Source organism: Rhinolophus hipposideros (genome assembly GCF_964194185.1).
Source record: "Rhinolophus hipposideros genome assembly, chromosome: 8".
In the NCBI taxonomy this organism is placed as follows: Eukaryota; Metazoa; Chordata; class Mammalia; order Chiroptera; family Rhinolophidae; genus Rhinolophus; species Rhinolophus hipposideros.
The window spans coordinates 17,430,619-17,491,566 of record NC_138054.1 but is presented as its reverse complement, the minus strand read 5'-3'; the positions used below and the strand labels follow the sequence as shown (position 1 = coordinate 17,491,566).

The 60,948-nt window shown below is 37.5% G+C and overlaps 1 protein-coding gene and 1 pseudogene across 4 annotated transcripts; one reads left to right on the top strand and one right to left on the bottom strand.

The window, feature by feature from the left end:
* Nucleotides 1-328: 328 nt before the first annotated feature.
* On the bottom strand, nucleotides 329-14,499 carry RBM24 (RNA binding motif protein 24). Of its 3 annotated transcripts, none has more exons than XM_081057891.1 (4): nucleotides 13,095-14,499; nucleotides 11,904-12,027; nucleotides 10,398-10,452; nucleotides 329-3,811 (listed from the first exon to the last, which is right to left on the bottom strand). In XM_081057891.1, the coding sequence occupies exons 1-4, from the start codon at nucleotides 13,260-13,262 to the stop codon at nucleotides 3,448-3,450; spliced, it is 711 nt and encodes a 236-aa protein (XP_080914017.1). In that variant the 5' UTR covers nucleotides 13,263-14,499; the 3' UTR covers nucleotides 329-3,447. The 3 variants fall into 3 exon arrangements, with proteins under 3 accessions (XP_080914017.1, XP_080914018.1, XP_080914019.1); XM_081057892.1 differs by having other exon boundaries at nucleotides 329-3,783; nucleotides 13,095-13,487; XM_081057893.1 differs by lacking the exon at nucleotides 13,095-14,499 and adding an exon at nucleotides 12,763-12,832.
* Nucleotides 13,842-39,103, top strand: LOC308501484 (putative homeobox protein NANOG2; annotated as a pseudogene). Its single transcript has 2 exons — nucleotides 13,842-14,325; nucleotides 38,418-39,103. The product of its transcript is annotated as a putative homeobox protein NANOG2 (transcript).
* Nucleotides 39,104-60,948: the final 21,845 nt, after the last annotated feature.

Here is a 60,948-nt window from a genome sequence, read left to right as displayed (position 1 = left end):
TATAATTTCCATTTGCCTAATACTTTAGAATTTCTAAAATGCTCTCATATCAGTAAATTCATTTAACCAGTACAAGCTGAGAGGTAAATAGAGCAACTATGTTGGGTACTATCAATTCACATTTTACCAGGGTAGAGGGGTTCAACACCAACCTGCTGGTAAGTAAACGACTCAGCCAGCTCTTTGGATCTCAGACCCATTACTTTTTCTAATTCTACAAATACAACTAGTAGCCTGCCTGACCAATATAAACATTATGTCATGGCTACTTTCCCCTCTTTGTTAGGTATTTGTAAGAACTTTTATTTGTTTGTTTATTTTTAGAAATATATGCTTTAGCATTATAAAGTAAAAACCTTCCCTTCTCTACGGCTGCTAATATTGATATTATGTAGATCAGGAAATACTCAAAGAAAGGTATATACAGCCTCTGGCTTGCCTGGGTATGGCTATTTTTGACAAGCTTTTCCCAGAACTGTCTGGCTTCTTTTTAATTGATAAATCAAATAATGTTTCATTTTAAAGTTGAGCAATCAATATATGGCTCATTGAGAACAGAAGTGACCTTGCATAAATCTGAAAAGTTAAATGTAGAACATGTCCTTTTGAATAAAATAATCATTGATGCATTGACTGAATTAAATAGCTTAGAAATTATTTTACTGATCCAATACCGTGAGCTCCAATAGTATCTCTCCCTAGGGATACTCTGGTAACTATTTTTCTTTGGAAAATTAAAAGCAATTGCAGTTTGAGATGGCTCTAAATAGGATGTTAGTTTTCATAAAATAAAGAGCATGATGGAGTCTGTTATCACAACATTCCACTGCTTATAATTTTTAAAAACTAATGGAGTTAATAGAAGATACTGTATCATGGATTAGTAAGACCAAGAGACCAAGAATCCATTCCGTAATTAACATAAAATATGCACTTTCAGACAATCAATCACTTTCAGACATGAGAGTCATTCATTTGACGTTCTAATATGCACCTTATTAGATACTGCCACATCATTGTAGACAAAAATTTAAAAATGAAAACATCCCAATAGGTGATTTCCTTTGTGGTTAGCTTCCACTATAGGACATTACAACAACTACTAGCAGTGATTATTTATCAAGAGCTTACTACATATTTGGCTCTGTGCCAAGTAGTTCCTATACTCTATTTAATATTTAAATAATTATGTGAGACAGGTATTACTGTCTCAACAGTATAGATGAGAAATCAATAAAAACCTCACCCAAAAAGTGGATTACAAAAAGCAACTTGCTCCATTCTCACTTCTAGAAAGTAATGGAGTCTAGAGCCAAGTCTCTGTTTTCCTGGCCCTAGCACCACTCTGCTACTCCAGCTTCAGGTTCACTGGGCCCCTGTATCCCACTCCTTTCAAGCAATCTTTAGTTAACCAATTATCAGTAGCATGAACAGTCCTTCAGGGTTCATTGTTGGGGGAGAACCTATCTCATTTGCTCAATATAAAGTAGTTACTGAGGTAATGAAATTTATTTAAAAGGTATAAAAACAGGGTGTCTGAGAAGCCTTCTGTACAGCTGAAAATGTTACATGTAAATCATGGCCATTAACTCTAGTTAAAAGGCGAGATCATTCTACCTTTACGACAAAATTAGATCAATGCAACAGAAGTTTTTAAAAATTATATTTAATACAAGTGAATAGATTAGAAGATCTGAAATGTTATAAAGCAATATACATAATGAATAAATAATTTGCACAGGAGAGTCATGTCTACATTACATAACACTGTCTAGTATGGGAATACTTAAAGTAAATCCAGTGATAATGGAGAAAGTCCATAAAAATGCTAACCTGTCTTCCCTTGTATGAAATTGTTCAAGTATAAAAATCCAATACAGTGTAAAATAGTATTCAATTTAGTTTAAGAATAAAAATTGCAAGTATTGCAGTTTCAGAAGAAAAATGTAAAGCAGCATTTAAAAACTACATAAACTACATAAGAATAGTGTTTAACTAATGAAGTACCAATAAATGAGATCTACACGAGCAAAAATCAGAGAAGGAAGCATGAAACTAGCAATATATCCTGTTTTTAAAAAAAACTAAAAACTAAAATAAACTAAAAATGTGTTAATGTAAGAGTACTCTCTTATACAGTGCACATATGAACTTAAATAAATCCAAGTCAACATCTTTAGTTGAACAGGTTAATATTTAATATGCTACATCTAGACCTACTAAATAATTTATGCCATGAGATGAATACATAATTTTACAGTGTCACATCTAAAGTTCCTTTCTTTAGAGTGCAGCATAGTAAAACTTAAAAATAAATATCTTAAATAGCATTACTATTAAGGCACAGTATAAACCACATTATCATTACCTCTGAAGAACTGTAATCTCAGTAACCTTGTTGTTTCGTGTACTGTATTCACTAATAAATAGTTTTAAATAGGACTCTGAAATAGATACTAAAAAGTGTAAAGTTATTTCAAAAGGGAAAAAAAATAAATGTCCTTAAGACAGTTCTTAAGGGTTTAGCGTCTGCAAACTTTACTGCCTTTAATCATAAGCCACGAGTCGACACAATAAATAGAAAGAGAAGGCTGTTGTAGTAAAAGCCTGATCCTATTTCAGAATCAGAATTGCTGACACCAGCAGATACAAGTTTCCCAAAATTGAAACAGGATGGGGAGAGGGATTAGAATGTGACAAGCTCATCAAACAAGCACAAGTGATGTGTTCTTTCCAGAACTGTGTTATTGATTGTCTGTACAGCTGTTGCACCCATTAATTCCACATCACTTGTTCCACAGTCCCACTCATCCACAGGATAGATGAGAAAATAGCTTTGGTGCCTGTCCACCATTTTACCCACTGCCACGCTCCTAGATTGATTGTTCGGTGCCCATTTTTTGAGACAGTAAGAACATGACCGTCTTACTTGAAAAAGTTCCACAGGCCATAGCGATGGTTAAAAATGACAATCAGTGCTTTCACCATTTTGTTTTTTAAATCTGCTTTTAAATGTAATTCAAGCTACATATTGCTCACTCTGTATTCCCTGGTTCAACTAGATTCAAATAGCATTTTCTAACTTGTAAAAGGCAGTTTGCTTCCCTGATACTATAAAAAGAGCAAAAATAAAAATCCCATTATAAAAGTGAACTTTCACTGTTACTCCTGCCATCATTTCCTAGCGGCCTTTCCTTTACACAGGCTCTTTGGGGTTAGTTTCCAAAAAATGCGCCCACTGCCCTCACTCTCACCTCTTTTTCATCTAGAACACTACTGGAGTATAAAAAAAATAATTCTGCTTCACAATAGCATAGTTGTGTTTTTTTGTTTTTGCTTTTTTTTTTTTTTAAAGCTGCTAAGTCAAGGTTAACTCTTATTAGCTACTAAAATTTGGGAAATTGGGAGGGAAAGAAAAAACAATTCAACTTTGATCAGGTGGCTGGTCTATTGCATTCGGTCTGTCTGCAGCTGCTGGGGCTGATACTGGCCAAACGCCGCGGCGGCGGCAGCAGCTGCAGCAGCGGCAGCAGCTGTGCCAGGTGCCGCTGCGGTGATTGGCTGCTGCACCGCGTAGCCGTAGCCCCCGGCGGTGACGTATCCTGCAGCAGCTGGAGAGGCTGCGTAGGGGTACTGGTCATAGGCGGCGGCGGCGGCGGCGGCGGCAGCTGCCGCGGAGTATTGTGCGTACGCAGCTCCAGTGTAATCAATGTAAGGTGTGGTGGAGGCAGCAGCTGCAGTCGGCTGGACGTGTGGAATGACCACTCCAGGCTGCACAAAAGCCTGCGGATAGACATAGTGGGCAGGTATCCTGTTGAGAAATGGAAAACAAAGTCAGGCAGTAGTTGCCTCCTACCTGTAGCAGGGCTTGTTCAGAGATAAGACAAACTCAAATTTAGTGGTTATTATGAGCATAGGGTTGCCACAATATCTACTTTCCAGTGGTCCGTAAAAGTACTCTGGCAGTAGCCAAAATCAGGGAGTGCCCCCAAAGGAATTCAACAAAAAAATATGACGAATCCTTCCCTGCTAGAATTTTTTTTTTAATGATCATTTAGAACCAATAAATACCATTAAGCAAAAGTCTGGAAACTAAATTACGGTTCGTGATGGCCACGCACATGAGGTATTTAATAAATGCTTAATTGATTAAGACCAGAAACTTTTGTAATGAGTTTGTAAAACAAAACTGTTTAGCGAGTAGAAAAATTCTTAGCCATGAATACAAGACTCAGAAGGTAATCGTGATCATTCCATTCCGTGGGGCTGATGGCTGCTTTGTCAAAACTACAATAAATTTCAACAAAATCTGTATGTTTATTATCATGGCAACCCTACTTGAAATTGCTATGCAGACTCAGCACACATTAATCTCTCTGCAACCTCAGTCACCCTTATTAAAAATAATAATAAAAAAAGAAGCAGGCGACACAATAAAAGAGTTTAAAAGTTCACAAGTGTGGTAAACACAGCAGAATCACACTTCTCAAACGAACTGTAGTGCAGCTCACTCTATCACAAGAGGCTGTTGTGGGAAGCTACAGAAATGCTATTAACATTCATGGCAGTGACTCCCAAAGAGATGTGCAGCACACTTTTTGTCTTTCTTTCTTTCTTTTTCTCCATAAAATTCATAAGGACACAAGGGTCAATCAAACCTGTTTGACTATCAGGCAACTGAAGGTCAGCCAGCTTGTTTATCTCTATGCAAGACAGACAGAAGGGGTTTTGGGGAAATGATGAGGTTGAGGGAAAAGGTAGGGACAGGGAAATGCAACTAAATATTTCTAAAATTAATAAAACTTAGAAGGTTTACATTGCAATGAGCAAGGAAACATTTTTTTTGCACATCTACTAACTTATTTTAAGCTCCAAATCAACAGAAATAGATTTATTAGCATATCTGTTTTAAATCTGTGCTATGAGTAGATATTTTATCCAAATTCTTTCTATTATTATGTAGTATCCTGCAAAAGTTCAAGAAAGTGACACACAATCAAGTACCTTTTAAAATTATACATTCAGAGATCGCATACAAGACATACTTCAATGACTTAAACATTAATTTTGTTAAAAGGTAAATCACAAGAGGTATTTTTAAAACCCCATGCATCTTAGCTCTCACTCTTGTGATTCATTACTGCCCATTTAAAACACTACCATGAATATATATGATTTAGTTACTCTTTCTTTAAAATAATCTCCAACAAAACCCTCTATATTTCCAAAAATATGACACTATAATGCCATCTGGTTGTTGGCAAAGCCAACTCATAAGAAGTACAAATAACAATCATATTTTAAAGAACTCAAAACAGAAAACTTCACATTTAGTTATTCAAATAACATAGATTTTGCTTTGCCTTTTCAGAGTTTTACTGAAAACACTCATTAACGAACATTCATGGAAAAGATGGATTTATCACAGAGGGCAGTGAACTTTGACCCCAATGATAAAAATACACACCATTCTACTAGACTTGTAGATCTTTCCCAGTGCCAGGAGAAACCACGTCATCAAGGGTTTCTCAGGACACTCAGTGATGTTCTTAATTGCTTGTCAGAAACCAGACGCACGGTCATGCACACACTCAAAACTTTTCTGCAGGTCAGGTGACCGGTTCACTCCCAGCGACAGGTGTGGCTTTATGAAACACTGTCCCTGGAGGCCGCTGTGTCCACAATGTGTGGACATGGTTAAGAGAGCCGACACTCACGCCAGTTTACATGTGGTGATGGACAGCAGAGGCTGCAGCCGGGCTATTTTTGATCCTGTCATGCGACAAGGGTTTCCAGCGGGTAAAATGTCTTTATAAGGCCAAAGTAAAACATCTATCAGCTGCAAAGGCCAGCCGGTATGAATCTCACTGATATGGAAACATTAACCCCTGTACTCCCAATGTTTTAAAGACAACGTGATGGTTGCTAGGTTTGTATCTTTGAATTAAGGTGTTAACTGAAAATAAGTTTAGCCTACAAAAGGGCGGGATAAAATTGTGTGTATGTGTATAAAGAATGCATCAAACGATAGGCAGGGTTGCTTACAGGACTCTTGTCTCTGCATTTATTTTACATTAATAGTTTTCATTTGATAATGCCAAATCTATGAGAGTATAAAGTTCCTTGGAACATCAGAATCTTACATGAAGTCTGATAAGAGTTAAGAAGACATCTGGAAGACAAATGAAACCCTGGAGTCCTTTAAGGCTTAGAGAAAGGAGATCCCAGATGATCATGGAGAGCCTAAAATATCTCAGTTCAGGAAGGAGGGCAGAATTGGACTCAAGTGTAAGGTGGCACTTCTCAAACAATTCCTGTTAGGAGTTCTTTTAATAGCCTAAGGAACCCATTAAGGCAATTTGGGAATCTCTCTCCTATTCGGTATCTATCAACATCCTTTCCCTCAATTAATCATAGAATGTACACATCTAACAATTACAAAAGCCCAGGAAAAAAGATACTTTGGATAATTTTCAAAAACAATTTTCTATGTTTTCCTTTTCTTTCTATCTCTGAAGGTCCCTCTGCCATCTCTCTGTGACTTTTGACATCCTAACTGGTTTTCTCTTCCAATCGATCACAAAGCTGCAGACAAAGTCTTCATCTCATTTACTTGCTCAAAGTCATCTATGGCCCTAATATCATGCCAAACTAAGTACAAATTTCTTAAACTTTGGTATGCTAGGACTTTTATGCTTCTGGCTTCGAAATACTTCTTCCAGTAATACTTTCCACCTTTCCTTGAACCCAGGCCATCTGGGCTTTTCACTGTTTCTGGGACATACCACACATTCCTAGGTCCTCACCTTTGCTCCTGCCATACCTTTGCCAGCAATGCCAACCCTCACTCCATCTCTATCTGTTGAAATCCAAATCCAATCCACCCTACCTCTCACACTCTCAACATGTAGAGCCTGCAGGAATTTGCTTCACCTTTCAGTCTTACAAATTTCTCATATATCAAATGAACCTAATATTTCCAACCATGAATTGCTGTGCATTAAATAAAATTACGTGAAGCGCCTACAATGACGAACATAGTAAGTACTCAATACAAGAGTTCCTTATCCTCCACCATTCTTTAACATCTAGGTCAGTTTCTACCTCCTTCTTGAAGCCTTCCTGGATCCCACCAACCTGATGTCTCTCTCCCTTATCTGAAGATGAAGAACCAGTCCTTCCGGGTGCTTGTCAGTTTTCTTGTTAGATTACGAGAGAATGGGGTTGTGTCTTACTGGCTACAGCTTGACAGAGAGGAAAGAATATGTCTTTTGAGGTCAGGCAAACCATGATTATGAACCTAAAACCAAACCCTATTGCTTACTAGCCCTGTAGGATGTTAATTCACCTCTCTGCATCTCAGTTTTATTACCCATGAATAGGTCTTTAACAGTGCCTTCATCAAATATTACTGTGAGAATGAAATAATATCATTTATTTAACTCCCTTATCAGTACAAAGATGTAGCAGATGTTCAGTTTGTTATTTACTGTCTCTCCTTCCCCTTTTTAGTAGACAGTAGAATACCTTGTACAGTGTTAACACAACTAGCATAAAACTTAGCACTTAAACGTGTACTATGTAAATATTTACGTGTATTTCAACCCGATCTAAACTAGCCTAGAATTTTCTACTCACATATCCACAGTCTCTCTTCTCCAAGGTTTCAACAAAGAATTGCTTCTTCCAAACAAAAAATGTATAAGACATTGTTCAGCAAATCCACAAGATTCTATACATCTTCCCACTGTGTTATATCAGAAATTCCTTCAGGCCAAGATTTTCTCTTTAAAGGCCCAGAGTAATTTGGGGTCCATATTTAAAAAAAAAAATAGTTCAGTTACTAGAATTTCAACCAAGTCAAGTAAAATTAAAAATTCTCAAGCTTCTTTCCAGGCCTAAAATAAGAACATGTGGCATTCAAATAGAATTTAGGATGACCAGGTGTGAGTTGTTAGGTACAGACTCTGGGAATTAGAGCAGTGTTGAGAACCCCTTAAAAAAGAAAGAGAAGGCTTGCTTGAACCATCTGGAATGCTATCAATTTTTAATAAGAATCTCAAGTGCAAACAATTTATGCAAAAGTAATAATCATGGTCCTTTATAAACACAGCTAATATTAAAAGGGGTGCAAAACGAAAGGTTACTATCAAAACACGCTTGATTTAAAATTTTCATATGACACAGTTTACTCTGGTTGTTCTTATTTTCCTCACACTACTTTCTTTCTCAAGGTTCTAAAAGGACTATGACAACCAGTCCAGATTTCTATGTCTCGCGCTTAAGATCCTCCATAAACATTCTTTATTTACTGAGTCTTTTCTCCTCTGTGTCTTTGCTTATGCTCACCTCACCCTGTACCCTTCAGACATGGCCGTTGTTCCTTTTACCTGTCCAGGATACAGCCATAGGTTCAAGTCCAGTTCCAGTCCCCACAAAGCCTAGTTCATCTCCTCCAACTTGCCTATTTTCTTGCTATTCTGAATTCTTGTTGTATTGAAAACAATACCAAGTAATTTGGCAATAAAGTTCCTGATTGGTTTATGTTAGTTTTGCTTCTCACACTAAAGGGCAATGTCGTTCTTTTGTATCACAGAAAAAAAATAAACAATCCTAATATCTGTTGATCAATTTAGTTGTGTATCTGTTTCAAGAATATTAGTGTGAAATCATGACTAAGTTCACCATCACTTCTTAAGATGTACATTATCCTCCCCAATCCCTCTTTAAACATAGTGTAGACCAACGAGATGGGGACTCCCAGGAGTAATTGGACTCATCAACCCACTAATTGCTGTCAGTATCCAGGATGATTTGGGCGAGGCATTAATAAATAGCTATGGATATATGAAGGCTTTTTAATCATATTAGACAGAAGACTCTTTTATGGTTTTAAAAAAAGTAACAGTTGGCAATAAGAGTGAGGTATCAATATGTTAAAGGGAGCTTTATAAGAAGGTATTCATGGACGATATAACTTGACTCTTCCAAGTCAAAATATTATTACTTTTTTGGGGTCTATTCTTCGAGATACATAAGGTAGACAGCTAACTATATAGATAGAATCTAATCTTCCAGCTTACACATGTAGATGTTTAAGTGCTAAGCTAAAGAAGAAATTATCACTGAGGATAAAACGTTTCTTGAACAGTTAGAATATTTGAAAAGGAAGTTTAAATCTCTGGCATTAGAGTTATAGCAATGTTGATCATGTAGAATACAGCCAAAACAGACTCTTAAGCGCTCAGAATAAATTTAGGTGGTACGGGATCTCCCACCCATATCATGTCTGAATGAAAAGAAAACAAGGGAGCTCAAATGAGGAAAGCTGGTAATCACAGAATCCAGAGACAACACAAATATGAGCAGGCTGTTCACCTGAGTTAGGTCTAAAAGGTGAAAGTTAGTGCTACTCTACTCAAAAAAATTGGCTAGTGTTAATGAAATCTGATGAGAGTTGTTGAACCTTTAAATTAGAAGGCCTAAAAGTGGATACACATTGCAAAAGAAAGAACCCCATTCCCAGAAAATTCCCCAGTAAAACAGAAACTTAGGACATGCAAGCAATGTATCTGTATTCTTACAGAGGAAAATCACACAATTTAGCACTCACTACAAAAGTATGGTTAAATAGAAGTCACAGGCTACAGCTTGAAAGCAAGGGGGGAAAAAAGAAAAAAAAAAAAAAGAGGCCCTTTGCTTCCCATGGCAAAGTCAAAAGTCAACACTCCTCAACACCACCAAAACCAAAACACAAAGAGCCCCTTCCCCGAGGAAAAGAAAACACTTTCACTACAGCTCTTTTCAATTAAGTAAAAAGCACACAGTTTAGCTATCAACACCACTTCATTACTGTAATAAATAAAATAAAGCACACGGAGGTCTATTGACTATTGTGAAAAATAAAACAACACCAACATCCATGCATCGTTAATCACCATCTGAGCTTGTGTGTCTGAGTCTACTGGTTACAGAGTTTAATTCCAAACAGAACTATTCCACCTCTTATCATCGTATCCTTCTGATCAGTTAGCTTAACTGTATAGGAGCCCTGTCAGGTTAGAAAGAGATAAATAAAATTGAGTCAAGTTGAACAGTAGTAATGGTGTTGGGACACAATTGTCTTGTACACAAGTCATACCTGGTATTTTTGTTTTGTTTTGTTTTGTTAATCATAAGCTCAAAATTTGTCTGGTTTGGAGGCTGCATACTTGGTCAGATAACTTGACTCATCTAAAAATATTTATATTATCAGCATTAAAAATACACAATCATATATAAATAGGTATAATCAGGAACATTCTGTGACATGATGGTCTTGTCTGTACATAACAAAGAAGCAGGTTAATAAATAATAGCCATATTGAAACTTAGGAGGGCCTGATTAATTGACTTACCCAAAAGGTCTTTGTATAAGGGCTGGATGAAGTTGTTGAACACCAAAGGCAAAACCTAACAACAAAACATACCACATTCTCTATTTGTGCATGGTTAGGCATTTACAACTCCTACGTATAACGTGTAATCACAACTATCACTTAGAAAAAAATAACTATTCTTTTGATACTTTAGGGAAAATGTTATATATTTTTTAAAATGTCACTTTTATTAATGTTATTGTTGATCCAAATAAAAATTTTAATAGGCTACACATGGAAACTAACAATTATCAAAGTTTAGTTGACAGACATACAATAAGACCTTAGAAAATTAGACCAGGGAAAGAAAAATTCTCATGGAATGAAACCAAGAACAATAGGACTTGATAATGAAGTTACATGTCACAAATATTCCTACAATTCTGAATCATGAGCTATAAAAATCATGAGCTTTGTAATTTGGAACATTCTGGAATGCTTTGGACAACGCTGTGGAACATTATGGATTTTACAGATTACACTATGAAAATTCACAAAAACAATCTCTCCTTTCCTTTTTTTCTGGGTAGTATACACACAATGTATTAGACAAATACATGTTTTATAATGTTCATGGATATTTGCACATGCACTCACTTTCTTGACAACCCAGTTTCCTAGTAAATCTGTTTGGATGGAATGTCAACGTCTTCCCAAAATTTCAGATGGAAAGACTTAAGAGTGAAGAGTACATGATTTAAAACAAGTTGCTTACCCAAGAAAAGAGAATGTTCAATAGTCAGCTCTCAATTATTTGTGCTAATGCAAAGGGCAGTGTTTTAAGTAATACAAAAGGTCATATTTTCACATAGACAAAATTGTGCTCCCTTTGATGATTAATAGCTTATTGACTTTGGAGTAAACCATTTCTCATCTCTAAGCATGTTTCTTCACCTGTAACGTGAGGGTCTTGGAGGATGTGAAATGGCTCTATTTTCTTTAATTACTAATATTCTGTGATTTTATGTTAAACATTTATCATCCAGACACCCCAACACTAACCCTTAGCCTTCTCTTGGAACACTGTTCAAGTCTGAGTGCCTGCTCTGAGCACAGCGCAACAGGTGACAAAAAGAGAGACAACACTAAATTAGGAAGTATAACCAGTTGGAGTCGACAAATTTGGCCCATATGATCCACATGTGAGTTATCTCCAAATGGCTAAAAATTGGAAAATGGACAGTGAACTATGACTGTATGTCATAGGAAACAGGTGAGTCAAGCCTAAGTAGGGTGTGTACAAACGATCCAGATCCCCAAGAACTATTTTTGCACACAGGTTTATTTCAAGACCTGAAAGGAGTGTTCACAGTTCTCATTTATTTATCTTCAATGCCTTGGTAGAATAACTAGTCATGGTTCAACTTGACTAAACACATCTATGCGTTGTCCTGGACCAATGTCTTCTCAATCAGGGATTCACTCTATTCAGAAGTGGGGATCTCTAGTGGGAAGGGGAGGTAGGGACAGACCACTGCTTCTCACCTGGTTGCATGATCCTTGGTTTTGCTCCCAAGTATGCCAGATTCACATTGGCCTTCCTTCCATCAATGATGGGGTTGGGGTCCTTGCAGGCCCTTTCCGCAGCAGCTCGGTCGGCCATGGTGACCTTAGCAACATACACACACAGACATACATACAAAGCTCTAAATCAGCCCTTGAAAGAAACCAAAATAGCACTGGAAAAGTCATTTATGATAAAACTAAGGGGGAGGGGAGAGTTCTTAAACTTTTTTTCCTTTTTGTTCTTTCTTCTACCCCCCACCCTTTCCTGGAACTTACTCTTTGATCCCCCATCCGAAAAGAAAAGAACACACACACACACACACTCCCAAGTCTTAAGGGTGCTAGTAGGGCCTAGCAAAAATTTGGAAGCCTGAATTCTGTCTTAGAACTCCTCCTCCAAACGCCCCCCAGATCTGTACCCTGCCTAGGAGGAACTGTTTGCTTCAAAGTCCAGCCTCCCATCCGTCGATGCTCCCAATCACCCTCTAACACTCCCCAATGATAATAGCTATTGTCCTACTCCGAGGCTCCCTGGTCTTGGGCAGCTGAACTTGCACGCTAAATCTCCAGGAAGCTTAGCATGCTTTCTTTCGGTTCGGCCAAGAGCCACACCATCATCATTTTAAAGAACCCACCTTGCAATTTAGAAAAAGGGGGCGGGGGAGGCTGGCATAAGGAGAGTTCCAGACCTCCTGGGGTTTCTCCTCCCACCCCAGTCTAAACGCCAGAAGACACACGCATTTTTACAAAGCAACAGCGCGTTTAATGACCGGCCTTCACCCGGGAATGCAATACTGTGGGATTGCGGCCCCTCGGTCCCAGCCCTCCGCACCCCTACATGCAGCAGTCGTTACAGTTCTCTCCTTTCACTCCTGCTCCTCCTGTCCCCCGACACCGCACAGCGCTAGGTTCAGTCGCCTCCCCCCGATGCAGGAGCCGGCCCTCCCTTCCAAGCTCCGCGGCGCGCAAACTTTCAGTTCAGCCGGGAGCGAAGGGGCAGCGCAGCTCAGCCCGCGGGCTTCCTCGCACGGTCACGCCGGGCCCCAAACTCCGACCCTCGGGGCTAAGCGCCACTCGGTCCATCCCGCCCCCGCAGTCCTGTTTCCCTGCGGGGTTCTTGGTCGCCCCCAGCCCGCTCCCCCCACCCCAGCCCGCATCCGCGCAACTTACAAATCCGTAGCCCCGGGACTTGCCGGTCTGCCGGTCGGTGATGACCACCGCCTCCTCGATCTCGCCGAAGACCTCGAAGTACTTGCGCAGGCTGGCGTCGGTGGTGTGGTAGGGCAGCCCCCCGACAAAGATCTTGGTGTACGTCGTGTCCTTCTGAGTCGTGTGCATCTTCGCGCCCGCCCCGCGGCTCGGGCTCCGGCTGCGGCTGCGGCTGCGCCTCCTCCTCCGGCCCCGCGTCTCCTGCACCCTTTCGCGGCCGCCCGGGGCGGAGGGCGAGTCCGGGGGCGAGGGCGGCGGCGCGGCGGGGGCGGCTGGCCGGGGGCGGCCGAGGACGCCGGGTGCTTGGCCGCCGAAGTCGCCAGAAGCCACGGAGACTTGACTCGCCTCTCTCCTCCCTTCCCCCCTGCCGGTCACGGTACAAATTCTCCGGATCGTCTGGGTTAAGATCCGGTTCTATACGATGTGCAAAAGCGGGTCCCACTCACCAGGCGGCGAGGCCAAAAATGAAAAGAGAGGGTGGTCCTCAGGCGAAGAACGGGGTGCGTTTAGAGGTAGATTTTTCTTTCGTAGAAATTAGGTAGGTGTCTCGAGTGGGGCGTGGGTAGGGTCGGCAGGGAGCGCAGCGCGGCGCGGAGGTGGGTGGGCGGGCGGGGGGCGCGGCGGCGGGGCCGGGGGTGTGGGACCCCGCGCTGCTTCGGCTCCCGTTCTGTCCCTCCCGCCGCAGAAACTGGAAGACAAGTGGCGCGGATGGCTCTCCCTCTCTCTGTTCCCTTCCCCCGCGGGCCGGGGGTCGGCGCCCGGCTGGGGAGGGGGCGGGCCGGACGCCTGCGATTGGCCACGGCCGCACCTGGGGCGCCCGGCGCCGCCGCCCCCCAGCTGTTGAGAACAGCTGCTTCTTTCCCCGCGCGGCGCGGAGCTGGGCCGCTGGGCTTGGGCTCTGGAGCCCGTGCTGGGGTAGGGCTGGGGACGGCTGAAGGCCTTGCTCTCAGTGTCGCCGCTCTAACCCTTCAAAATCCTGGGGACTCCGCGCGGCCCCAGGCGGGACTGCGCCCGAGGAAGAAGCTGCGTGGCTTTCCAAATCGAAAACGCGAGTCCTTTGCGCTCCGACACGGTGACAGGGCCGGCAACCTGGACAGAGCAGCTGGGGGCCCCGAGGCCTGGGGCGGTTCTCTGAGAGGCCAGTCCCTTCCCAAGCGCGGTGGGCCACGGAAGCTCGGGCAACAAGAACCAAGTAGAGTTATCTGGGGTCTAGAGAGCTTGAAGGAAGGTCCCCCAACCTGCCTTGACCCGAAGAGCCAGTGGTGGGGACAACCGGCGAGGCAGAGCCAGAAGGGGGAAAAAAAAAAAAAAAGGTCTAGGCTTGGGTGTGCTGGGGAGAACCATTAGCTTTAATTGCTCAAGGCCCAGCCAAGCTAAGTAACCGTAGACAGCTAAGTTTATCAGGCACCGCCTTCTATTTCAGAGGACCATAAATTAGTACTTTAGCCCCCACAGTCGACAAATTTGTGTTTCCTCCCTAACTATTAGGGAAGGTTGTTACAGATTTCTCACCATAAATTTTCTCTCTCTTTTTTTCCTAAACAGAGAGTTAATCTATTTCCTTGTATTTGAATTGCAAATTCATATGTAGTGACTTGACCTCGACTGTTTTATCAGGATGTAATTGTAAAAGGTTACATAATCACTGGTTTCTACCAGCAGAGCTTTAAAGCATTTGTAGGCAATATACACTTTAGTGCAACCCATACATATTCATTTTTATATCAGCTTTTTGCAACTTCTTTTTATCAAGAGTACACACATTCAATTAGGCAGTAAAATAATTGCCATATTGGAGGTTTGGATAGATATTTAATGTGAGCAGAATGTTTCACCCACCACTGAGAGTGTACAATTTGCTTTTAAGTCATTTCCACCAGTAGTGCCCACTGACGTCTGCCCCACGCCACCATTTTTTCCCTTTAAAGTAGTTCAGTATGTTAACCTACTATTAACAAGGCATGTACTTTGTTTCCCTTTCCGTGGCACTTTTGCAGCTCAAGAGGGTGAGATATATTGCATTTGCAAAGGCTAATGGGAATGCAGATATTCTTGTGTAAAATATTAAATTCTGCTTTTTATTTTTCTGACTTCTGCATGAGGTTGGCCTTTGGAGGTCAGGAGTTTCTGTAAGTTTGAATTGCCAGTGGGAGATACTGAGAAATAAGAAATCTAAAGTTTTTTGGAAAATGTTTTTAAAATCCTATTGAAGAAAAAATAAAACATTTTGCATGCACACAAGAGCCAGCAAGTGAAATTGTGAACACTCTCTCTTCATTGCTTAAGTAAAGTACAGGTTTACAAGGGACTGTGTGCGATAATTTTTAAAAATTAGAAAGCAGACCATGAAACAGAGGAGCCTTTTTTTTTTTTTTTAAATATTCAACATCCATCTTGCAATGTTACTTAAGAATTACTATACTGAAATGAGGCTCAGGCAGAAACTCTTTTGTGAGGGAGGGGAAACTACCTACAGAGAAGCCTTAAAGAGAAGAGTGACTTTGGCTGTGTCACCTCTCTTCCTACCTTGATGGGGAGCCCACCCGGAGGGGACTGCGATAACATCAGGGAAGGAGGCTGTCTGGGAGTGTAGCCAGCAGCTGGATGTTCACTAGGTACAGTGGTGCGATCTACAAGGAAATTCTGATCCCAGGTTGGGATACCTGTGTCTTAGAACTTGGCTTCTAGAAATTAGATGCGTCCCTGCCATAGTCCCAGAGAACATAATGCAGCTGCCCTCCTCCCACCTCGTCTAACTCTTGACTCGTGTGCTTTTATTCCTTCAGTCGAACAGTCAATATTTGATAGCTTTGCTTGAAACTTTGTTCACTTTGTATGAAATGGTGCCTGGATATCCTTGATTTTAAATTCCAGAGATGATCAAAGCATTACGAATAATCTGGTGTTACGTGATTCACTGAGAAAAAAGGTTAAGAGGAATGGAGATTCCTTATTTTGGAATGGAGATTCCAATTTAAATAGAAGCCATAATTCATATCCAGTTCAGCTTGATAAACCATTGAGCGCCGCCCACAGGCAGGCACTGTGCTAGGGCTAGGCATTATTGACACTGGGTTTTGTTTTACATCTGCACAAAAGTAGGTACAGTTACAACGGCCAGATCCATTCTTGGTGGATTTATGAACCTGAGCCATCAGACCATGTAGACTTGGAGCCATAAAATCTTTCTAAATTCAAAGTTTCAAGGTTATTAAGTAACAAATATTTCTGTACAATTACCCATTACAAATTCAGGTTGAAAAACAATACTTGGGTAATCCTTCTGCTTTCTCAGCTGCTTTTGGCAGAGAAGAACACTTGTATAGTAACAGAACTTGTGCAATATAATGGGTGCTTCTTTGGAAAGAAAGAGCCGTAAAATACTTTAAAAGTTATAAATAGGTTCCTAAACTTGTCATATCCAAATTAGTACCTATGGATGGCCCTGTATCCTTGGTTCCTATTCCATGGCAAGATCAATATTATTTTATTACTTACAATAAATTATTGGCCACTTTGTTCAAAATCTTTAACTATTAAAGGCCAGAACCAAACTCACAGTTTCACATAGATCTATTTTCTCCTTTTTTTTTTTTTTATCCCTTCTCTTAAGTTAATCATAGAAATCAACTCCAGGCCCAAGGCTCATGAAGAATTTTGAGAAAAGAAAGGAATATTTCATGAAGGTAGAGAAGCACTGCTGCTTATGGAGGTGCCTGCTCCAGAAACAGTATCGCTTTGGACAGTAAGTCTCCTGCTGGCAGGGGCTGTCTCTTAGATGTCTCTGGATCTCCTGCAGGTCAGTTCAATTCTCCACTGAGTTCTATACATATGAACACTAAAGAAATATTTACTGGAGAGAACTGATATCATAAAGAGATCTACCTGCAAGCTTATTGGCAAAACAATACATTCTGGATTAGAACTGACGATTTGCAGAGTATTTAGGCCAGGCACTTTTTAAAACAAAACAAAACAAAAATACATCTTAGACGATGCCTTTTGTTTCGGTTGTTAGGGAACATTTAACTTCTTTGGAGAGTCTGTGAGCATTCTGATGTGAAACCAATAGGCTTTCTGCGCTTTTGAAAAGTCACATGATCAGCTGCATTTCTGTTTCTCTGGGTGGGTTGGTAATTTCTCTTAGTAACAGATAACAAATGCATGTGATAGCTTATGCTGCTATTTTAGTGTGCAGAAGAACTGGCAGTCAGAAACCTCATCGGTTCAGCTCAGGTCCACCGCTGGGAGAATTCATTCATGCTGCATTAAACCACATCTAAGCTGCTAAGTAAAGTGAAATGGAAATTTGTAACTGTTATTCAGTCATTAGAGTTATGATGCCTCTTTTACATCAAACATCTAGAAAATAGAAATCATAATAGGTTTACAGGGAGGATAGGAAAGAGCAAAGATGATAATAAGGGCAGACAAGAAAAGTTCACTGCCATCTTGCCTTACCAAGAATTTCAGTCTGCCCGTGTAGAAGTGGCTTTGTTTATACGCTCACTTTAAATTCTATTCTATAAATCTGAGAGGCAAAGAAAACAAAGTAAACATTTTAAACCCACCATGTGTTTCTTCACATTTTAAATTCAGGGTGTACTTTGGTTTTAAGTCTTTAAACAGTGAGCCATGGAGATGCCAAGTTATTTTTAGGGAGCTGATGATACTCTCCAAATGTATTGAATGACTCTCTCGACAGATTCATTCTGGCTTGTGTGCGGGCAGAGTGGTGGAAATAGCCCTGAATCATAAGATAGGAGACCTAGGGCCCAGCCCATGCAGTTATTAACCAGCTCCAAGAGCTGTTTGCTTTACTCCATTAAAAAGTGTGAATGTGGGTAGAAAAACCTGTGACAGTCTTCCCTGAGCTGACACGCCCTAGAATGGAGGATTCCAGTGTGACCCTTTATTGATAGATGTGTTTAGAGGGTCACCTTGGATTTATGAGACAGCCCAATGTCAGCACTCAAAGGTTATTTATTTATTTTTAAATTTAAACTATTTGAGATCATTCTGTAAGATTGATATTTTCTCTGTAAGCAAAGAAAAGGCATTTTCGTGACAGAAAATTATGAAAAGGCATAAAGGTATACAAAAAAGAAAACCAAAATCACCCACAAGTCTACTCAGGATAATTTAGCATTTTAGAGTATCTAATATCGGGTGTTTCTCATACATAAATATGTTTCTCATACATAAAAATACACATATAAGCACACAAACAAGAGTTACCCTCTACCTCTGTTTTACTGTACTTTTATCACCAAATACTGTCAGGTGAGCATGTTTTCCTGTCATCAAATAGTTTCTGTATTTCATTTTAAATGCCTAAATAGCATTTTATCATGCCAAAGCCCCCAAATTTATTTCAGCAGTCGCCTCTTGTTGGGCATTTATATTGCTTCTAATTGTTCCCTATTACAAAGGGCTCTAAAATTAACATCCTTGTAGATAAATCTATTAAACATCTTTGATTATTTCATAAGGCTGGTTCCATAAGGGACTTTGTTTTATCCACCGCTGAATCCCTGACTCCTAGAATAATGTTTGACAGGTAAGAAGTGCTTAAATATTTGCTGAATGGATGAATACATTCTTACAAATTTATATATTAGGTTGAAGAGCATGCTCACATTTCGAGCTTTTGATACATACTGCCAAATTGCCCTCTAAAAGGTAGTATTATATTTTATTTCTACCAGCGGCATATTGATGTCAGTTTTTCAGGCTCCTCATTGACACTGCTGTCTAAGAATAATTTTGTTTGCAAGTAAGAAAAATCCTAACACACACTAATTTAAGTAATACAAAGGAATTTTTGGTTTCCTATAATTGAAAAGTCCAGAGGTAGGGCAGGTTTCAAGTGTGGTTTGACCCTGAAGGTAATACTGTCACCAAGACTGTGACTCCATTTGTTGAGGTCCTCCTGCCTTTGCCCTCCTCTGTGGTTGGTTTTGTTCTTTAACGACTCCCTCAAGGTAGTAAGGTGATGCTAGCAGCTCCCAGAGTTGTGAGCTTCCTTGTCCACATGCAGGGGAAAACTGATCTTCATTTTGCCCAATTATCACACAAAAGTGTGATCTTCCTTTTGATTGTATCACCTTAGGTTGCAAGCTCATCTTTGAACCATTCTTAGGGGCCAAAGAATGTAATTTGCAGATTTGCTTAGGGCAGGTTCCATTCTGTTCTGCCATCATGGGACAAATCCCCAAGGCACAGGGATGAGAAACAGATTTGCTCAGACCCTTGATGGCCCATCCCTGGGACTGGGGAATTCTACTGAACCCTGTGGTGGGGAGATTCTGGTTCTTTGGGGAAGAAGAAATGGTAAAGTGAATGCTTTGGAAACAATTAAAAAAAACCTACATTGAATATTAGCATTTAATTTTTTTAGATATATGTATTTTCTAGTGTAAAAATACTCTCGTGTAGCTTAATATTTTTTCCCATATGCCTATGGACAATTTGTTTTTCTTGAGAACTGTCTCTTTTTTCTTTTTCATGGGGTTTTGTCCTTTTTCCTTCAAATTTTAAGAATACTTTAAAGAGCTGTTTTGATAGACCTGGGCCATGTGACTTAGATCATCCTTCTAATTCTTCATTTTGGAGTTGAGAAAACTGAGGCCTAGAGAGAAAATGGCTTCCAAAAGATCATACATCTAGCAAAAGACTCAATTAAGATTCATATTAATTCTATTTTACCTTTGGGGGGGAAAAAAACATTTGTTAAGTTTAGATATAATTTAGATATACTCAGTTGCATGAGTATATACTCAGTTGCATGAGTTGCATTAGATTTCTAAGTGTACTCATGTTCACTGACAATTAAGTTTTGGAACTTGTAACAATGTTGCTAACAACCTTTTTTGACATCAGAGGGATTATTCATTATGAATTTGTACCAACTGGACAAACAGTTAACCAAGTTTACTATTTGGAAGTGCTGAAAAAGCTGTGTGAAAAAGTTAGATGACCTGAATTTTTTGCCAACAATTCATGGCTCTTGCATCACGACAATGCGCCAGCTCACACGGCACTGTCTGTGAGGGAGTTTTTAGTCAGCAGACAAATAACTGTATTGGAACACCCTCCCTACTCACCTGATCTGGCCCCCAATGACTTCTTTCTTTACCTGAAGATAAAGGAAACATTGAAAGGAAGACATTTTGATGACATTCAGGACATCAAAGGTAACATGATGACAGTTCTGATGGCCATTCCAGAAAAAAAGTTCCAAAATTGCTTTGAAGGGTGGACTAGGCACTGACATTGGTGCATAGCTTCCCAAGGGGAGTACTTCAAAGGTAACTGTAGTGATAATCAACAAGGTATGTAACACTTTTTCTAGGATGAGTTCGCGAACTTAATTGTCAGACCTTGTATACACTCATGTAACCACTACCCAGACTAAGATGTAGAACATTTCCATCACCGCAGAAGATTCCCCTATGCTCTTTCCCAATCAATAACACTCCACCCGATCCTCCACCCCACTACACACACACAATTGTAACCACCATTCTATATTCTATCATCATGGGTTAGTTTCACCTGTTCTTGACTTTCATATAAGTGAAACCATAGATTTTTTATTTACTCTTTTGTGTCTGGCTTCTTTTGTTCCATTCACAATCTTAGTTAGAGATGTTAATACCTCTGACTCAGTTATCAAAGGAAGCAATATTAGGCAAAGAGAGACGTTGAAGTACAATGCAGTCTCAACAGTTTTCAGCCAACCCTACGGGGAAAGACTTCAGAGCTGAGAGGGCTCCATTGCTCAAGGTCATGCCTCCTTTCTGGGGTGGCTTTTCACCTACTCTGTGATTGGTCATTGGATGTGAACAACCCCAGGAAGGAGTCATGACCTTGAGCAATGGAGCCCTCTTCAGCCAATGTCTTTCACCTATAGGACTGAAAGCTGGAGTCCTTTCTGAAGGTAGGACCTTTCTGAAGGTAGCAGTTCCAGTGCCTGGGAAAATAAGCTGTTCATTCCCAAAGGGGTCATGAGAGCACATCACAGTGTCCTTCGCAGTGAAGCCCTTGTGCCTTTTGGATTTACTTCTTCATGTAAGTTATGGTAGCAGCTCCTCCAGGATTCTAGTGCTCCTTTTCTTGAAAGAACTTAGAAGTGTAAGTAAGTTTAATGGGATGAACTACAGCCCCCATGGCTCCCGGAGGTTTTGGGGATGCAACCAATAAGTCATCGTCACCTTCTTCATTACTCAAGATTCTACTACTCATCCTTAGCTAGTATGCTGCTTAGTCTTGGTGGTTTGCCTAGATTTCTCCAGAGAAACAGAACCAATAGGTTATGTAAAAATTAGATAGATCGATGAGAGAGAGAGAGCGAGAGAGAGCGAGAGAGAGAGAGAGAGAGAGAGAGAGAGAGAGAGAGAGAGAGAGAGAGAGAGATTTTTTAGGAATTGGCTTATGCAATGGGAAGGTTGGAAACTCAGGCAGGACATCTATGTTACGGTCTTGAGGCAGAATCCTTTCTTCACCTGGAAACCTCAGATTTTTCTCTCAAGACTTTTCAACTGCTTGATTGAGGTCCACCCATCCTACAAAATCATCCTACAAAATCCCTTCACTGCAACATCTAGACTAGTGTTTGGCCCAAAACTGCGGACCACAGCTTAGCCAACTTGACACAAAAAAATCAACTATCACAAGGCGAGATCAAGACCCTCCCAGAGGGATTGAGCCCCTGGTCACCATGCCCTGTCATAAGGTGGCTGCTGCATCTGTCCATTTATTGTCAAAGTAGGGCAAGGAAGTTCCAAGAAGCATCCCAGTGGGTCCTGTGACTGCCAAAATTATTCCTGCCCCTGATTTCTTCCTGACAATTGTGGTCCATTATCCTTGTTAGGATGGTGACTCCTCTTTTTGTCTGCTGGTCCCTGGAGATAAGGAACCTGATGTGTTCAAGTGGCAACTGTACCTTGTAGTTCTGTGATTCTTGGCTGTATGTCTTGGTACAGGAGTGTTCTCTTTAGCTCCATTTACCCCCTACATGTTTTGCTATTTTTCAAAAGATATTTTATCTCAACATATGTTGTAAACCACAAAAACTTTATTATTGTTATTTTACATGGTCATTAGTCTTTTATGTTTACTTATAAATTTACCCTTTCTTGGTGTTTTTATTGCTTCTTGAATTTCTGTGCTCTGATTTGCAGTAATTGTTTTTGCTTATCTTAAAAGAACTTTCTTACATATTTCTTATCAGGCTGGTCTGCCCATGATGTATTTACTCTAAACGTTGTTTTCTTACAAGTCTTTAAATTGTTTTCATTTATTAGGGATATTTTCCATGGTACAACCTGGAATTCAAGGTTGACAGTTATTACTGGTTTTTTTTTCTTTTGATGTTTTAATGATATTTTTCTGGCTTCAACAGTTTATGTTGAGAAGTCAGCTATCATTCTTTCTGTTTTTTTCTTTGAAAGGATTTACTTTCAAATTTTAAATTGCTTTAAAATTTTTATGTTTTGTTTATTTATCTTTGTTTTTCAGCAGTTTGACCATGAACTGCCTAGTTATGGTTTTCTTTGTATTTCTCCTGTTCAGGTTTCGTTGAACTTCTAGAATTTATGTCTTTCATCACAGTTGGAAAATAATTTGAATATTATTTTCCTAAATGTTTCTTCTACTTCATTCTCTCTTCTCCATTGAGAGGACATACCTCGTTTCCTCTCAAATGGCATATATGTTAGATCCTTTAACCATATCTCTGACCTCTCTTTTTCTCTCTTCTATGTTTCTTCGTTTTTCACTCTGTGCTATAATTTGGTTATTTTTATAAACTTGTCTTTGAGTTCACGAAGTCTTCTGCTGTGTACAGTCTTTGATAAACACATCGAATGACTTCTACTTGTAGACATTGCATTTTGTAGTTCTAGAATGTACATTTGACACTTCCAGGAATTATAAAATTCTCTGCTGAAATATTTTATATTTTAACCTACTTTGTCTATATTTTCCTTATTTCTTTAAGTTATTATTTGCAATTATTTCGAAGAGCTTGTAAGCTGACTCCAATATCTGTATCTTTTCTAGTTCTGCTTCCACTGTTTTTTCACTTGGTTATCGTCTTTTTCTGCTTTTGCATATGTCTAGTAATATTTTGTTATATACTGGACTGTGTTACAAAAGCTCTGCATTATGTAGTTTTCCTCTGAAGTATACTGAATTTTGTATCAATAGACATTTAAATTACTGGCAGATCACTTTGATTCTGTCAATATTTGATTTAGAATTTTTTAGGGTTAGTGGTTTTCAATTATTTTCTTGCTCCTAGAAAGTAACCCTCATTCTTAAGCATGAACTTTCTGGAGTCTCAACTAAAAGAATGGATGTCTGTTCATCAAGGTCTTTTCAATTTGAATGGGCTGGAATTTTAAGATCTTTGTAACATTTTGCAACCTCTGAAATCTTGGCTCATCAGTTAGCCTCCCAACAGCTGTTTATTTTTTATTTTTCTTCTTTTTTATTTTAACAGAGAATTCCTTTCTTTTAAAGTATATCCCACCTAGCTTAAAATCCAAGGAAAATTTTTATGGTTTGGCTCCTTATCTTTAGTTTTCCCTTGCCTGGTACCTAACCCCGAAATCCCAGCATTCTTAGTAGATCCAAACTCTGATCTCTGTTTCTTCCGCCTAATGAAACTGACACTTTGTACTTTCCTGTGCAAGGAATGGAGAAATCTAGAATGAATGTAGGACTCAACTCATGTATGTCCATTCTCTTGAGAATCATACCCCTGAATTGTTTGCTGTCCAATGCCTTTTGACAATTGTTTTATATAGTGTTCAGCCTTTATAGTTCTTATTTAATGATATGAGTCTGATACCAACTACTTTACCATGGCCTGAACCAGAATTTCTTTTAAAATCAATTATAAATATGGATATTTTTGGTGAAAACTCCTTTACACTAAAAACATTAATGCATTTCTTCATTTTTAAATTGATAAAAATACATGTCTTGAGGCCAGTTATGTAGCAATTAGGGTGCTTATGTTGGATTTCCATCCAGCAAACTTTTACCAAAAATGCAGGAGATTTTTCTTGGTCTGTTTCTAAGGTATATATTTGTACAGAAAAATCCATCAGAATAAATAAATATCTTCTTCCCACTAAACTGGTCATTCATTTTAATGACCAGGTTTTGAAATACAGAAGAAAAATATCATGGGTCCATCAAAGTTAGCTTCTAGATCAACTCCCTTATTCATCAATTTCTGGGCAAGTTGTACCCAAAGTTTAGCATAGAGCATATTTGTATTAATCACAATGCTCAGGAATAGTGTAAATGAACTATAATGAGCATAAAAAGACAAAATTACAATCCAAATTTGACTTTCAAAGGATTCATAGGCTCAACTTGTAAATCTTCACTGCCTCAAAATTCTTTCTCCTTTCTTAGATATATGGGTTTGTTCTCTGCAAATATAGTTCTCGGCCTCCAAGAATAGGAATTTTATGCTCATTGATCTTAGCATTTCAAACCACTGACAAGGTGTACATATGTGAGGTTTTTTACCAGAACATGGGAAGGAGGAACCAGAGTGTTTGGCAAGACCATGCACATCCCCCTGTTCTGTCTACATTAGACTAATAAGGGACATGAAAATGGGGATTTATCTGTTTCTAGATAATGTTGTTTTGTCAGAGAGGCATAGTGTTTTATACAGGCTTGGCTTTCTCTTTCTAGGTGAAACTTTCTGGGCTTGCAAATGTCATTCCAGATGTTTTCTCTGATATCTGAATATTGATCTTTCCTCACCCAGCAATATTCTTGCATAACAGCCGGTATATGTCCTTGTCATGAGAGGCAACTCCAGAAATTTGGAACATAGAAAGGAGAAATAGTAGAGACAGCATAGAGACCAGCGATGGAGTACAGGAGTGTCAATTAAAGGAAGCAGGCAGTCTGTCTATATACTTAAAGTATTCCAATTAGAGAGTAAATTCATCAGGCTCTGCCAAAAAGACAGGTGCCAATCAATTAGCTGAAAAGCACACCGAAGAATCAAACACAATCAGGGTTCTTGTCAGATTCTTACAGTGATTCTGAGGGGATCTATGTGCAAATCAAGAAACCTTTCTGCATCATGTTTTAAATCACATAAACCATGAAAGTAATATTATAAAGATTAATATACATGTATAAATGTATAATTGTCATTAAGACATCTACTTCTTTTTGTTTATAAGGCAAAATAATTCATCTAATTATACCCACAAAAACACAGTGAAACAACCCTAACATTTTATGAAAATAATTTATTTTGGCTTATCTGTTCTGTTCCTATTTATATTACACTTCATGAAAGTACTTAGCCCCCATTTGTATACAGAACAGTGTCATTTTCAGCTTACACCAAGAATCCATCTCCATACAGGATTTTGTAATTAAAGCAGTTTTCTTTTAATTTTAACAAAAGAAGAGATTAATTCAGTGATATAAAAGTTATTTAACTTAAGTAACTTACTGCTCAGTTGGTTATTTTCTAATTTTTGGAAGATGTTTATAAAATGTTTTTCCTCACAGCTATAAACAGATTTTTTTTTTTTTGCCAATTGTATTTTTCTTCCAATTTTAACTTTATTTTTCTTTGTCTTGCATACTTGTGGGGGGGAAAACTATCTTTTTTTTTTTGATAGAAAAAAAGACCAACAAAAATATTTCACATAGAAAAAGAAAATGAATACTTTCTTTGGATGCTTTGTATTTTGCAAAAAATATAGTACTAGGTACCAAAATAAACTAACCTAGGTCCAAATATTCTATACATATAGCGGTATTAAATATTTACTTTTTCTTGAAAATATGTTTCTCTGTGTATTTGTGTATCTTTTTCATTGTTCATATTGAGATGTCATCATCTCAACTATATTGGTAAGTTTGGAAAGAATAAAATATTCATGACTAGTAAAATATTTCAGGTTTGGAGATTTTTTGAAATATAAGAAAACACAAATCTACCTATTTATTTTCCTGGATCCATCCTGGATACTTCTATCCTAAAACCCTCTAAATGCCCAAATGTGTTAGTTAAGTATTTTCAGAATTATCCTCAGATTATATTGACCCATAGACAAGATGGGTCAAAAAGATAGATTAGTCTACTTTATTTCTAATTGGTTTAAGGCAGAGAAGAACTTTTCTGAAAAGTGATTGCTATGTATGACATGGATCAGTATTCTTATTTCTCTGACACTTTTTCTAATAGTATGAATTAGGTGGCTATGACTGTGCTTTTTATACCTTAGCTCAGCAAAACCTTGTTAAACTGTCTCACCAGGAGGAGGGGGATAGAATAAGAAGATTTCAGAAAAAATGAAATTTTAATTAACTAGAAATAGCCACTAAAAACTAGGAGGAACGACTGCTTTTTCCTCACTTGGAAATCAACGAGCTGCTCAGCATTATTCATTTGCACATATCAAAACCAAAAGATGGGTCCCAGATAAAAGGATTCTATTTGAAGAAGTTTCCTATCAAGTGTAAATTCCTATAAAATGTGCAATGTATTGAAAAGAGGGGACAGAACTTCTAAAATGTGATCTACTTTTCTTAGGCAAGAGGAATCAAAGGGTCTAAACACCTACCTAGGTTAAAGACACACTAGAAGAGAAGTACTTCAGAAATGGCAGAGTAAGGAACCTTTGAAAATTTGTTCTCACATAAGAGCAGTGAAAACATTGGTAAAAAAAAAAAATGTTGAAATCACTATTTTCAGAATTCTGGAAATTAATCAAACAATTACAAAAAAAAATGAGCAGTGGTCATTGAAAAAAACCAGTTGAATCTTGATAAAAACCATGAGCTTTGTGGCATTTTACTTTACCTTATTTCCGTCTCCTCCCTAGTTTCATAGTAGTTTTTAAAACCAATAGCCTTGCAATCACAGAACAAGTGAAAAACAGCAGCCTAGTAGCCACTGGAGAGGCCAAAATGGTGTTGGAACTTCTCCAAAAAGCACCAGTCACAGAGAATTGTCATTATTTGACCTGTCTGACAGCTCCCTGAAAATCTCCACTCACAGAGCCTGTATTTATTTGACCTCACTCAGAACTTAGTGCAAATAGCCTTTATTCCTGGGGCACTTGTCAAAAACTTTCAGTGGCAATTTAACATTGTAGCTGCCTAAGGTCATCATATCCAGTGATGACTAAGAAACTTAAAAAACGAAAAAAGGCCACGTGCATATGCAAGACTGCACACTGCTGAGGAAAGACCTAAGAAGACCCTTATCTCTCATCTTTGGCTGACCTTGAGGTTCTGGGCAAGCAGGAAGTAAAGGGTAAGTAGAGTTTTAAACTGTTGGAGCATTGAATGTATCCCAACATGGGCACAAAGCTTCTTGGGAAAGGCTGGGAGACTTAGTTGTTCAAAACATTATGGGAAATTTATGTTCAATTGTTAGATAACAAATAAGCTAACGAGGAAGAAACTAGTGGTTATACACAATAAAAGACACACGCTTTACAGAATTAGTTCAGCAAGTCACTAAACAAACAGCAGCAGCAAAAGCAACAGTAACAACACTGGGGAGAGGGGAAATCTGAATTCCAGAGTTGCCACAATATAATGTTTTAAAAGTCCAGTTTTAACAAATTTCTAATAAAAATTATGAGTCATACTAAGAAACAAGAAAACCCATGCACAGGTGGAAAAAGCAGTTAAAAGAAACTGTCCCTGTGGAAGCCCACAAGTTGAATTTAACTAGACAAATTCAGCTATTAACTTAAAGTCAGCTATTATAAATATTTTTGAAGAATTAAAAGAAAGAAACCTACAACTATATGGTCAATTAATCTATGACAAAGGAGATAAGAATATACATTGGGGTAAAGACAGTCTATTCAATAAATGATGTTGGGAAAACTGAACGGATACATGCAAAAATATGAAACTATACTACTTATACCATATATAAGAATAAATTCAAAATGGATTAAAGACTTAAATGTAAGACCTGAAGCCATAATACTCCTAGAAGAAAACATAGGCTCTCTGACATTGCTCTTAGTAATATTTTTTCTGACTCTCTGACATTGCTCTTAGTAATATTTTTTTCTGACATATTGCCTCAAGCAAGGGAAACAAAAGAAAAAACAAGTGGGATTACATCAAAATAAAGTTTTTGCACAGCAAAAAAGGCCATCAATAAAATGGTGACAACTTACTGAATGGAAGAAGATATTCACCAATGACGTATGCAGTAAGGGGTTAATATCCAAAATTTATAAAGAATTCACACAACTTAACACCAAAAAAACAAAAAAAAAAACAAACAAAAAAAACCCTCCTAACAATCCAGTTAAATAATGGGCAGAGGACCTGAATAGACATTTCACCAAAGAGGATATACAGATGGCCATATGAAAAGATGCTCAATGTTACTAATCACCAGAAAAATGCAAATTAAAGCCACAAAGACATATCACCTCACGCCTGTCAGGATGGCTATCAACAATAAATCAACAAACAACAAGTGTTGGTGAGAATATGGAGAAAGGGGAACCCTCGTGCACTCTTGGTGGGATTGCAAATTGGTTCAGCCATTATGGAAAACAGCATGGAGTTTCTTCAAAAATTATAAAAATCTAATAAATAAATACATACATACATACATACATACATACATACATAAATAAATAAATAATAAAGTCAGCCTAAAGCTATATAAAAAATTTTTTTTTGATTAAAGGAAACTAGAAACATGTTACAATCAAATAGAATGCCTGAAACGCTATTGAACCTGAATTTTTAAAAAAGTACAAAATATTTTTCAGACAATTAAGCCTATTTGAATATGAACTATTAGATGCTATTATAAAATGACTATTTCTTAGGTTTGATGACACTGTGATTTTTATAGAAGAATGTCCTTATTTTTAGAGCACACATGCTGAAGTATTTAGGAGTAAAGAATGTGTCTGCTTACTCTATATGGCAGGGTAACCTATCAAAAACAAATGGAAGGTTTATCAGATGTGGCAAAAATGTTAATGAGTTGTTCCTATTCTTTCAAGTTTGGTGCAAAATTTTTCAGATAAAATGTGTAAAATGCCATAAAATGCATAAGCTAGCAGTATAAAAAATACAACCATGTTTCTGTATTTGAAATTGAAAAAAAATTATAAATAGAATTACCTTATGACCCAGCAATTCCACTTCTGAGCATTTATCTAAGGAAATCAAAAATACTAATTTGAAAAGATATAGGCACCTCTATGTTCACTGCAGCATTATTTACAATAGTCATGATATGAAACAACATAAGTGCTTATCAATAGACAATTGGATAAAGAAGAGGTGGTACATATATGCAATGGAATATTACTCAGCCATAAAAAAGAATGAAATCTTACAATTTGCAACAACATGGATGGACCTGAGAGGTATTATGTTAAGTGAAATACATCAGACAGAGAAAGACAAATACCATGTTATCTCACTTATATGTGGAACCTAAAGGACAAAATAAATGAACATATAAAACAGAAATAGACCCATAGATGAAGGGAACAAGCAGATGGTTGCCAGATGGGAGGGGGCTTGGGGGTGGGTGAAAAAAATTGAAGGGATTAAAAAGTACAAATTGGTAGTTACAAAATACTCGTGGGGATGTAAAGCATAAGGAATATAGTTAATAATATGGTAATAACTATGTAATGTGCCAGATGAGTACTAGACTAGTCAGGGGGATCACTTTGTAAATTATATAAATGTCTAACTACTATGCTATACACCTGAAACTAATATAAAATAACATCAACTATAATTGAAAAAAAAAATTTAAGGGGTAAAAAGTTGAAGGGGAATAAGAGGTTCAAATTTCCAGGTATACAACATATAAGTCATGGGAATGTAATGTACAGCATAAGAAATATAGTCAATAATATTGTGATAGCATGGTATGGTGTCAGATGGTTGCTGGACTTATCATGGTGATCACTTCTTTAGGTACATAAATGTTGAATAACTATGGTGTACACCTGAAGCTAATATAATATCATGTGTTAGCTATATTTTAATAAAAATCTGTTTTAAAAATAGAAAAGAAATAGAAAAAAATCCCAACTGGCTTTTTTTGCAAAAATTAGCAAGCTGGTCCTAAAATTCATATTAAATTGCAAAAGACCCAGAATAGCCAAAACAATCTTGAAAAAACCAACAAAATAGGAGCGTTCATACTTACTGATTTCAAAACTTATTACAAAACTTTAGTAATCAAGACAGTGTAATATTGGCAGAAAGCTAGACATAATAGATCAATAGAATAGAATTCTAAGTTCAGAAATATATTTATAATCAATTGATTTTTGACAAGTGTGCCAAGAAACTTAAATGGAAAAAGAATAGTCTTTTCAACAAATGTGCTGAGACAACTGACTAGCAACATGCAAAAAAATAAAAGTTGGATTTCTATTTCACCCTATATACAAAAATTAACTCAAAATGTATTAGAACCCTAAGCATAAGAGGTAAATGCATAAACTCTTAGAAAAAAATAGAAGTAAATCTTCATGATCTTGGAGTAGATAATAGTTTCTTAGATGTGACAACAAACATACAAGTAGCAAAAGAAAATATAGATAGATTTGGACTTCATCAAAATTAAAAAGTGCTTCAAAGAACACAATCAAGAGAACAAAAAGACAACTCATGGAATGGAGAAAGTATTTACAAATTTCTTAGTTATAAAAAACTTGAATCCAGAATATATATATATATATGTATATATATGTGTATATATATATATATATATATGTATATATATATACAATCCTTAAAACTCAACAATAAGAAGACAAGTAATACAACTTTTAAAATAGTCAAAGGACTTAGACATTTCTCCAAAAACAGTTGTACAAATGGTCAACAAGCACATAAAAAATGCTCACCATAAGTCATTAGGAGATGCAAATTAAAACCGCAACGAGATACCACTTCACACTCATTAAAGTGACTAAAATAAAAAAAAGATAATAATAAGTTTAAATAACGATGTGGGAAAACTTGAACCCGCAAACATTGCTGGTGGTAAGGTAAAATGAAGCAGCTACTTTAGAAAAGTTTGGTATTTCTTCAAAAGTTAAATATAGAGTTATCATATAACCCAGCAATTCCAAGAGAATTGGAAATACAAGTCCTAAGAAAAAATCTGTACATGAATGCTCTTAGCAGCATTACTCATGATAGCCATAAAATGGAAATGATCCACATGTCTATCAACTAAGTAATGGATAAAGAAATACCGCATATCTATATAATAGAAATTATTTGGTAATAAAATGGAATGAAGTGCTAACACATGCTATACCATGGATGAACCTTGAAAACATTAAGCTAAGTAAACAAAGCCAGATGTAAAAGTTCACGTATTGTATGATTCCCATTATATGAAATAGCCAGAATAGACAAATCCATAGAAACAGAAAGTAGATTAGGGGTTACTAGCAGGAGGGATATGGAGAGTGACTACGAATGGTTTTGAGGTTTCCTTTTGTATAAGGAAAACATTCCACAACATGATAATGGTGATGATTGTACAACTCTGTGAATATATGAAAAACAATTTAACTGTACACTTTAAAGGGATGAATTGCATGGTATGTAAATTTACCACAATTATCTGTTACCAAAAATTATTATATTGAGAGTGATATCCTTATGGCCATGGACACTATTTGGAAAGGATCGACTTGGGTTGTTGAGCATAGAGTGGCAATCAGAACTGACAGCCTAAGATAACGGCCCAAACAAACAAGAATATTTTACATGGAAGAATGTATTATCCACGGGCACCTGTATCAGTCAGAGTTCTCCAGAGAAACAGAACCAATAACAGATACATATATATATCAATGCATATATAAAAGGAAATTTATTATGAGTAATTAGTTCACACAATTATGGAGCCTGAGAAGTCCCACAGTCTGCTGCCTGCAAGCTGGAGACCCAGGAAAGCCAGTGGTGTAATTCAGTCTGAGTGTGAAATCTAGAGAACAAGGGGAGTGGATGGAGTAAATTCCAGCACAAGGACAGAAGAACAATGGCCCCACTCAAGCAGGCAGCAGGAGGAGAATGAACCTCCCTCCCTTTCTCTACTTTTTGTTTTATTCAGGTCCTCAATGAATTGAATGTTGCACATCCACATTGGGAAGCGTGATCTACTTTACCGAGTCCACTGATTCAAATGCCAAATTCATTTGGAAATGCCCAGAAGTGACGTTTAATCTGGGCACCTCATGGCCCAGTCAAGTGGAAATACAACATTAACCATCACAGGATCATTCTGAGAGTAAACTACATGTTTACTTGAGTGATGCTGCACAACGTGTCTTGATCTCCTAGGAGCCAGTTGGACATTCAGTAGATTTTCATCGGTGCTGTCAAACATTTTATTGAGGGTAGACTGGTTTTTCTATAACCAAATTAAAATCTATTCATAACCAAGTTTAATGAGTAAGGTGAGAGATTAAAATGATCCAATTGAATAATGTTATGTTAAACATGAAGTTTAATGGCTATTTTTCTATGCGGTTTAGAATCTGACTTTTAGGGCTATAGTAGATCAATCCCAGTGCACAAACTCCAGTGTATTAGGAATGTAACTTTCATTCAAGTATAGCATAGATGGTGCTACCAGACTGCCTGGAGTCAAGCCCTACCTCTGCCTCTTACCGGCCAGTATAAAAATATTTGTTAATGTTTCTTAAGTATTATCCTACTACAAGGAAAATCTGAAACAGAAATGCCAAAAATGTTTTGAGCATTGGTAGCGTCAATGAGATAAGTGAATAGCATATTATGGTGACTTCTTTGATAGTACTTAGTATCATACATAACTTCTCGTACGTTTGTAAAAATAATCTCTTTACTTTGTGGTCATATTTTTCGATAGAATCACAGATTTTTAGAGATAGAATGTATCTCTTAAATCTTATTATAAAAGTGAGATATCTGACATTGAATCATCCCTTGACGATCCCAAAGTCACATAAGTAGTACCAACAGTTAATTGGAATGGATAACTAAAGGTCAGATATGTGGGTAATCTGGGTCTTGTTCCTTCTTCATATAACACTTCTTCAGCAAAAGACTACACTTGATCTCAATCCCTAGCTTTCCATTTAATATGATTTCTCCAACATACTTTTTAGCTTTTGGTTTGGGGACTTTCCATTTTCTTTTGCACAATATTATAAAACCTAATGTTTAAAACTGGCTCACTATATCTCTACTCTATTAAACTGTGGATGGTATACTTAGCTTGTTTCATTTGAGTGTTTTTGTTTGGCAATACACTTTTCCTAAAAGTATTTATAACAGTGATATAAAACCTTTCTTGCAGTACAGGGTATCTCCAGTTAGCTCAAAATACCATTAAAATTGCAAAACCAAATTAATTTTAATTGAAAAATAGGCCAACTGTAATGTTTCTTCTGATGAGGATGCCAGGCACTGTTCTAATTAGGGTTGCCAGAATTAGTAAATAAAAATAGAGCATGTCCAGGTAAATTAGAATTTCAAATAAACAACAAATAAACCAACTATGGCACAGGACATACTTACTCTAAAACAAATTATTCATTGTTTATCTGAAATTCAAATTTTACTGGGTATCCTTTATTTTATCTGGCAATCCTGATTAAGGTGCTTAAGAGGCATCATTGAATAGGAGATTCCGTGTTCTCATAGAGCTTATATTTTAGAGGGGAGTGTTGGATAAGATAATAAGTGTAATCGATAAGTAAACTATGCAGTATGGTAGAAGATAAATGTTTTAGAATAAAAGAGGAGAGCACGATCCCTTCACCTGGGTGTGAGAATGTATGGAGGGCAGATTCTATTTTAAATGGGGTTATTGGTGAGATAAGCCTCATTGAGAGGCAAGATTTTGAACAAAGACTTGAAGCATCCCTCCAGAATTCACAGCAAGAGTGTTCCAGGCTGAGGGACAAGGTCTAAAGTATTTGAGGAACAGCGAGAGACGGGTTGGCTGGAGTGAAATGAGTGGTAGGAGAGAAACAGGGAAGCCAGGTCATCGGGCCTGGAAAGCCATTGTAAGGACTTTGAAGCCATTGCAGGATTTTGAGCGTAGGTATAATGTGACTTGACTTAGTATCTTTTAAAGGATCACTCTAGACTACAGGATAAGTACAAAGCAAGGTGACTCTTAGAGGAGGTGATTTAAGTTATCAAGTGAGAGGTAACGGGACTCAAGCTGTGGTGATGGCGGTACCAGTGGTGGGAAGTGGTGAGATTCTGAAGATATACTTTAGGTTGAACCAACGGGATTTCCTAAATACTGAATATATGACGTGACAGAAAGAAAGGATTTAAATTCCTTGATAACAAGGAATTTATCCTAAGCAAGTGCTTGGTGGGTAGTATCATTGTAGTGGCTCCTCTCTAAGAAACTGGCACATTTGTGAGCTACAAATAAGTTAAAAGTTCATTTGGTGCTATTGATTGAGCAGTTCCACTTGTTTCCCGACAAAATGTTTTTTGCAGGTATAGCCAAATGTGGAAAACAGGCAGATAGAAAGCCTGTCCCATCTGCCGTACCCATGGGAGTTTCCTTGTTGATGTATCTTTCACCTTTGTCACAGGTGGGAGTTGAGGGCACAAAGCTGTGCCTGTCATTAGGATTTTACTAGAGTGTACCAAACAAAATTAACATGCTACTTGTGTCAAACACCAAGTAATGATTAGCCATGTCATGAAAAGCCCTTATCTTCCGGCTGGGGATTTTTGTAAGGAGCTGTGCATCGTAAGCTCTAAGGACTGATTGTGATTACCTCGAAGTGTCATTTAAATAATATATTAACATACATCTATGGACACAAATTAGAGCATGACCTACTGCTTCTTTGGAGAAACTAAAGACCACTGAAGACTATCATGTACTATGAATAGATTTTTATGGAGACATTTTATGTTATTCCACCTGTCAGGATAAAGAGCGGGGCAGTCAGCTTTCCAGCTTACCAAATGTTACCAAGCCCTGAATGCTTCAGCCTCAACGTAATTATATCCTTTTATTTATTGATAAACACCATATGCCTGTCATGTCAGAGATCAGAGAATGTCAAGGAGACATTCATTAGACTCTACTACAAAGCCTCACTCATTATGCTCCACTTCATTCATTCTTGCTAAGCCTTCACTTCTAAGGACCTCTGTCTCTAGGGGATTCACAACAGGGTATTCAACTCAAACAGCATGTCTCTGATAGGGGAACCATTGGTGGTATCACTAATATCCAACTCTCTTCTTTCAATTATTTGCCCCGATGGGGGAGAAAGCCATGATTCAGATCATATTTAAAAAGAGAAAGAGAGAGGAGATAAACATTCTTTATAATTAGTTTAGAAATACATTGTGACCTTGCAACACTCTACTCTTTCTAATTATAGCTTACACAGACTAAATTTAAAGTTGGTTTGCATCCTTTAAGACTATGTGAGTTAGAGACAAGGAAAACTTATTTGGTGTGACAGATGGCAGGATGATACTGTTTTGGGATTAAAAAGAAAATATATTGTAGCATTTCCAGTTAAAAAAAAAAAGGCCCTGCTTTTGGTAAAACACATGGGAATGCATAAGAGGATAATGGAGATGACGATCATAAGAAAAATAAGGAGAGCTAATAATTTATTGAACTTTTAATATGTGCCACATATTGCTCTAGGTACTCCACTTATTTGAGCCTCTTTATCCTCATATGAGGATAAAGGTAGCGATTATTATTACTCACATTTTATGAAGGAGGAAACTGTTATTTAAAGAGGATAAGTAACTTGATCATGGTCACATAGCCCGTAAGTGGCAGAGCTGGGATTTGAATTCAGATGGTCTGATTTCACACTTTTAACTTCTATATGATATTAAACCATATGAAAACATCAATAATAAAACATAATACATTGCTTAACTTAGAGAAAGGGAATTGCCTAGGTGCCAGAAAAGAGAAGAAACTCAAAATTGGAGTCATAAGAAGAAACTGAAGAAGTAAAGCCCCAGAGAATATAAGACCCAAATTAAGACCCTAAGAACTTGTAATGCCTATATGGGAACCAGATACACTTGGACCTGTGCAGGGAAGGAGCTTGGAATAAATTTCCTCATTAAAGCTGGGAATGTTGGAGGTGAGCCTGGTGTGTAAAAAGGACCAGAAAAATTTTGCCCAACAACACAGAAAGCTAAAAGGAAGGTTGTCTTCTTAGAGCAATGGTGAACAAAGATATTCGTAAATGAGTGAGCAAATCTAGATTAGGGGGGGAAACACAAAGTTCCAAACCTATGTCACACGCAGGCATGAAGTCCACATTTTTATTACCCACAATATAAAGGCACATGAAGTTTAGAAATAAATATAAAAATTAGTACACAATCAGTGAAAACTCAGGTTTTGACAGGAGGAAATGCAAATGGCTCTATAGGTCAGTTCCACCCCCAGTGATAATGGATACCCTTGGGAGTGGGAGGGAAATTGAATGTGAACTACCAGTAAAATATTACAGACTACACAAAGAAGAACCATGTGAGAATGAGTCAATAAATTAAACAGGTATTCCTTCAGGTATAGGACACAAGAAATAATTGGAAAACGCTATAAGTATGTTTAAAATTTTTAAAGAGATAGAAGAAAAAACAGAATGCATTAAAAGATAGGACACAGTGCATTTTTGAAAGAACCAAGTAGAACTTCAGGCAATGAAAAAGTTAAAATAAAAACTCAGTAGATAAGTAAACAGGAGGTTTGATACAGTTGAATGGAGAAGTAATGTGCCAATAGACCAGAGAAATTCATCTCAAGAGAACAAGATATTGGGGGGTGGGGAGGCGGGATTACTCCCAAAGGTAAAGAGATGAAAAATGAGAAGGTTAGGAAACATGGAAGATTGACTTAGAAGGCCTAATAGGAGTTCCAGGTAGAAAAAACATTGTTTGAAGAGGCAATATTTGAAAAGATAATAATTGGATATTTCTCAAATTAAAGAAAGACATGCAGATACGTACTAAGTTATGAACAGAATAAATACAAATAAATCCACACTTAAACACATTGGAATAAAACTGCAACACACCAAAGAAAAATAGAAAATCTTAAAAACAGAAAGAAAAGGTATGTAATAAAATGAGACTCTTTCTGTTCCATTTTTTGCAGAGGCCACTTAAAGCATGTAACAAAATAATAAGGAGCAAGTATTGCCTTATTACAAAGAGAGATACTAAATTACCTATACAGGATATGGGAAGTCAGTGTTAAAAACCATGACACAGCCCAAAACCACTTCAAGAGTATAAATATTTGAGTTGAAGAAACCAGACGAGCATTTCTCAAGGAAAATTAGTGAATGGTGGTGGCATTGTCCATTGCCTCACATTTGAGTGTGAGATGGAGGGGAGAGCAGAAGTACACTCATCTACAGTCTACTAAAGGGGCTTTGAGAGGATTACTTGGAGAGTTTGATAATGTCCCCTAGAATTTGCCAAAATACAAGGGGCTAGTTTTTTCACTGCATTTCAAGAAGACTTGGTGTAGATGAAAGGCTTTGGCTATAACCACTCATGGGACCAGATGAGGCAAAATGGAAAAGGTAGTTGAAACACTTCTCCATTTGGCTTGGGAAATACATAGTTTCCTAAGAGCTAAATGGACACTGTGGACTCTTGAAACGGACCTGCCTGGAAGGGAACCTGCCGAAGATGGAACTCTGCCAACTGAGGGGAACCCTGCAACAAAAGACTGTGTGATAAGCTGCTAGGGGCAACAGAAAAGGGCAGGTTGCAAGAGGTTAACTAGTATGTTGCCATTGTCAGAACTGCAATGTGGTGTTTCATTTAAATTTTTTACAGGGCTCAAAAACCCAAACTGCCCAGTAAAAGAATCACCATTGAAAGCCACAAATCCCAGAAATCATGCAAACCAGATCATGACACAATCAACAAAGTGAAACATTTCTTGCTAGACCTTCCTTCTTTCCCAGCAAACTAGCACTGGGTCCCCCACTCCACCCCAATGATACATAAATCAGGAAGCAGGTGCAAGAATTAAAGAAGTGTAAGGAGAAGCAATAGATACATCACCCCTTCCCTTTCCTTCTGTAAGCTTCTAGTGTGAAGCAGGTCCTAGTTGGACCTAGTTGGTCCTGTTGGAGGGCTTTTAATAAATTTCCAGTGGTTTACTAGCACACAAGGAGGGACTTTTTATTTAGTGAAATGAGACTTTTTTATTGTATTAATTAGAAGTAATTAGGGAGGTCAAGAAACAGAAGATCAGAACTGTGTTCTCACAGACCCAGCTCTGTGTACTCAATGAGAGATTTCAGAGACAGAAATATCTCAGCCTCCAGCAGATGCAAGAACTTTCCAACATTCTGAACCTTAGCTACAAACAGATTAAGATCTGGTTCCAGAACCAGAGAATGAAATGTAAGAGGTGGCAGAAATACAATTGGCCAAAGAACAGCAACTATAGGACTCGGAAGGGCTCAGCAACTGCAGAGTACCCGGGCCTCTCTTCCTGTTACCAGGGATGCCTGGTGAACGCTTCTGGAAACTTTTCAATGTGGAGCAACCAGGCCTACAATAACCCAACTTGGAACAACCATTCCTGGAACAGCCAATCTTGGAGCTACCATTCCTGGAACAGTCAGACTTGGTGCCCTCAATCCTGGAATAACCAGTCTTGGAACAACCAGGCCTGGAACAATCAGGCCTGGAATAATTAGTTCTATGGTTATGGGGAGGAAGCCCTGCCACCCCAGATCCAGTTCCAGCAAAATCGACCTGTTAGTGATTTGGAGGACCCCTTGGAAACTGCTGAGGAAAGCTATGATATGATATAGCAAACCCCTAAGGATTGTAGTACACAGCAAATCATGGATTTATTCCCAAATTACTCCATGAATATACAGCCTGACGATGTGTGATGATGAGTATATTATGCAATCAATTTGGGCAGTGCCTGTATCACTTCTAGGATTTTCCTATGTAACTCTGCCTTGATATCCTGCTTCTTTCTCATTATGCCTATTGTGTCCATTTGGAGGGTTGGGAGTGTGGGCTATGACTGGAGTCTAATCAAAGAGGTACCTGTAGCCTTATTGCTATAGACAAAATGAGGATAAAACATGTCTCTGGCTATAGATAACTAGATATAATAATATTTTGGATAACTTTAGGACCTAGATTCTTGTCTCAAGAATAGAAAGTAAAAGTATAAAGATGTGTGATGAAGGATTATTCACATATTCTGGGGTTGGGAGGCTTGCTTAAACACCTCAACTCAGGTGAGAGGTTAATGAGGTATAATGTGCTTCATTGATTTCCTCTGCCCCTTTTGCTGTTTTACTACAACCCCTAATTTGTTAATTACTTAAGTATTTGTAAAAGATGTTTTTGTACTTTGCTGTATCACGATAATAGAACCAGTTTGGCTGGTTGGTTGATAAGTTAAAGTACAAGTAAATACAACGTCTATTTTAAAAAAAAAGTAATTAGGAAATCTTACTGAGAATGATAAAAAAAGTCATGGTATTTTCCCAAGATATCATCTGAAGGGTATGGGAAAAACTATCTCCACAGAATGGGTTTGAATGACCATGAGGAGATTTATGGAGTAATTTTGGGCTTGTACTCTATCACTCTGTTCTTTCAATGTACTTGTTATAGAGAGACTCTTTGTAAAGATGTGATGATAATTAAACTAGTAGCAGACTCTTCGTGAGTGAAAATAAAACTTAGAAGTCTGGGGAAAATAATATTAGGCTGGTGCAAAAGTTTGCAGTTTAAAAGGTTAAAAATAAAGACAAAAACCGCAATTACTTTTGCACCAACCTAATAGACTTCTATTCCCAACTAAATCATCATCCAAGACCAAGGTTGAAATGAAGGTATATTCAGGTACACATAGAGGAAGACTAAGCTTACTGACAGAGCTTAAATAACTACTGAAAGACATGTTTCTGTAAGAATATAACTGAATGCAAAAGGAAAAAGTGAGATGCAAAATGCAATAGTTAGCAAAGAAATTGATAACATTGGTAATTCTAAGTAAGCATTGATTCACTGGGATTTGGTTGTAAGCAAGATGAAAACAACATACTAGATATCAATATAAAAAATGGAAAGGACAATAAGAATTAAATATTTGAAGATCTTTGTGTGTTTCAGGAGGAGTAAAAATTATTAAATTTAATTAATTAAGATGATTAATTAGTAATTTTTAATTGTTTTTATTTCCTTTTTCATTAAATTTTGATTCTAAGTTGTATCCTCCTTCTATTTACATTGGGTTTACTTCCCTAATCTTTTTCTAATTTTTTGTGTTGAGCACTTGGCTATTGAATTTAAATCTTTTTTCTTTTCTAATAAATGCATCTAATATGATGAACTTCCCTCTAAGTTCCATCTTAGAAATCATGATATATATAGTGCTCTCACTGTCATTTAGTTCAAAACATCTAATTTATGTTTGATTTTTTCTTGGGAAATGAATTATTTAAACATTTCTTATTTTCTGTTTTGTTACAAACATATAGTGAGGTGGGAAGAGGTTGGCTATCTTTTTATTCTTGAATTCTGTTTTTATTGCATTGTGACCAGAGAACCTGTCAGAGAATCTGTTTATATTAATTCTTTAGTGTTTATCGAAACTTTCTTTGTAGCCTAGAATGGTTTTTTTTGGGGGGGGGGATCAATTTTGATGTGTGTTTGCCCTGTATTGTCTTTTTGCTGAATTCTGTGTGTGTGTGTGTGTGTGTGTGTGTGTGTGTGTGTGTACATACTTCTAAAAGGTATAAAGGCATTTACTTAGGAGTCATAGGGTACCCATATATTCAGCTTTAGTAAATACTGCTGAGCAGCTTTCCAGAGTGGTGCACAAATTTGCACTCCCCACCAGCCGTGAATGAGAGTTCCAGTAGCTCCACATCCTCACCAATGTTGGTATAATTAGTCTCCAACAATATTATCTATACTGGTGACTGAATAGTTATAGTGCTTTATGGCCTTAAACTGTGTTATCCTGATTACTAATGAAGATCAGCTTTTTAAAAATTATTTATTGGCCACTGGATATGCTCTTTTGCAAATTTTTTGTTCATTTTTGCCCATTCTCTTATTGGGTTAATCTTTCCTTATTGATTTGTAGCAATACGTATTAATTACATATTGCTGCATAACAAATTTCCCCAAAATTTACTATTTTAAGACAACAACATTTACTATCTCATGTGTGGGTCAAGAATCTGGGTGTCATTTAGTTGGATGACTCTGGCTTATGATCTTTTATGTCAGGGGTGTCAAAACTGCGGCCAACGGGCCAACTGCGGCCCGCAATCCATTGTTAATTGACTGGCAGCAAATTCCAAAAATATATTTAGTTTACTTAAATAAACCAGGTGAGGCAATATGTATTTCTCCTCGAGTGAGTGGCCCGGCTGTTAGAGTATTTTACCGCATATGGCCCTTGGTGAAAAATGTTGAAAAAAGTTTGGACACCCCTGTTTTATGTGGTTGTAGTTAAGCTTAGGCCAAGGTTACTATCATCTCAAAACTTGACTCAAGTTGGAAATTCTGCTTGGAAGCTCATCATGTGATGTGGGCAGTCATTAGTACCTCATGGGCTGGTGGACTGCGGGCCATATCTCCCCGGCACATCACCTGGGTCTCTCTATAGGACTGCTTACAGTACACTAGCAGCTGGCTTCACTTACAGTGAGTGAGCAAACAGAGGAGAAAGGGAGGGAACTTAAGATGGAAGCCAGTCTTTTTATAACCTAATTGCAGAAATGACATCATTACTTCTGTATTCTATTTGTGAAAAAGCAAGCGATAAGACCAGCTTACAATCCAGGATGGAGGATTACAGGAGGCCATAAATATCAGGAGTTAGGTATAAGCGGGAGCCATCTTAAAGACTGCCTCCTATGGCGTTCTTTATGTGATCTTCTAAAACAGGGGTGGACAAATTTTTACTGTAAAATGCCAGATAGTAAATATTTCAGGCTTTGTGGGCTAGACAGTCTCTGTTGTGACTACTCAATACATTATAAAGTGAAAGCCACAATATATAATGTGTAAATGAATGAGACTGGCTGTGTTCCAATAAAACTTTACTTGCCGCACAGGTTTCAGCCAATTTGACCTGACGGTGAGTTTGCTGACCTTTGGCCTACATCCTTCAATCATTAACATTTTGCTAATTTTTCTTTCTGTACACATGTGTGTTTTTTTTTCTCTCTTTCAGATAGATAGATAGGCAGATAGGTATGTCTGTGCATATATTTTGCTGAATCATTTGAATGAAGTTGTGTAAGTTGCATACATCATAACAGTTCACCTCTCAATTCTTTAGAACAGTTTCCTAGTTGTTTGTTTTTGTCTTTCATAAAGACAATTTGTTAAGCAGAATATCATTCAATATGGATTCCTCTGATGGATTCCTGATGCTTATATTCAGAACCAACATTCTTGGTGGAATAATTTTTGTGATAATGTGCATCTCTCAGGCATCACAACAGGAGACACATGTCATTTTGACTTATTGGTGATGTTAATTCTGATCACTTGGTTAAGATAGTGTTTGCTTGATTTCTCCATTGCAAACTTTTTTTTTATAATTAATAAATGAATCTACGCATCAACACTGTATGAATATACTCTCCTCCAACAATCTTTTACCCAACGATTTTAGCAACTGTTAATATTTTTTGCTTGAATTGATTATTACTGTGGCAACTTAAAGCCTTTTATTTTCTTTCCTATTGCACTGGCTAGGAAATAAAATACAATGTTAAATAAGTATTGATGGAAGGAATCTGTATCTCTATCCTGATCTCACAGGGAAAAGATTCGTTAGTTTACCTTTAAGTATGATATTTACTGTCGTTTTGGTTTTATTTTATAGTCATTCTTTATTACCTAGAGAGGATTTTTTGTTTGTTTGTTTGTTTGTTTGTTTTTAAAGAATCATGCATGGACATTGAATTTTACTAAATATTTTTCTGCATCTATCAAGATAATTATATAACTTTCTCCATTTTTATTAACATTGTGAATTATATTGGTAGATTAAATTTTGAAATTAATTTCCAAATATTGGAACAGTTTTATTATTTCCTAGTTTAATTACACTGTGGTCAGAAAACATATCCTGAACGATTAAAATCTCTGAATTTTGATGAGACCTGCTTTCTGGACAAGCATATAGCTAATTTTGATAGATGTTCCTTATACATGTAAATATACACATGAATACGTGTTCAGGTGTTGCTGGCTGTAGTGTTCTATATATCTCAAATGATTCAAGTATGTTAATCATGCTCAGACTTTCTACGTCCTTACTGATATTTTTTTCTGCTTGATCTTTCAGTTACTAAGAGAGGGGGTTATTCTCTTATTATGATTGTGTATTTGTCTATTTTTTCACTTATTTCTGTCAAATTTTTCTTTATATACTCAGAAATCATGCTAATACATAAAAATTTACAATTATTATATTTTGTCTCTATTTACCTCTGTTAATATTTCTTACCTTAAGTCTACTTTGCTAGATATTGATATACCGGCTTTCTTTGCTTAGTGTTTTTATGGTGTTGCTTTTTACATCATTTACATCTAAGTTCTCTCTGTTCTTATATTTAGAGTGTGTCTCTTATAAGTAGCATATAGCTGGATTTCCTTTATTTTAACCCAACTTGAAAATATTTTTAACTGAATAGTCTACTGAGGTTTACATTTAACATTTTATTATTTGTTATCTATTGTCCTATATCTTTTCTGTGGTCCCCACTCTCTCTTTTCTTTTATTCTTTTGGACTCATTGAATATTACTTTCATCTTTCTATTTCCCACCACCATCACCACCTTTTACATACTACTAACATAAAATAGTATTCTTGCCTCTCTATAGACAATGATAGAACTTACAGCACTTTAACTCCATTTACACTTTCTGTCTTTTGTGTCATTGTTGTCATGCATTTTAATTCTGTGTATAGGTATTTTCTATAACATATTATTATTAGTTTGTACAGTCAATGTTTACCCATATTTTCTCACTTCTGTTGCTCTTTATTTCTATTTGCATTTGTGTGTATCCCCATAGGATCATTCTCCTTCTACCTGAAGAATTTCCTTCAGTATTTCTCTTCTTTTATTGAAGTATAATTGACATTATAATAGTTCAGGTGCACAACATGGTTATTCGATATCTATATGTATTGAAAAATGATTACCACAGTTAAGTCTAGTTAACATCTGTCATCATACATAATTACAAATTTTTTCTCTTTCTTGTGGTGGGAACTTTTAAGATTTGCTCTCTTAGTAATCTTAAATATGCTCTCCAGTATTATTACCTATAGTCACCACTCTGTACATTACATCCCCATGGCTTGTTTATTTTATAACTGGAAGTTCATACCTTTGATCCCCTTCACCCATTTTTTCCTACCTCCACCAAGTGTCTCTATGTCTATGAGATCATATGGCATTTGTCTTTCTCTGTCTGACTTATTTCAAAGCATAAAGCCTTCAATGTACATCCATGTTGTTACAAATGACAAGATTTCAATCTTTTTATGGCTGGATAATATTATATATATCACATTTTCTTTATCCATTCACCCACTGATAGACAGTTAAGTTGATTCCATATCTTGGCTATTGTAAATAATACCATAACGAACATGAGAGTGCATGTATCTATTCGAGTTAGTGTTTTTATTTTCTTTGGATAAATACCCAGGAATGGAATTGCTGAATCTCATTATTTATTATGTTATGGATTTATTGGTGACAAATTCTCTTTCATTTGGATAATCTATTTATTTTATCTTTGCTTTTGAAAAAAGAATTTTTGACAGATATAAAACTTTAGGTTGGCAGTTATTTTCTTTTCTTACTTGAAAAATATCATTCCATTGTCTTCTGGTTTCCAATATTTCTGAAGTATCTTAATATTCTTTCTGAGATAATTTTTCTTTTTCTTTTCCCCACTGAGAACAAATAGAGAACATCAGCAAATTTGTTTGAAGATATAAGGTAGATACCGAGACACTGAAGAATTATAGGGCCAAAATCTGGAAGAAAAAGAAAACTCAGAGAGTTGAGGTCAGTATTTGTGACTGCTTTCTGTTGAATGTATCTGTTGATTTCAGAAGGGGCAGCTGAAAATCTGAAAAGAGCTCTCTACTGACTTATAAATTTAGAAGGATGAAAAATAGAGACCATGGCCTGCCAAGGATGGGGAATAGCCTGGTTACCCTCCCTAAGCTTTGTGTTGGGACCCTGAAGAACTATATCTTAAAAGAACCGGTAACTCAGAAATAAACCAGTTTAGAATTATCTGAATATTTGATTACTAATACCTTATCCTAACCTGTTAGAAGCAAATATAAGTCTCCCTGGTGGAAGATAACAACATCCAAAACTTAAAATCATCTTTATGCTCTTTCAAATGTAATGTCCAACATTCAATAAAAATTAACCAGTCACAAAAGGAGACAATATAACATGGCAAAAATGCAAGAGAAGTAATAATAAATGGAAATAAATCTATAGATACTGGAGAAGATTTTGTTGTTCAGGAAATTTTTACAAAGCAGATGAGAATTTTGACAGATGAATGGAAAACATAAAAGTAGAACTAAATGATAATTTCAGAAGTAAAAAACACATTAACTGATATTAAGAACTTAATGGATGAATTTATTAGCAGATTGGACTCAGATAAAAAGAGAATTTACAAGTGGAAGATAAATCAAAAGAAAATATCCATATTGAATCCCAAAGCAACATCAGTTTTTTTAAAAAAAGCAAAACATAACAAAGACTATACATATAAGGCATACAATGAAAATGTCAACATATGCATATTGTAGTTCTGGAAGAAGAGGAGAGAGAGGATGGACAGAAGCAATACATGAGTGGATAATGGCAGAGAATTAAAATAAAACAAAACCCTGAAAGACATTAACTCAAAGATTTAAAAAACACTTAAAAACTTCTGGAATGATAAATATTAAGAAAACCATGTCTAAGCATGTCACAGCAAAACAGCTAAAAAGCAAGAAAGAAAAATTTTGCAAGCAGCCAGAGGGAAACAATAGGAGTAACAGTTGAATTTTCAACAAAAGAGTGGAAGCCAGGTGCCAGTAGGTTGATAAAGTTCTCAAAAGAAGTAACCAACTATTGGTTTTGTCTGGACTTACTCAGACATCTGGAGCTGACTGACGTTTGCTCCACTCCATCTGTCTCTCATCCTCTTCTTGGGTTTAGCAGGCTAATCTGAGAATGTTCTCATAGTAATGGCAGAGATACAGAGAACAAGCAGATACATGAAAGTACCTTTTAAGCTTCTGCTCATTGTCATATCTGTTAAGATCCCATTGGCCAAAGCAAGTCACACGACTAAATTCCTAATCAAAGAACAGGGAAGTATAGGAAGGATCGTGAAGCCATGTGGGAAAGTGCATAGCTGTAAGAAGAAACGAAGAATTGAAACCATTAATGCAATGCACCACAAGATAGCTAGAGCTATACAAATTTTTGTAGCCTGTTTCTCTAGACAGAAATGAATCGGAAATACCTACCAAAATAATTCTAGCTGTTGTTCTGACCAAATCTAAAGGGATTCGATAAGGGTATGAAAGGTGTTCAAACACTCTTTCAGTTCATACTTTCAGAAAGGAGATGTTTCATACCACAAGTGTTTTAACTAAACTCTAAGAGCAACCCCTTTGTAGGACAGGAGGTAATTAAGTGAAGGGGGGAAAATTATGTTTATTCTTTTAAAATTGAAGCAATAGTAAATAGGGATGAAGGAAAACAATATGGTTTTGGGTAACATCTTTGTTACCCAAACTAACAACAAGCACAATGTAGAATTAAGTGAAAAGACTAAAAATATATATACAATTATTCCTTCCCAGGTTTGGTATTGCTACATTGGACCTATAGTCCGAAAATATGGCAGGAAAGGCATAAAAATGATTCAAACATCAACGTGTTAAGACCTTGAAACTGTTTCCTCCTTTATCCAAGATGAAGGAAACAAAGTTGACTCCAAACATATGGGCTTGAGTTACTTGCACTTGCTAATGTAGGGATAGAGCAGAGGAAAATGGCCAGGACAAGAAGAAATTAGCCAAAACAGTTCTTGGAGTGATTTCCTGGGCATTAGAGGCAGTGTGAGGTAAAGCAGTGCTTTTTAAACCAGCCCAAGGTGTGCCCTGAACAGTGGCAACACATAGCCTCTGACAGTCTAAGCTGGCTGCCCTAAGCATAAACTTCCTTTGGGAATTGTGTTCTCTTTAAAATTTTATGTGAATTTTGTTTTCTACTGCACAATAAATACATTTTTTAAAAATAAAAATGTGTTTTAACTTAGCTTATCTTATGGTAATATTCAATATTTAGGAAGAAGTAGCATAGATGTGCTATGATTTGAGTATTTCCTGTCTCATGAAGTTATATCGTCCATGTGCCAGGAAATACTCAAAGTTATATTATATCTATGCCACTCCTGTTTAAGTATCTCACATTATAGAATGCTGGCATAAGGGTCAGGAGGAATGGCTTTTATCCTTGTCTTTGCTCTCAGTTCAAGCTAGTGTTGGAGAAGTTATTTGAACTGCCGAGACCTCAGTTTCCATGCATGTAGGAAGAGATTGGACTAGATCATCTCTAAGTTCTGAGTCTCCATGAATTTCTTTCAAGTCCTTGGCTAAGTTCAGCCATGGTATTTGCCTATGAGCAGACATTCTCTTTGAGCTCCTCTACCATCACTCAAGCATGTCTGGAACTCATTTTAATCATCCATTCTAGAGGATGAGAGCCAATTTTCCCTTACAAGCTGATCATGCAGATTGGTAGAGTCCACTTTACATACAACCAGGCATGGTTTCTCATTCATTATAAGACAATACAAAGGCAGCAAACAATGATAAGATAGGAAGGTACAGATTGTAAACTGTCAAACTAGAGAAAATGGTAATAGAATTTTTTTCTTTAATATACCAAATTAACATACTTTTTTATGAGGAGGTTAATGGACTTTGGCCTAGTAACAGATGCAGGGTTTTTTGTTTTTTCCGATTCCATCAGCTTTGAAACTGAGAATGGAAACTGAGACACTCACATTAATAAAACAACAAGGTGGTGTTTGGACACTTAAACTAAACAAAAGAAATTGGACCTGTGAGTGGATTACTTATTTATGGCATCTCCTGTCGAGCTACTTTCCCTCTCTGAGGCCTGGGATGCTCTCTTTATTGGTCCGTAAGGCAAGTGGGGAGGATTCTATGATGGTTTTTGGTTTAGGTCAATGGTGAGTTGATTACAGGGGGTCATTTCATCCAAAACTTCCTTACAAGGAAGTATGCTCTGTCTCCCTCTTTTCTTGAAGGTATTTTGAAATCCAGTTCATGACGAGTAGGAGATATGCTCGAGAACTTCATGAGGTGGGGTGTCCAGGAGGCAGTGACAAAATTAAATCAAAGTGAAAGGCCAAAGGTCTTAGTCAATGCTGAAAAGTAGAAACTCCTGAAAAGCTGGTAGCAGCCTGATTTCTTGTATCTGTTAAAGCTGACCTGGGAAATGGGTAAGTAAGCACAGACATTGGGTGGGACTTCTCTGCCAATGAGCTTGAAGTGCAGAATGATGTAAATGGTTCCATCCATCTCTGGTTTCTGCTATTGTCCCCCAAAACCTATAGCAGTTCTCATATCACCTTGTTTAATGTCATTTATATAACGATCATCTTATGTCATTTATATAACGAGTCTGATGCAATCTCACAGAACAGAAATATTTCACAATCTTAAATGAATTCTTCCTAGGGTTTTTAATGCATATATACACATGTAGTCTGAAACATAAGTGTTGTTATTGTCTCCAAGTACACTTAAACACAAACTCATTGTTGTTGTGTATGAGCACACCCCATACAGCAAGCAGTTATATGGATACACACAACTTTTGTCTTGGTAGATAATCAATTCTGCCGTAGAGCATTTTCTCCTTGCAACTAGGAAGAAAGGGTTTGGTTTTAAGAGAGATAGGAGAGAAAGCCACAGAGGGAAGACTAGTTTCCCCAGCAGCACTTTACCAAGAAGTCATGCTTTCCTATCCTGATCTACAAAGGTATGATAAGTAACCTTCTCATGGCACTGACAACAGAGAATATGGGGGCCCAACATTAAGGCGAGATCAAAGGATCGACAAGACTTGAGAGTCAGAAGGTATTAGAGATGTGACTGTCAGACTCAAGGCCCAATGGGTCAGGGTGGCTATTGTCTTCGTAGGCAGGATGGCAGGCAAAACCAGAAAGATCTGAACCCTAATATCATTGCCTGTAGCCAAGGCCCAGAATAAAATTCTCGGTAAGGGGGGCATCCCTTCACCTCACTCTAGCAGCCCCCTGATGTGGCTGCCATACCAAAACTCTTTCATGTGCAGTAAACCTCTCCTTATCCTGATCCCTGACAGTTATCAAAGTGTCCAGCCCCATTCCTGGCTGTCCTTTCCTCCTCACCTATTGTAGGCTTCAAGATCAACTATTTTGAGTAAGTTCTCATCACCACCCATAGTTGTCCCTTCCCTCTGATTCGACCAACATCAGCCAATCCAGTCAACCACGTATTTAGGATGAGCACAAATGAGCATTTCTTCCTTTCCTGTCTCTGGGATGAAAAGCACTAAAGCACTACTGGGGGAAAAACAAAAACAAAAACAAAAACAAAGCTTAAATCAAAAACTAAATCAGGGCTGGCTTCACAACATTGTATCATTTCTAGCTTCTACTTGTTATCTCATCCCTTCCCAGCAAATTTACCCATTTCCCAAGGCATTAATTTCAGAACATAATTCCTTGTCTCAAATCCTGAATCTACCCTGAGCCTGTCATTCTTAGCAGAAGACTTAGACTTTCGCTTCACCAAGAATTAAAAAAAAGTCATGAATTCCTTCAAGTTTTCGCCTTCCAGCTCTCTCTGCTGCCATTTTTTCTTTTTCGCCTCACACAGTTGTTTCCCTGTCCCCTCCAATACTCATCTGTACACAAACTCTCAATTCTAAAATGTCTCTCTTTTTCCATACTTGTTTTATCAATTATTTTTCTCTTTTGCATTTTCAACATCTTTATTTAATTTTTTCCGCATTCCACTAACACACTCAAATCCCCACCTTTATTTTTAAAAATAAAAATCTCTGCATCTCTTTTTTCTTTTGTGGTCACTAGCAGCTTTTCTCCTCCTCTTTATGACCTCACTTAGCAGAGTTTATATTTTCTGCCTTTGCTTCCTCATCTCCCATTTGCTCAACTCACTGTGGCCTGGCACTAACCTCATCGTGGTAATGAAAAGGCATTGTCAATGGTTACACCTGGATGCATGTCATATCTTCCCTCTCAGTGATGTGGGAGGAAAATATCGATGTCCTTGGTCGACAGACTGTACCATGTTTCCCCAAAAATAAGACCTAGCCAGACCATCAGCTCTAATGGATCTTTTGGAGCAAAAATTAATATAAGACCCTGTATTTATATTATATTATATTATATCATATTATATTATATTATATTATATTATATTATACTATACTATACTATATTATATTATACCTATATATGTAACATACTATATTATATTATAGTAAAATAAGACCGGGTCTTATATTAATTTTTGCTCCAAAAGACGCATTAGAGCTGATTGTCCAGCTAGATCTTATTTTTGGGGAAACATGGTAGTGGACCCTGTTGTTCCATGCAGGTTCCCCCTCAGGACCGAGGCGCTTGTTCCCCAGCTGTGGGGAGAATTACAGCTGAGTTCTTCTCCAGTGACTGCTCTCAGCAGAAAGGAGCCACATCACTCCCAGTTCTTCTCCTTTCCAGGGGCAGCCAGCATTCGCTGACTTGTTAGTCTAGAGTCAGTACAGTGTCCCCTTGCCTAAGTGAGGGACATCTTTGAAGAACCATCCAAGCTTCAAACCTTTCCATGAGATTTACGGAAGCCTTTGTTACAACTTCATTGCAAGTTTAATTCCTCCAGTGAGAGAAATTTCAGTCCAATCCAACTTTCCTCCCTACCCCAAAAGCTACTGTTTCTGGGAGTGCTCCCCAATAAACTTCCTTCAAACGAATGTCTATCTCCAAGTCTGTTTCCTGGGGAACTTAATGTAAAACACAGTGGAAGCTAGTTATTTCCCCAGAAAAACTGGTACTAAACTCAGGAATTCTTCACTCTTAATTCCAGTCTCTACCTACCAGGCTCCTTTACTGGCACATTCCGATCCAGAAAGCTTGAATCAGACTGAATACAAATACATAACTTTTCCCAGGCAACAAATGAAGTTCAGTCCCAATTTCTAGGTTTTTTTGTTCAACTTCTTTATTTTCTCAAATGATTTCTATTGGGGACAATATTGTATCCAAACATCTTCTTTGGAACTAAACTCAAATTTGTAGGAATTAAATTTTTAATGTAGAACATCATAAGAATATTTCAACAGAATGCTCTATAGTTTCGATCCATAGACCACCTTAAGTAGCATATGTTCAGAAGATAGAACTTCCCTAGTCTCTTATCTGGGGTCTTTTTGCTATGTTGAGTTCTGTATCCTGATTACATCTATGTGCTTTTCTTTGGGCTTTCACAAACAACTAAGGCTTAGTAGGTATTCATTCAAACTACTATTTTTAAATGTCTCCATGTTGTCTTTCTCCTGCCAAAAGCCTTTCACGCCCTGCTCTATCTCTGCCTGCCCTTGATGGTCCTCAGGACATGCATCCCATAAACCTATTGACAAGGACTCCGCTACATCTGACTAGGTGCTCCAGGATCCCGTCAGTCCTCTACACTTCTTCACAGCCCTTGCTTGTGTTCTTTTTCACAGTCACTTTGCCTTAAAACAGAAAAAAGTGAAAGAATTTTCACAAAGGTAATGAAGTTTGGCTTCAGAGCCCCTCACGTGCACTGGCCTTTTCTAAGCCCTTAAGAGGGACCTTAGCAATATATTCACATGGTCATTGCAAAATTAGCAAAAATAAGATATTCTAACTGCAATTGACAAGACAACTCTCTGTTTCCCTTAGTGTTGGGTGGCAATGGATGGCCATGGGCATGTTCGGGATCCAGCTGAGAGAAAGTTAAGTTGGAAACCTTTAGTTTACATTTAGCAGAATATATTTATGTGGTAAGAAGTCACTTCCATCTATTGTTAAGGTAATTTCTGGCCATTCTGGTATTCGGAATGGTCCTTAGGAATCTGCCTAGTCACTCCTCTGCTAGCTCCCTGGGCAGAGCTAGGGGAGTCAATTAGGGTACGCATGTCTCCTTATGTACCTGGCACCAGAAATACATGAGTGGTGGAAGAGAAACAAGGTTTGAGATGCATGGAGCCAGAAGGCACTTTGTAGAAAATTCTTCTAATCACCAAATTTAGAAAAATATGTCAAGTATTTGATATTTACAGATGCCTACTCAAAACAGAAGCTCTCTCTGGACTATACTCTATGATGTAGCAATATAATTATACATGCATTATACATTTTCTTCCTATTTTATGGCAATCTCATGCAATAGAATTTATCAGCATTCTTGTGTTTGTAAGACACAGGCCTGTAGCAGTAGTATGAACAGAAAGTATACCAGTATGTGAAATCATATATTTTATACATCCAAATTGTCAATAATAAAAAAGCAAATTTCAATTAACGTTGCTAGAAGAATGACTGAATTAATCGTTGTATTTGCTCTGTAGAAAATGTTACAAAATCCATGTCAGATGAAGAGGTAATTAATGAGTATAGAGTCAGAAGGTATAGGAAGAAATATTAAAGATATGTGACAAGCAAATCAATAATGAAACAATATGTTATCTTTTTAGAATTTTTTGTCTGCTTTTTAAGTTTTAAAATTATAGTGCTTCCTTATACCTGATTTTACATTCATAAGTTTTATTATATTCTTAAAATGGAGCCTAAAAATTATAAAATTTTCAACCCCCATGACACCTGGGTCTTCTCTGGGCAAAAACAAAACATAATTTATTACCTCAGTAAATTATCTCAACACAAAAATAATACGTCCTGCTAATCAGTGCTTGCTAATAGCAAGGTCTGACATTATTCTGGACACTTTATATAATTCGCTTATTTAATCCTGAAGATAATCCTATGGACTGATATGGTTCTCATTTCAGTGAGTTACAGAACAAGGAAGTAATGTGCTCAAGGCAACACAGTTCAAAGCAATTCTGTCTCATTCTGCAGCCTGTGTTCTACCCAGCATGCTTTGCTTCTGCAATCCTCTGTGTTGCAGAGTTTGGCATTTAACCATAGTTTTCCTTGTGTTTCCTGTCTGCTGCTTATGTTTGTGCTCCTTGACTCCAGCTATGAGTTCCTTGAAGGTAAAGACGAAAACCCCATTTTTCTTTCCATATCACCTTCAACACATAGCAGACAGCTGAACCTGAGGTGGAATCCCTTTAATTCTTGACAATCAAAATTGATTAGAAGTCACATCTGTCTGCAAAATGCCTCAAGAGAAGTCCTGGAACCACCTCAGGAATAAATTTTTAAAAATTTTTTTTTCTGCCTTAATACAATGTAGCACTCAATCTGGTGGGGAAACTCACTGATTTTCAATTAAAAATGTAAAAGGAGTAAATATGCTACAGGTAGCATATTTGAAGCTACAGGTAGCCTCTGGTTTTCTGTTCTGAGTTACCACTGCTGCTGGCGGGTACATGTGTGAAGTGCTAGTTACCATGGCAACCAGCACAGCAAGAGTTTTTCCCCTATTTGGTTTATGAATCCAAATCAATAAATGTTTATAAATAACTCTCCTATTGGCCAAAAGAAATAAAAGCTTAAGCCAGAGCAATCCTTCTGTCCTGTGAGTCATAGATATATTGGCCATATTCTGGGGACAGAAAAAGGCTATCCATGGAATAAACAATTGGCCACATCATTTTCTTTGCAAGATCACTTAGGAAAAAATCTGCTGAGTGAAAATCTATTTCGCATGCTTACTGACAAGAACACAAAGTGTGCACAGCCAAGGCATAAAGACAGCGCTGCAGAAATCACAGATGCTGGGGTCTGAAAGAAACATTGATGTAATTGGACCTAAATGATTACACTGAAGTTCAAATGGAGTAGGTAGAGATATTACACTGCATTTTTAAATTACATGTTCTCTATAATATGCAAGCAGAATTCATGCCAAGGTGGAATTTCTCATGAAGAATCCCAACAAAATCGATTATGGCCACCAACTATTGTAAGGTTTCTTTCTATAGCATTCCAAACAGATGGTTAAACAGCCTCTCCCAGGATATTTTTAGTGAAAGGGAAAGTCATTTTCCTCTAATCTCCATCTAGTAGATGTTAAATTTACTTTCTGAGCCAAAATCTCCTCCCACTCCCATCCCTTAACTCCTGTCCATTGGTCTTAGTTTGTTCCCTGGCACAGAAAAAAACTAATGCATCCTGTTCCCTTTCCATGACAGCCCTCCTTCAAAACTTTGAAGGCAGCCATTGAGGCTTTGTTTAGTCTTCTCTTACTATTGGTGTGGTTCAAACCTCTCCCTCCCCTGGTTTCTTTCCTCAGAATGCTCTTAAGTTGTCAGTGTTCTTCTCAAAATGTGAACTCTCAGAATGATCTTTACAAATCTGCAGATGTGGGTTAGGATTTCAATGAAATTACTTCCTATACTTTCTCTATGGATAATGCCACTAAGTTTATGTTTGTGTGTGTGTGTGCGTGTGAATGTGTATGCGTGTGTACGTGCATGTGTACATGTGTGTATGTGTGTATTTACAGCCACACTGCACTATTGGCACAGATTAAGCTTCTGATCTGCTAAAACACACAGGGCACCCCATCCTAGAATAGAAACATTATATAAATATTTTTTTCCAGGAAGAACCAACTAGGGCAGGGATTCCCTGGCAAGCCACTAGCCTGAGAAGCAAAAGGGAACAGCCCTACTGATGGTTTTGGCAAATATTTTAGCAAGCAGACATAAAGTGGAGAAGGAGTAATTGTCCACAAAATACAGTTTCAGGGTCTTAGAGAAGAGTCTCCCGCCCTAAATGTCTCATTTATCCAAGTGCTAAATTGGCTGGAATTTCACCATTTAGAAATGCTAAACACCTCCTGGCTATTTTTATCCCGAAGGACATAGAAAATCACTAATAATGTAGTGTGCATTAGATTACACATTTCGTTCTTTCAAGAAAGAGGAGAACCAGGAGCAGTAGAAAAGCATGAACTTCCTGGATTCGGAGGGAGAAAAGAGGCATTAAAATATGGGATAAATAGTTTAGAAAGAAGTATTAGAATGCTCTGAAGTCTTTGCAGTTTTTCCTGGGGCCCGCCCTGCTCCATAGTTAATGCTATCTGTGGCCAGGAGAGGGGTTACATAATCGAATGTATATCAATGAAAGAAACAAGATGGTGGAAAAGAGACTAAAGTGCCAGCATCATAAGTGGACCTGAGGCAAAAGGGAATGGTGAGTACATTGGAACCTGGAAGGTCCCATTAAAAGGGCGACCATTGCTCAGCTCCAGATAAATATTACAAAGGAGGAACACAGCACCTGTGCTGGCAGATCCTTCAAGATTTAGGAAATATAGAAGTTTATGTAACATCTAGTTTGGGAATGCTGACCAGTACTCTGAGAGTCAAACAAAATATCTCTTGTGGAATCTGAAAAAGATGCATACAGAAACAAAGAATAGAGAGGTGGTTATCAGGGGTTGGGGGATGGGGGAATTGGGGAACTATTGGCCAAAAGGTATAAATGTCCAGTTATAAGATTAACAAGTTTGAAGATCTAATGTACAGCATAGTGATTATAGCTGATAATTCTGTATTATATACTTGAATGTTGCTAAGAAAGTAGATCTTAAATGTTCTCATCACAAAAAAGAAATGGTGACTACATGATGGGCTGGAGTATTGGGTAACATTATGGTGGTGATCTTTTTGCAATTTATAAATGTATCAAATCAACACATTGTACACCTTAAACTTGCACAATGTGGTATCAATTACATCTCAATAAAGCTGGAAGGAAATTAAAAACAAAACAAAAAACAAAATCTTTCTGCTACCAGAAATGGCTGAGGCTCCCAGTTTGCGGCCACTAAGTTCTATATCAAAAGAATTTATAACTACATTTATTTCAATGAGGCAAGTGGCAGAGACTCTAGAAATGGTAGCTTACATAATGTACAAGTTTCTGTCCTACTACTTCTTAAACCTGAGAGGGGCTTTAAGGACTCTACTTGGAGATCTACTCGTAAGTGTGTCTCCTGGAGTTAGAGGGAAAATAGTGAATGATGCCTAAAGATTCGTATTTGAGCAATCCAAGGGCAGGAGGCTGTGACCATCTGCTTGAAGTGACAGAACAGAGAGAAAGAGAGTTACATTGGAAGCAAATAGCGCTTTACCATTCTGTGTGTGCATGTTACGCAAGCATGTTTGAAAAAGTTATGAGACTGTCTGAGATAGAACTTCTGAGATAGAACATGATCACAGCAGGTTTTGAACGTGTAAAGGGGAGGAGAAAAAAACCCAGTTATGTCTTCAACCCCTTCAATAAAGCAATTACACACATGTATGTGGTTTTCTTTTCTGAAACTTCTTTATAAAATTAAAATATCTTGGAGATTTTCCTACAGCAACATCAGCCTCATTCTTTCTCTCCTATGCGTATTCACTTGTACAGATATTAATAATATATTTAAATAGTCCCTTATTGAACAATATTCATATTGATTTTAGTTTTTTGCTACTACTAATAATCCTGCAGTCAATTTCCTTGTTTGTACCTAACTTTGCATATATATATAGTAGGATAATTACTAAAATGGGATTTCTGACAAACATTATGTGCACTTTTTATTAAAAGTTGTTACCAAATTGCCCTCCAGACAGGTAATGTAAACTTACACGCCCACAACACAAAAGTGTTGTCAGTGGGCCAATACTGACACACCAAGGAGCTTGTTAGAAATGCAAATTCTCAGACCCCACCCCAGACCTTCTTGATCAGAATCAGCATGTTAATAATATCTCCAGGTAGTTTGTAAGCATGTAAGGTTTGAGAAGTCCTGTAGCCTCTTCATTGATGGCTGAAATCTAATTGTGTCTACTTATAGTTTTATTTTGTATTTCCTTCAGCTGTGTGAGGTTGAGTATCTTTTTATGTGTTTGAATCATTTTTAAGTCTTTCTGTATTAAAGAAACTAGCTTCATGCCTGCTACATGAATTGCAGATATTTATCTACTTGTCATTTGTCTTTAATTTCTAATTTTTTCTTTGTTGCGCAGAATTTTTACTTTTGTATGTCAGTTAAAATTATTTTTATTTTAGTTAAATTTATTTTATTTAAATTCTAGTTAAATTTATCTTTTTTATAGTTTCTGCGTTCTGAATCATAGAAAGCTCTTTCCCACTCCATAATTATTTACTTTTTTGTTTTTCTTCAGGTATACTTTATGATTTTGTTGCTTACATTTAAGTATGTTTTCTATCTGAAATTTATTTTAGTCTAAGGAATATGATGTAGATTATTTTAATTTTTTCCAGCTGGCTACCTCTTTGTCCTAATAATTTATTAAATAATTATTTAATTATTCACTCCCAGTGAATAATTATTCAATTATTTAATTATTTAATTATTCAATTATTAAATAATTCACTCTTTTCCCCTACATTTGAAATGTTGTTCTTATCAAATACCAATTTTCCCTACGTGAACTCTCTGTCAATTACTGACTGCATCATGCTCCCTTTTGATTAACCAAGATTCTCTACTGAACTGCTGAGTTTGTTCTGTCAGACCTGTGTTTCTGATGATCAAAACGAACACATTACACTTGCCTTCTTGTATCTCATTCCATCAGAGCTCCTGTAGGTGACAAGTCATCTAACAAAAAAATATAGGATAAAGGTTTACCAGTGTAGGGGTTCAGAACAGACCTCCCCAAAATATGCCACTTTTGACGTGTGAATTATTTTGAGCTGAAAGCAACCAAGACCCTGCAGAATCATGAAAAACTTTTACTCTCCATTAAAGAATTTAAATTAGGGGCCTTGCCCATAATATGAATTATTTCCAGAGATAACCTGTTATTTTTTTCTTGGACAAATCTCTATGGCAGAGCAAATTACTGATTACAGAATGTCTGCTTTTCTTATCGTCCTGCGGTCACCTTAATCCCCTCTGAAGCCCCAGGCACCTTCCATCATCTTTAGCGCAACATGCCATATGCACCTCATTTTAACTTTCTATCTTCTTGTGTATGCGGGGTCTCTGATGCTCTCATGAATGTAGGGTTCCTGTACGTATAAATACAATTAAATTTGGTCATTTTCTCTTATTAATTTGTTTCATGTCTATTTGATTATTAAACCAGCCAAAACAACCTTAAAGTAGAGAAAAGTTACTTCTTCCCACACACCAGGGTCTGGAGGTGTGTTTGTTTTTTTTTGCTTTTAAACAAAGAAGTAACTGAAAAGAATAAGAAATGCTAGACTAGGTTTTTAGAATTTGTTATTTTATACCACATAACCAGCATCTTATTGTGCTTTCTCAATCCTAGTTCTAATTAGGAAATTAGACTTAAAGTCTAATTAGATCTCCTGCCCTCCCTTTGTGAGTTTTCAGAGCTATTCATTGGGTATCTAGCACACTTTCTATTGCTCTCTTATCAATTTTATTGCATTCTCACCTCTGATTCATTCATTTCTTTATTTTCTTGAATCAAAACTTGAAAGTATTTAAAATAAGTTTCTTGACACATTTCTTTTAGCATCCCTCTCTTTTAAGAAATTTGTGTGTCAACCTTGATTACAATTAAAAACAAGAATTGGGACTCAAATAGAACACTTAAAAATAGTAATATCAGTTTTTACTATATATTTTTATGATATTCCTTTTAGTTATGACAGTTATTTTTTCTGATGACATAAAATGAGGACACATTGTGACCAGAACAAGGCCGGTTTCCTTGTGGGCCTCAAGCTGTTCCTATAAACACACTTGTGCAAATGTTAGCAAATGAGTTTTTATGAAATCCAGCCAGTGTTCTACTAGGAAATAAAATTATGGGAATTACACTGAGGATTCCTTCTTGAGGGCCTCACCCATTTTAACAACATTTTAGTTTGGAAGAAGAAACTTCATTAAACTCAACAATAAGAAGGATATGTTAAATTTCCTCTTCCCTAATCATGGAATTTTTTCTTTTACCCATTTTGGAACAATTTTAAGGGTCCTCCTTTTGTCAGCACACTTGAATTTTGCAAGCCTGCAATTTTCGGACACTCAATTGCTATCGACACTGTTAGCAATCAGCACAGACTAGCATGTGTGGAAATCAATTTCCCTTTTTAGGGGCTCTATAGTATTATCACTGGGCCTTGGCTAAGGGCCATGAAAAGGCCTAGGAAAGACTTATACTGTGCTGCTTTTGCAGTCATCTCTACTATCTTAGTCTGGAAACACATAACCTGAGACGAGGTAGGCCTGCATGCAGCTAGTCTACTTAGGAAATTGAGCCCAAAAAACAGGAGTGGGGGGAGGGGACTGGGAGAGTGAAACAGAGAAAGAAGGGAAGCCAATTAAAGAAAGCATAAAAGAGCTGGTACTTTTGTTGTCAGTGGGGATCTAGCCCACTGTGGACCCTCTGAGAAACTTTCTAGAACGTTCTGTGGGTTTATCCACAAGAAAAGGAACAGAGGAGAATTTACTCCTTGCTCAAGGATTGCTCTGAAGGGTTTGAGTCCCTCTGGTCCTGGCCTGTATAAGTGGCAGAGTGGTTGGGTGGTCTCTGCAGACATTCCAGGCAGAAAGCTCCAGGCAGTCAGCAAGACAAAGAGCACCCTGCTGAGGCAAGTGTGTCAGGCTACATGTGAAGGCAGCTGGCTGCTTCAGCAACAGGCAAAGTAAAAGGAGGTGCTGAGAGGGTGTAATGCCGTTAAGGATGCCCCCCACAACTACACACCAGGAAATATATTCCTAAATGAAATCGGGTTTCTGACCAATTATATCACCTGTTCCTGGCATTGAATTTTGAGATGAGTGTGGATGTGATGTTTTAAGATGGCCACTACAGCAAGATGGTCAGTGACAGTGGACCATTCCTTGTGGACTCTATCCACGTCTCTTTGTGGCCTGGAGCTGCATTTCCAGAGTCAACACGGGGCAGGCTACCCAACTTGCACCTACCACTTTGCCTACTCAGGAAGTGTCCTTGGGTTTCTGTAATACCACAGACTATTTCTACCTACTCACCTCTGTCAGGCCGTGATGCTAGAAAGAAAAATCACAGCCCAGGGAAATAAGCTCTGAGGTTTTATGAGGAGCATGGCAACACTGCTCTGGGCACCTACAGAACTTATCCAGGTTTATTGAACTGCCGCGAAAGCAACATGTGAGTCACTGAGCTGCTTTTATAGGCCCAGGTACTAGGCCAGGCTTTGGCAGATGACTGGCACCATTTCACAAAACTTTCTCCAGCAGATTTAAATCATTTCTGGAATAAATACATCCTTGCAGGTATAGGTGCACACATACTGGGGGTGCCAAAAAAAATGTATACAAGTGGAAACTTTGGTCAACATTGCTCAAGCAGTAGTTCACCATAATCAGAAGTGTCTGGACGCTGATGGGAATCACTTTGAGTACCTCTTGTAATTGCAGAGTCAAACATGACTATCAGTATATATTGTGTATTACAGTTTTCATACAGT

Excerpts from the sequence above, each read along its gene's own strand:
- RBM24 (XM_081057891.1), bottom strand. The coding sequence starts at position 13,262 with ATGCACACGACTCAGAAGGACACGACGTACACCAAGATCTTTGTCGGG. Across the intron at positions 12,028-13,094 it reads AGTCCCGGGGCTACGGATTT|GTCACCATGGCCGACCGAGC; the intron begins GTAAGTTGCGCG and ends TATGTTGCTAAG. Across the intron at positions 10,453-11,903 it reads ACCAAGGATCATGCAACCAG|GTTTTGCCTTTGGTGTTCAA; the intron begins GTGAGAAGCAGT and ends TTTTGTTGTTAG.